General features: G+C 38.8%; 1 protein-coding gene and 1 non-coding gene across 2 annotated transcripts; one reads left to right on the top strand and one right to left on the bottom strand.

Annotated features, from left to right (window-relative positions):
• The first annotated feature begins 33,791 nt into the window (after positions 1–33,791).
• On the top strand, positions 33,792–35,496 carry LOC110911702 (WRKY transcription factor 71). The gene is made up of 3 exons (XM_022156334.2): positions 33,792–34,332; positions 34,410–34,553; positions 34,928–35,496. The coding sequence occupies exons 1-3, from the start codon at positions 33,905–33,907 to the stop codon at positions 35,322–35,324; spliced, it is 969 nt and encodes a 322-aa protein (XP_022012026.1). The 5' UTR covers positions 33,792–33,904; the 3' UTR covers positions 35,325–35,496.
• A 7,955-nt stretch (positions 35,497–43,451) lies between these two features.
• LOC118487718 lies at positions 43,452–43,558 on the bottom strand. The gene has a single exon (XR_004882661.1). It is a non-coding gene; the product is annotated as a small nucleolar RNA R71 (small nucleolar RNA).
• Between the last annotated feature and the right edge of the window lie 28,531 nt (positions 43,559–72,089).

A 72,089-nucleotide genomic window follows, 5' to 3' on the forward strand; every position in this document is an offset into this window, starting at 1 on the left:
CTCTTCGTGGTTCGACCCCTTACTACCACTAACACATTGTTAAGGGTAATTTGGGCATATAAATATTATCTTTGACCGGAGCGCGACACTCCGATCAGGTAGCGATTACCCCTTTTTGAAGTCCTAAGTGTGGTATTTATAGTCTTTGGGTATGCTGATGTGGCAGGTTAGTTAGGGCCGGACCAGTCGCTGTCATGGCAGTTATGGCCATGGGGCCCAGTTAGTTATGGCGTAGCAACATGTTTAGTCGTTCCGTCTATGATGTGTGGTCCGACTGGGGGCGTGACCGATCTTTATGTAGGAGGTCCGGCCCCGTGTCTAGCGGTGATACGGTCTGACCAAGGACGTATCCTCATCAAGTCCCCCTAGTTTGTGGTGTTTGTTTAACAAAAACTTCGAACTATGTGACGGAATTTTTTTGGAGGTCCGGAATTCCCGCTGTTGGTTTTTGCTGATTTCGAATTTTGAATTTGGGCGGTGACTTTGGTTACGTAACCGTCAGTCGTTTTAGTTTTCCCCTTGATGTGACGCTTGATGTGCGCCAGTTGTCGTGACTTGTCTTTTACTTATTGGCCTTCTTAAGGCGGTGTATTGCCCTATATAAAGAAAAGAAAAAAAGGTAATTTTTGTTTTCACTTTTACCTTATCTTCTTCATTTCTCCGTCTGAGGCGAATCTACTTCCTAAACAGGTCAGTATTCTTCTTCTTCACATGGCGAACAAAAGCAACCTCTCCGGTTGTTTCAACATTTTGAACAAGAAGGGTTTGCAGTGGTATACAGACAGTTAGGCGATTCCTGCTTCGCTGCACCCCACTCTCCCCGAAAAGGATACCCCTATCTATCCTTTTGTACCGGGAAAGATTGGGGTTTATACTCGCCTTTTCGATTACTGCAATTATCGTCTTCCCCTGACGAAGTTCTTTTATTTCACGAGGTCCACCTCACTCAGATGAACCCCTTCGGCCTTGCCAAGGTGTGTCACTTTGAGTTAGCTTGTCGTGGCTTAGGGTCTGACCCGGATTTGGATGTGTTTCGGGCTTTTTACAGGTTGAACCGGTCCGGTAGCTGGTATACTTTTGAAGTTAGAGACAAGAATTCTTGCTGTTATACGTGGATCACCACTAGTATAAAAGACTGGAAAGATCACTTCTTCCTAGTTGACGATCGGTGCGTTCCGGAGTTCATGACGTGGAGGTCGAAGAAGTCGCGCCTTCCGGCCCCTCTTCCTGAGGATTTTGAATATAACAGAAAATTGTATGCAGACTTGGTAAAGGAGGCCGGACGCATACAGAAGTATCCGGAACACATCCTTGTCATGGGACGGATTAGCACGATCTGGGCCGAACCGGAGTGGTATCCTACCCTCAAGTGGAATAAAGAGGGTCAGGCATGCGGTGCTTTTCAACTTCACTTTGTTTTATCTCGTACATCTTTTGTCAAACCGAATTATAGATATTACTTATCGCTTTTTTTTGCACAGTTATGGGTTTAAAGGAGGCTTTGAGACTGAAATCCTTTGAAGCCAAGGAGCTTGACATCCGGGCCACCAAAACGCCGAAAGGCGATCCTCCGTATTTGAATGTTGTTCAGGGAAACCTTTACCAGATTCGGGAGCCCGAGGTTCCAGGTAATCAGGGAGGTTCGGCCGGTCAATGAGGTTCGGGTTCAGCTCCTGTGGCACAGGTGATGAACGTCGCTTCGGCTCAAATTGCAGGGGTACTTGGTAGTGATAAGGGCAAGAAAACGAACTCAGGCGGGTCGAAGGGATCTGGTTCCAAATTCATTATTGAGGATGAGGGAGTTCATGTCTCTGTTGAAGATGAGGGAGTGCTGGCTGAAGAAGGCGAAGGGGGTGATGACGGCGATGGTGGGGAAAGTCCTCAAGCTAGTTTGAAGAGAAGACGGACTACCTCCTCAAAGTCTGGTCCGAAGGTTAAACAGATGAAGACCAATACGTCTTTTAAAACTATTACGTTAGATGATGATGAAGATGATCTAGCCACTGACTTCTTTTCTGCTGGGGGTTTAATGGCGAACCTTAACGCCCATCTTCATGGCGGCTGAACCCCAAGGGACCATTTGGCCACAGGTCCGACAAGCCCGTTGTCCTTTGGAGGAGGAAGTACCAAGGTTCTTGAGGATGTTCATATGCCCGACCCTCTGTCTTTCAAGAAGATCGAGCCTTCTCCTTCGGGTAAGCTCACAACTGGGGTAGCTTCTAATGTTTCAAGGCCGAGTCCACAACCACTTGATGGTGGGGATAGCGCCTCTTCTTCCCCCTTGTGGTTTAAAACTGAAGCTGCTTTCTTGTCCTGGGAGCTAGGTTCGGGCGATGTTAGTAATATGGATTCGGCTCGAGCTTTGGAGAAGTATATACCAGATTGGTCGCTGGTGAACAAGGATAGAATCGTTGATGCTCTGTCAGCCAAGATGGCTCTATTCCACCTAGGGACTCCGACCGAACATGCGCATTACCAGAAAATGAGCGGTCCGGAGCTCGGAAATGCCTTGATGCTGAACCAAGCTCAGTCGAATTCCTTGGTGGTGGAGACTTATAAGCGTTGGATCGAGTCAGAGTTAAGCCGGTGTAAGCTCGAGCGTGAGGTTGCTGCTCTGAAGAACGAAGACAATGTCCGGTCAAAAACAAAGCAAGAGCTTTCCTCCCTTCGATCTCAAGTGGACCGCTTGAAAGGACAAGTTTCGGAGACGAAAGAGGTTAACAAATCCTCCCAGGCTTCGGTCACGGCGGCTCATGAGGCTCGGGATAAAGCTCTTCAAGACTTTGAAACTTTCAAATTGAAGTGTGCTAATCTGGAGAAGAATTTGGCTGATACGGAGAAGAGGTGTGCGGCCGAGCTGAAGGAAATGAAGACGTCTTATGATCAACTTTTGGCCGATCACCACCGTTTGATGAGCGGTACGTTTGAAACCTTCTTTTTCACTGTGCGTTTATCTGTTCTTTCTTCTCTTTTTTTAACAGTCAAATTTTATTCTTCTTCAGACAAAGATGAAGTTGAGAGAGCCCGTGATAGGGCGATTGAATCACACAAGGCAACAATCGACGAGGCGAAAGGCATGCTAACTCGAACTGATGGTGAAATGGTTGAAGTGTATGCTCAGGTGTCGGAGGTCATGCTGACTAAACAGTGGTTTTTGACGGAAGGGGTTGCTTGGGTGGTGAAGTTGGTGCATGAGAGTCCAGAGTTGGAGAAGGTCGTCGCAGACCTAGTTAGCAGTGTTAATGCGGTGGGAGCAAAAGAGGGGATTAAACAGGGCTTCAAAGCCGCTCATGACTCGGTTCGTTCTGCTGAAGAAGTCCCTGGATATGATGTGGGAGCCCAAGATGCGCTAAACGCTGCAATAAGTGCTTTTGACAATTTTCAGATTTCTGTTCTTGACAAAGTGGCGGATTTGGTGGACAAGCCTTTGTCCGTCATAAAACAGAGGAGTGAGCTCCCTATTGTTAAAGAAGATCATGAAGTTTGACTTGGTATTGTTGCTTTGCTTATCGTCGTGGCATGTATCAAACAATTTGATTTTCCTGTTTTTAGTTTGACGAATGTATTTCCGTAGCATGTAATCGTACAATATTTTCCTTTTTTTTTTGTTGTGGTATGTACCGAACAAGTTGGTCTCTTTCTTAGGTTTTCAGCTGAATCATGCTTTATTCAACATCTATATTAAACCATATGTTTCTTAAACATGTTTGTGCTTGGCCTTATAGCTTCTGAGTTTGCGTCCAAACCCTTCGCTGTTTTAGCCGGATATTTATAACCGGACCGCACCTAGTGCATGTCCTTTGCTTAATAGATTTTCGTGATTTTTGAACTATTTAAGCCTTCTCGATCGGCGCGAGGCATGGGTCGAGGCCCGTTTGTGCACAATCTATTTTTGTTCGAACTTACGTACGCGTGTGTGTGTATGTTACGTTTTGTATTTGCAAAGATATAGATCGCTTTATTCGTTACTATTCTTTAAACAAAACTCCGGGCACTACCCTCCCGGTTCTACAAAGTTAATTAGAATGCTTTCAGGGCATTACCCTCCCGAATTTTTACATGGAAATTTAAAAGAAAAACAAAGAACATAGGAGATAGCGATCTTTCCAGGCCGTAATAGGCCGTTCACATAAAACATCTCTTTAAATGCACCTCGTTCCAAGTTCTTGGTACGGGGGTTCCATCGATTTTTTCTAACACGTATGAGCCTTTCTCGCTTGCTTCTTTGACTCGATACGGTCCTTCCCATTTCGGGGTTGACTTGCTAGGGGCTTCGGCACGGCTTGCATCATTGTTTCGGAGTACAAAATCTCCGACTTTGAACTTGTAGAGCTTGGTGCAGGCGTTGTAATACTTCTCGATTTTCTTTTTGTATCGGGCTTCCTTGATTGTCGCGATTTTCCGACTTTCTTCTAGCAGATCGAGATTAGACCGGAGTTCCCGCTCGTTCTCCTCCTAGTTTGTGCACCTTTGATTCGGGAGTCCGGTCTCTGCAGGAATTACAGCCTCAGTGCCATACGTAAGGCTGAAAGGTGTCTCTCCATTGCTAGTCTTGTGCAACGTTCGGTGAGCCCATAGAACGTTCGGCAATTCATCCGCCCAGCCTTTGCCTTCGTACCCCAGCCTTCTTTTTATCCCATCAACAATTCTTCGATTTATCTGCTCGACTTGCTCGTTCCCTTGGGGGTGGGCAACCGAAGAGAAGACTTGGTTGATCTTCAAATTTTCACACCATCGCTTGAACGGGTTTTCCGCGAACTGTTTTGTGTTGTCGCTGATGATGTAGAGTGGAAGACCAAAGCGGCACACAATTTGCTCCCAAAAGAATCTTGTCACATTATAACCGGAGATGACTGTAAATGGTCGGGCTTCCATCCATTTGGTGAAATAATCTACCGCAACTAGTAGGTACTGGGCGCTTCCGCTCGACCGTGGAAAAGGACCGACTATGTCAACGCCCCACTTTTGAAAGGGCCATGCTACGGTTACTGGAATCATTTCGTTCTTAGCCCTAAGGCTTATCGGTGCGTGTCTTTGGCACTCATCACATTGCTGAAGCTCCTTGACCGCACTCTCATGCATCCCGGGCTAGTAATACCCTGCATTTTTGACTTTGGTTACGATCATTTTTGGTCCGGCGTGAATGCCGCAAATGCCATAATGTATTTCCTTGATGATGTAACTGGCTTGCTCCGGGTCAAGACATTTCAGCAGAGGTCCGAGAAAAGTCTTTCGGTATAACCCTCCTTCTTGCATCTGGTACTGAAGAGAGTTGATTTGGATCTTTCTTGCCTCTGCTTTGTCAACCGATAGAACGTCGTGCACCAAGTAGTTGATTATAGGTGTCATCCACGTCTGGGACGGAGCTTCTACTTGCATAACATGGGGAGTAGAAATTGAGGGTGCGGTCAGCACTTCTACCCTTACTTCCTTGGCCAGGTGAGTAAATGACACGGATGCCAGCTTGCTTAGTGCATCGGCCTTTTTGTTTTTGCTACGAGGGACGTGTTCGACTTTGCATGAGTCGAACGATGCCATGATTTGCTTTACTTGTTCAAGATATTCGATCATGTTAGCTTCCCTCGCTTCGTAATCTCCATTCACCTGATTTGCCACGAGCAACGAGTCTACATGGGCTACGACGTTTCTTGCTCCGACTTTTGCTGCCAGACGTAGACCTGCTAATAAGGCCTCATACTCAGCTTCGTTATTGGAGCTCTTGAATTCTAAACGGAGCGCATATGGCATATCCATGCCATCTGGATCGGTGAGAATTAAGCCTGCCCCTGACCCCTCGGAGCTCGAAGCTCCGTCTGTATACAGGGTCCAGGGTTTGTCCGGAGCTTTTTCGGCTTCTTCGACTACTTTTTCCTCTGGCATTTCTACTAGGAAATCGGCTATCACCTGCCCTTTCAAGGGTCCCTTGGTTCTGAAAGTAATATTGAATGCACCCAGCTTAATCGCCCACTTTGCCATACGACCTGAAACTTCGGGTCGCCGGAGAACATGCTGGATTCTTTGATCCGTTCGTACCTCAATTGGGTGGGCCTGAAAATACCGACGAAGCCTTTTGGAAGCATGAACCAGCGCCAGGGCTAGTTTTTCCAGGCTTGAGTACCTCGTTTCATAATCTTTTAATGTTCGACTCACATAATAAATGGGGATTTGCGCCCCGGTTCGGTGAGCGACGAGTACTGCACTGATTTCTCCGTACGACGCAGCCAAATAGACCGTCAATACTTCATCTTTTTCTGGTACGGTGAGCGTCGGCAAAGTGCCGAGATAAGTTTTAAGTTCTTTAAAGGCTCGCGCGGCTTCTTCGGTCCATTTGAACTCCGACCTGAAGCTTCTTCTGAGCACATCCATGAATGGGAGAGATCTGTCCGCTGCTTTCGACAGGAACCGGTGGAGGGCGGCTAGTCGTCCATTCAAGGACTGAATTTCTTTAACCGACGTCGGGGCTTTTATCGTAAGAACAGCATCGATCTTGTCTGGGTTGGCTCGCAAGCCCCTTGACCCGACCATGACTCCCAGGAACTTTCCTTCTTCTACCCCGAATGTACACTTTTTGGGGTTTAGCTTCATGTTGATGCTTCGGAGCCGGGTGAATGTTTCGAGTATGTCTTTCAACATGGTAGCTTCATCATGACTTTTGATCACTATATCATCAACATACATTTCTAAGTTCTGTTCGATCTGGTCTTTGAAGGCTTTGCTCATTAAACGCTGGTATGTAGCACCGGCGTTTTTCAATCCGAACGGCATCTTAGTGAAGCAATAAACTCCCTCGTTGGTGACAAAAGTTGTCTTGTCCTCGTCTTCGATTGCCATTTGTATCTGGTGATATCCCTTATAAGCGTCTATAAAGCACTTCAGCCTAAATGTGGCAACAGAATCAATCTTTTCGTCAATTTCTGGCAATGGAAAACAATCCTTTGGGCAAGCGTCATTTAGATCGGTGAAGTCGATGCACATTCGCCATGAGTTATCCTTCTTTCGTACCATGACTGGATTCGACACCCATGTTTGGTACCGGACTTCTCGGATGATCCCGGCGTCCAGGAGACTCTTCACATCTTTTGCAATTGCCTTGGCTTGATCCGGCGCCATGTGCCTTTTTCTCTGTGCTATCGGCTTTATTGACTCCTTTACATTTAGGTGGTGCTGTGCCATGGACCGGGGAACCCCTTGCATATCAGAGTGCTTCCACACAAAAACGTCAATCGAATTACTCAGTAGCTCCCACAGGAGTTTCTTTATTCGTTTTGGGAGTTGGGCGCCGATAGCCACCTGTTGTTCAGGATAATCCGGATTGATCGCCCAGAGTTCTGTGGGTACTTCAGATTTTTTGTAGCTCGTTTCTGCTGCATGTCTTACTTCGGCTACGAATGAATTTGACTCTGAAAGTATAGTGGCGACACCTGCTTCGGTGGGAAATTTAATGGCACCGTGTATCGTAGAGCTGATGGCTCCGAGAGCTCGTAATCCGGGTCGCCCGAGTATTATGTTGTGTGAAGAGTGGGTTCGAACAACCAGAAAGGTTAGTTGTACGGTTCTGCCCTTGTCACCATCTTTGAATGTGGTCGAAAGAGTAATCTGCCCTATCGAACGAACTACCTCCCCTGAAAACAAATCTGGACCAAACGAATCTCACTTGAAGAAACCACAACGAATCTCATAGTCAAACGCCAAAAGACAAAGTGCAAAACAAATCTGGACCAAATTTGACCATGCAAGACCATCGAATGGCCAATAAAGAAACAACCATCTTCAATGAATATAGCATATAAAGAAGTCTTAGATGAAGAACTAAGCCTCATCATCATAGGCAAAGCGTAAACAACAAATTGTCCCAAAAAAAAACTCCAAAAACAATCATGCACCAACATCATAACCCCAAAAGGGCAACATCAGAGCCAAAAAAGAACACTATCAAAATCGACTCCAGCTGAAATCTTTCGAAAATTGACGGAGTTCGCCAGCTAACGACAACAAAAAGCAATCCAATATGTTGGAAACACATTGTTGTAAAAATGTATTGCCGTATTTAACGGGAGAGTCGATGGTAGGAGTGACGTTGTGGCGGCGTAACGGTGGCGATCGGAATCGCCTGGTAGAAGAGAGTGGCCGAGAGGCTTACAAATGAAAACCACAAACCCAAAAGCCTTAAATACTAAAAGAGGGTACAAAGCCACAAACACAACTTATAACCCGTTAAAGCACAAACAAACCATAAAAACCAACTTACAACTTACCATTGTACATTCATGTTGCTAATTTGTAACACCCTAGTTACTAAATTACGGTTTTATATGAAATTACCACAATTAGATGTGTAGTTAAGACCACACATATTATATAAATGCGGGTTTATTAAAACTTTTAACAAATCATAAGTTATTCAACATAACTTAATCGAGTTCGTTGTTTAAAATTTACAACGTGGCAATGTGCGGAAACGTGTATCTATATCGTGTTCGGTTCTTCGTTGAGCTTGATCTTCTTCCGGTATCCACAAAGTACCTACATTTCATAAAATCATGAAATGCTTTAGTCATACGTGATTTAAAACGTATTTAAACAAGTCCGGGAAGCAAAACTAATCAAAAATACATTTTTGTACAGGGTCCACCGTAAATTACGGTGGGTACCGTAATTTACGGTAGCCCCTGAAATTTTCTTCTTCCACCGTAAATCAGAAGAAGTCCAACGTAACACTTTTTGACTCCACCGTAAATTACGGTGGACACCGTAATTTACGGTGGCCCCTGCATCAGCAGGTCTGCAGCTTAGTTCAGCTATGCCAGTTTTTACGGAAACGGCCATAACTTCTTCGTTATTGATCCGTTTTACCCGATTCCTTTTCCTACGCGTCCGTAATTTAATCCTCCATCATATGAGGATAAAATCCGACATTCGACTTAACAAAATTTAAGACTTCTAAGTCTTCGGCTTATTTCCCTTTTTGCCAATTTTGACCCGTTTGTGATTTCACCATCAAACATGTTTATTTGACCCTTATGTCACCTATACTTCTTCGACTTAATGTTGCCTATCATATTAGATTTTAATCGCCGGTTTAATTACTCAAATTAAACCCATTTTTACTCGGATACTTATTTTGACCCGTTACGGGTATTTAAGCATTTTCAAGCCTAGAAACGCTTTCGAATGCTTCTATATTTATTCTAAGTATTTACCTAGTCATAGAACTCGTTTCCAAACAACTTTTAAAGGTTGTTTGCTCGAATTAGCCAACAAGGGCGTTTTGGTCGATTATGTTCTTTTTACTACGAAAGACTCTCTTTCCCATATATTCGACCAAAATAGCATTTTAAACTACGACATGAATATGCATACCTGGCCCGGATCAACAAGTAGACCCGATTTATAATACCTTGCTTTTTAAATCGCTAAATAAGAGCGATGCGAGTATCCATTGGATTTCTATTCCTGTAAGCATATAACTCGACAAAAGATCATTAGTCAATATTGTCAAAAAGTGATGTCTACACCTTTTGACCCGTTTGGCCGAATTGACCGTTTGTCTTTTCGAGATGATATTTATTATCATCTCAAGTACATGACCCGCTCCGTTTAACACGGTACGGTCATTTTTACTTATAAACCTTCTATTACCACTTTCGTCATAATATGACCGAATTATCAATTTACTTCCTTTTTAACCATTATTATGGTTTCTTTCATCTTGGATTATCTAGTTCCGTACGCCTACACGACGGAACATCGTATTTTATTTGTTTAGTTATTCCATTCGTTATTTATACGCTAAGGGAATATTACACAATCTAAGACTAGTGTAAGTTATACTTACCTCGCATCCCGCATACGCCTTTCTTCTCGTGCTTGATTCATTTGACCCGCTTCCTTTCCAAGCCTCTACCTAGCTTGTCAAGCGTCAAACTATCATCATAATTCGTAAGACGGTTATATTAGTCATCATTAATTATGACTATTCCATCTTACATGTTTTCTATCACAATTACCATTCGATCTTATTAATGGTCGGTTTGACTATTTAAAAGTCAAATCACCAATTAACACATATGATTGCACTATTAAGTTCACAAGACTCAATTAGGCACATTATCAACACTTAGTTCTCATTTAGGCATTTCAACAAACACCTAATGTGCATGATTTTACATATTTATAATCAAGTTCATAACTTGTTATTTTTACCAAGATTTTTAACATCTTTTACAAGGCAATCATCTAATTTATAGTTCAATATCAGAATTAACCTCATAGAATTCAAATAACACTAATCTACTCATCATGGTTCTAGTGTTCACCTTGTTTCTACAAAACCCACTACACACACATGGTGGATGATCATGAATTTCATAGTTTAAACATTAATTCAACAAACTAATGACTAGGGTTTACTCCTCGACATGATTTTATTACTATTTTACCCAAATAACGACCATGCAAACTCAAATCTCAAATCTCATGTGTTCATCCAAATTTGAGATGGAACCAAAGTGGGAATTTTGACATACCTTACGATCCCTTCACTGAGGTGATCACTAGTTTGTGCTCGGATTTCCATTTAGGTTCGATTTCCCCTTTCCAATTTGTTGATTTGTGCTTGTTAGGGTTTGAGTAAGGAACCCTCCCTTGGCTCCTGTGATTGTCACGACCAGAACACACACTTTAAGTGTGTGTTTTGGTGTTTTAACTCTTGTTTTATTAAAACAAGTTTCCCACTTGGCAACATTAGCCCCTCATGTTTTATTTTGATCAAATGAAGCTATAACTCTCCATTAGTCAGTTAATTAAATGCTTCTAACTAGGGTAATTATTCCTAGTTACTTTAACGTGTTCGGGAAGTTATAACCCGTTATATTTTAAGTCCCGTTAATTTGGGCTTTTTATACACTTTGTTTTCTCAAAGTATTTATTTCCCCTTTAATTAATATTAGGTTTATTTATTTAAGTCCTAATATTTACCGGGTACATTTTCACCACTAGCGGTATTTTACCCGTCGTTAATGTTAACGTGGTTTGATTACCAAACCCGTTTTTGGGGTGTTACAAGTCTACCCCCCTTAAAGAGGTTTCGTCCTCGAAACCTTTTATGATATAACTCATTGAGTTTAAACTCAATGTATTTTGAGCCGAGAAATCCCTTAAACATTACTTATACTCTTAGCCAATTGTTAGTATTACCAGAAAAGTATGGTAACATCTTTTTGGCTATTAATTGTCTACGTACCTCTTACGACATAGTGCAATTCGAAATAACGTAATCTCGTTATTTCCGCTAGTTTAGTTACTTAGCGCTATTCATCACTTTCATATATTATCAAATTCTTTATGGATCCATTACTTTGACCCATTTAAAGGTCTTTAGTGAAATCATTCACTTTTAACAACAATTTCCTTTGTTTTCAAATTTATTTATTCAGTTTAGTTATACCGAATCCACCGCTTATAAACAACCAAAATTACTTTAATGTCCTTAACCGTTTTCACTAACTAGACCTTATAGTCCATATACTTTTACCGTTCGTTTAGTGATAATGGGATTCCACTTCACGTTGCATTTCTTGACTGTGATCGTGTCACGTCATGTTTAATTTTTATCAACCTTCCATTTTCGAAAATACCTCTTTTCGAATATATTGTCTTGCACCTATTGATGTTAAGACCCATAATTTATTCTTTTCCGTTCTCATTTTACGCGGGGAATCATAGCTAGTTCCCTTGCCTTGCACTATTGACCCTTAGGTTCTTTCACTTAGCATCATAGGCTATTTCTTTAAATTTTCCACCTTTTTAGGGTGGGACATTAATAACTCGTTTCCTTCTCTTTATGACTCGAGGGTCTTTTAGGTCCCAGAGACCTTAACACTGTGTTTAATCTCGTAGGCTATGATGATCCCGTAGATCATCTTCTATTCTTGTCTATATTCAAATGTATATATATACATATATAGCCCCAAAGCATCTATTATTATGTTTGGAATCGTTTATTTTTCACTTTTGAACTTCAATCGACCTTGACCGTAGTCTAAGGCTTCATTTGTCCATTTCCAGACTAATCCTCCGACTTCATGACTTCTGACGTTATTTACGCGTCAGTTTGTTCTACACTTACCGTCTCCCGGTTCATACTTATACTTGTATACAACCCATTACCAAGGTTCTTTTTATCTTAACGTTCTTAACGCCCATAACCCCTTTACATAGGTTAGTTAATATCTCACACTTTTACTTATTCAACCCGCGCCTACTTACATTAGCAAACATCATCATTTATTTAATTCGCTTAACTCGTTCATGTGAGATTTCATCACTGGCGAACGTCAAATTTCATTCTTTGTTCAACCCGTTCGACCTTTAACTAGTCGAACGTAATTTTCATCAAAATTTATGGTTGCGAAAATTCTCGTCATCTTTTAGTCATGACTCATATTCCGAGTCTTTTGACTTTCTATTTCGCGTTCCTGTTTCTCAGTCTACGCATGTGTTTAAATCCTTACTCACCAACCGGGTGTTTTACCGAAGTCGTTATTATTGCAACCCTTACGGTATGTATTATGACTTCGTTCGCTTTTATATTCCTATTCCGTTCTCAAATTTGGGGTTTTACAAAATCGGCCCTTTAAGAGTCATATTTGTATTCTTCGGGTTCGAGTGTAAGTACACTACCTCCCAATGCATATCTTGATCATTTTACACGTTTATATTCTTCGGGTTCGAGTGTAAGTACACCCCTTCCCAATACATGTCTACGTTACTTCACATGTTTGCATTTTCCGGGTTCGAGTGTAAGTACACCCCCTCCCAATACATGTCTACATCATATCACATGTTTGCATTTTCCGGGTTCGAGTGTAAGTACACCCCTTCCCAATACATGTCTACATCATTTTACATGTTTGCATTTTCCGGGTTCGAGTGTAAGTACACCCCTTCCCAATACATGTCTGATTATCTTACGTGTTTCTTTGTCCCTTCACTCAGGCTCATTATCTTAATGTAATACGCTTCCGTCACTCGGCTGTGCGTTTACATTGTGATCACATATTTTGCTTATTTGATTCATTTGGGTACCTTTAATTTGTCCCACTTACCCCGTCCTTATTACATCGGATGTAAGCATGTCCATTATGAAAAGTTCATGGTAACATGTGTTCACTACCTACTTGGCCAGAGTAGGCGATCAACACATGACATACATGACCTTTTTATAACTTTCACGTCACGCCCCATGTAAGTAACACCTCTATTCATTTCTCTTGGAAACAATATCCCGAATAGGTATTCTATTCAGGTTTTTCCAAGTTTTATATTTACATATGCAACTATCAGTTTCTATGTATTTGTTGCATATTTCTATTCGTGCAATTAAAATTATAAAAATGTGCAACTGGTAATGCTTGCCCTGTCAGGCTTCTCTTGCCGTTAGCCTTGTTCGCGATCGTTACGCGATTTAGGTCCTTGGTGAGCATGTTCTACTTGTCGTACTTTGGACCGTTCCCTCGTCAAGTCAACAATTTGTTAGACTCCCGCTATCTTTAGATGCGAGTGTCCTTCAACTGAAACATTTACAAGAGTTAATTATATCAACTTTAATAATCACCCGTATTATAATACAAGGCTTTTTCTATACGCGCCAACGCGCGTATTTTCATTAACTATATCAATCATTTTAATTAGGGTAACGTGTATCACACGATAACCCTATGTGTTGTTTACAACACTTTAGCACACTAAACCATTAACATACATGTACTTACCGGATTTACGATCAAGCCTCGAACCGAACACCAATCTTTATCAAGAGCGTAAGGTTTAAGTCCAAGCATGGTTCTCCCCACCATACTTGAATCTCTTAAACCAAGGCTCTGATACCAACTTGTAACACCCTAGTTACTAAATTACGGTTTTATATGAAATTACCACAATTAGATGTGTAGTTAAGACCACACATATTATATAAATGCGGGTTTATTAAAACTTTTAACAAATCATAAGTTATTCAACATAACTTAATCGAGTTCGTTGTTTAAAATTTACAACGTGGCAATGTGCGGAAACGTGTATCTATATCGTGTTCGGTTCTTCGTTGAGCTTGATCTTCTTCCGGCATCCACAAAGTACCTACATTTCATAAAATCATGAAATGCTTTAGTCATACGTGATTTAAAATGTATTTAAACAAGTCCGGGAAGCAAAACTAATCAAAAATACATTTTTGTACAGGGTCCACCGTAAATTACGGTGGGTACCGTAATTTACGGTAGCCCCTGAAATTTTCTTCTTCCACCGTAAATCAGAAGAAGTCCAACGTAACACTTTTTGACTCCACCGTAAATTACGGTGGACACCGTAATTTACGGTGGCCCCTGCATCAGCAGGTCTGCAGCTTAGTTCAGCTATGCCAGTTTTTACGGAAACGGCCATAACTTCTTCGTTATTGATCCGTTTTACCCGATTCCTTTTCCTACGCGTCCGTAATTTAATCCTCCATCATATGAGGATAAAATCCGACATTCGACTTAACAAAATTTAAGACTTCTAAGTCTTCGACTTATTTCCCTTTTTGCCAATTTTGACCCGTTTGTGATTTCACCATCAAACATGTTTATTTGACCCTTATGTCACCTATACTTCTTCGACTTAATGTTGCCTATCATATTAGATTTTAATCGCCGGTTTAATTACTCAAATTAAACCAATTTTTACTCGGATACTTATTTTGACCCGTTACGGGTATTTAAGCATTTTCAAGCCTAGAAACGCTTTCGAATAATTCTATATTTATTCTAAGTATTTACCTAGTCATAGAACTCGTTTCCAAACAACTTTTAAAGGTTGTTTGCTCGAATTAGCCAACAAGGGCGTTTTGGTCGATTATGTTCTTTTTACTACGAAAGACTCTCTTTCCCATATATTCGACCAAAATAGCATTTTAAACTACGACATGAATATGCATACCTGGCCCGGATCAACAAGTAGACCCGATTTATAAATACCTTGCTTTTTAAATCGCTAAATAAGAGCGATGCGAGTATCCATTGGATTTCTATTCCTGTAAGCATATAACTCGACAAAAGATCATTAGTCAATATTGTCAAAAGGTGATGTCTACACCTTTTGACCCGTTTGGCCGAATTGACCGTTTGTCTTTTCGAGATGATATTTATTATCATCTCAAGTACATGACCCGCTCCGTTTAACACGGTACGGTCATTTTTACTTATAAACCTTCTATTACCACTTTCGTCATAATATGACCGAATTATCAATTTACTTCCTTTTTAACCATTATTATGGTTTCTTTCATCTTGGATTATCTAGTTCCGTACGCCTACACGACGGAACATCGTATTTTATTTGTTTAGTTATTCCATTCGTTATTTATACGCTAAGGGAATATTACACAATCTAAGACTAGTGTAAGCTATACTTACCTCGCATCCCGCATACGCCTTTCTTCCCGTGCTTGATTCATTTGACCCGCTTCCTTTCCAAGCCTCTACCTAGCTTGTCAAGCGTCAAACTATCATCATAATTCGTAAGACGGTTATATTAGTCATCATTAATTATGACTATTCCATCTTACATGTTTTCTATCACAATTACCATTCGATCTTATTAATGGTCGGTTTGACTATTTAAAAGTCAAATCACCAATTAACACATATGATTGCACTATTAAGTTCACAAGACTCAATTAGGCACATTATCAACACTTTGTTCTCATTTAGGCATTTCAACAAACACCTAATGTGCATGATTTTACATATTTATAATCAAGTTCATAACTTGTTATTTTTACCAAGATTTTTAACATCTTTTACAAGGCAATCATCTAATTTATAGTTCAATATCAGAATTAACCTCATAGAATTCAAATAACACTAATCTACTCATCATGGTTCTAGTGTTCACCTTGTTTCTACAAAACCCACTACACACACATGGTGGATGATCATGAATTTCATAGTTTAAACATTAATTCAACAAACTAATGACTAGGGTTTACTACTCGACATGATTTCATTACTATTTTACCCAAATAACGACCATGCAAACTCAAATCTCAAATCTCAAATCTCATGTGTTCATCCAAATTTGAGATGGAACCAAAGTGGGAATTTTGACATACCTTTCGATCCCTTCACTGAGGTGATCACTAGTTTGTGCTCGGATTTCCATTTAGATTCGATTTCCCCTTTCCAATTTGTTGATTTGTGCTTGTTAGGGTTTGAGTAAGGAACCCTCCCTTGGCTCCTGTGATTGTCACGACCAGAACACACACTTTAAGTGTGTGTTTTGGTGTTTTAACTCTTGTTTTATTAAAACAAGTTTCCCACTTGGCAACATTAGCCCCTCATGTTTTATTTTGATCAAATGAAGCTATAACTCTCCATTAGTCAGTTAATTAAATGCTTCTAACTAGGTTAATTATTCCTAGTTACTTTAACGTGTTCGGGAAGTTATAACCCGTTATATTTTAAGTCCTGTTAATTTGGGCTTTTTATACACTTTGTTTTCTCAAAGTATTTATTTCCCCTTTAATTAATATTAGGTTTATTTATTTAAGTCCTAATATTTACCAGGTATATTTTCACCACTAGCGGTATTTTACCCGTCGTTAATGTTAACGTGGTTTGATTACCAAACCCGTTTTTGGGGTGTTACATAATTCATAGTGTACTTTGCTAATTCATAGTGTACAAATGTTAAATGAATAGTTTTGTTTTTTTTTTCAATGAGACAGGGGAAAATATATCAATAAATTATATCAAGAAGCTAGATATAATAACTTTTTTTTCTTACTGTTCTTATGTTTAATTTCTGTTAGAGACGTCTCTGAGAATTTACGTACCCTATTCGAGCTTGAAAAAATGTGGCCATCTATAATGTTTTATTAGTATTTTTTTTAAATCAAATTAGTATTGGACTCAATAAACTTAATGCCAAGTGGGCTAAATTCTAAACCATAAAAAATGATTTGTAAATGAGCCTATATTTGAATTGGTATGTGTTTGTTTACTATTTAAAAAAATAACATATATATATATATATATATATATATATATATATATATATATATATATATCGGATTTTTTTTAAATCATGTGCCCCTCGAAATCACGGGCCTTGTGTGGAGATCGTCCCCGCACACCATCATAGCGGCCCATGATTTCAGTTAAAAATATGTCAACATGTATTTTTTTCTTCTTAAAATTACTTATGTTAGATAATACGTAATAAGTATTTTGTAACTCACAAAACTTGTAAATATATTGACAGAAATATTATTGTAGTAAATATATTGACGGAAATATTATTGTAAAAATAGTAATAAAATGAATGTATGTGTGATGTATCTACTTATTTGGAATTTGGAAATAGTAATAAAATGAATGTATGTGTGATGCATCTACTTATTTGGATGGAATGATATTAGTTGAGAGATAGCGTGTAGGAATGATACACAAAAATCAGTATTCTCCTATATATTAAAAAAGTTCTATATATTAAAAAAGTAATGTTTTGAAGAGTGTTTAAGTTATAATAATGAATATAGATTTTTTAATAATTTTTATTACCTTATTTCCTTTTTAAGTTAGATAAGCTTGTGTCAACCGGTATTGGTATCGAAAATACCAATACGGTTATCGGTACATGAAGGTAAAAACCGACATCAGCCTAGTACAGAAAACACCGAAAGTCGGTATCAAATTGATTTTGAAAATCTTTTAGTTCGAGAAATTCGGTACTCCTACCCGGTACCATTTGCTCATCCCTGATCACGGGTGTCGTACGAACAACAACGGTACCGTGCAACTTTTTTTGTTGATTTTTTTCAACTTTTAGTGATTTCTCTTTTTAGTTTCAGGGGTAGGGTTGAGCTCGGTGAAAACCAATACCGAATCGGTACTGGTATCGAAAATACCAGTTACGGTACCGGTATATGAAGTTAAAAAACGGCAGCGAACCGGAACCGGGAACACCAAAAGTCGTACCGAATTGGTACTTAAGATCTTTCGGTTCGGGAAATTCGGTACTGGTACCCAATATCATTTGCTCATCTCTAACCACAGGTTTCATACGAACAACATTATTGCCATACAACTTTTTTGGTTGATTTTCTTTTGGTTATCTTTTAGTGTTTTTTTCTATATTTCATTTTTATTCAGCGGTTTCCGTACCCAACGCGCTTGTAGTGATTTCAAAACACATATAAACACAGACTAAACAACAAAAGACGTTCGTCGCAACACGGCGATAGTAAAAACTAGTTTTACTTAATTTAAAAGGTGAAACCTGGCGTTTCTTCATTCCTATCACAAACAACCAAACATAGGTTGCATTAACTTTATATCACCGTCTTATTTTTTTGTCGTTCAAAAATGACATGCTACTGAAAGAACCTGTTAACAACTCAAAATTATTCGTAGTCGTCACATTATGAGGGTACCATACTAGTGTATAGTGTCTATATATTAATATATATTTAATAAAATTATATAAGAAAGGATAAAAGAAATAAAATTGGATCTATGTTAATACAATGATATATTTATAAAATTTGAATCAATAAAGAAAGTATTCAATATTTATGAACACGGAGTTATATTTATGATAAAATGTTTTTGGCATAAAAATTATGGGTTAACATTTTTAACTGAATATTGGTACCATGCTAATCAACCAAACATTGATACCGGCATTATTTTTATGGTTTTCATTCTTGATATAAGTTATTTTTGGTTAGATTACAATCGTACACATATAAAATGCGTATAAAAAACGATACCACCAAAGATCGATACCGGCATTATTTTATAGTTTTCATTCTCGATATAAGTTATTTCCAGTTAGATTACAATCGTACACATATAAAATTTGTATAAAAAATTGGTGGCATCGCACTAACCAACCAATATTTAGTTACAAACTCAAAACAAAAAATAAAAAATAAATATCAGTTATTCACTTATTTGGGTTGAGCATTATAAATATTATATTTAATTTAAAGACCTTTAATTTGTAAAGGTTTTGTGCGAGACCGTGATTTTATGCAATCAGAAATCGAAACTACCCTAATTTACACGTGGCATGTACGGTCAAGTGCCGGTGCCAACAAGGGACACGTTGAACCCCCAATTGTTTATCTTGACGTTTTTTGTAAACCTTTGATTGTTGTTATCGTTGACATATTCTTTAAACATTAAAGTCAAAAGTATGAATAAAAAATTTAATTGAATAATATCCTTTCTATGCTCATTCTTAAATTCTTAAAAAAATTATATATACCAACTTTCATACATTTTAGAACCAATAATTCTCTGCGAACCAATAATGTCTTAAGTTCTACGTCAACATGTCATTTGATCAGATATATTTTTGAAAAAAATTTAAGTAAAATTATAAAAATCTATAACTACCTTATATTTATTGTTGTAAATGTGATGAATAACACGGTTATGTAATATACTAAGCATCTACATGCATCTGATTAGCGCTGCTTACAAGGGTTTATTATGTTTTCACGATGATAACTTCAAATTAGTTTATAACAAACGTAACCTTAATGACAAAAGCGAAATGTTTACCCGATTGTTGGTTTCATGTGGCTATTGTGACATAAAAAAATTGAGACATAAAAATCACAATAATGCTGAAAATGAAATGATCCATATGGCCTACAAATGTGTATAAAAATAAATATGTTTAAGGGTGAGAATGAGGCACGTAATAAAATAAAAAGAAACGAGTCTAAATTATGTATCTAGCATTAATAGAGTTGGTTGACTTTACCAATATCTTTTTTCTTTTATTTAAATTTTAACATATATATTCATTTGGTGTGCATGATATATATATTTAAAAGTTTGGTGGTTTTTTTTGGTGTTTTGTTAGTTGTTGACCCATTTAATACTTCAAACAAACTATGATGATTATGTGTAGGAAAAATAAAAAAAAGAATCAATTTCCTTGAGCTGATTACGGCATAACCTCATCAACTAGTAGAATTATCATTATGAATATACGATTAGAATAGTCGACCTAGTTTCTCTTGTTGTTAATGGTTAATGAAATAGGAAATCTCATGTGAAACACAATCTCTTAGCTTTTTACAATTTAAGTCATCATAGAAAAATCATTTGTTGAAGTAAATACTATGAGACCACTTGATAGGAATTAATAGGCCGGCTGCAGCTAGGATGAATTAATTGGTAACTTAAAAAAATGCTACTTGTGTAAAAGTTGAAAATTAAATATGTAGCCAAGTGATAAAGGCTACTTTATGTGGTTGATGGAGGATGAGCCTCCACGTCAGTATCACGTAGGATAGGTGTGAGGGTGGGATAAAGAGAATGGTACCAAGAAAATGGGGGATGGACCTAATACATACATACATATATATATATAGGGGAAGGATGTATAGAAAACCCACTTTAATTTAGAAAACCCGAAAAACTCAAAGCTCCCGATGTCTTTTTTTTTTTTGAAAAAATTTACACATGTTATATACATGTTTTTAAGGGTTTTGGGCAAAAAAAATCAAAAAAGCGCCGAGTAGATATTTAAAAAAAAAAATAAACAAGTTTTGGTGTAACACATTTAACATTCATCTGACATACTTGTAACATGTGTTACACCAAAACTTGTTTATTTTTTTTTAAAATATCTACTCAGCGCTTTTTTTTGATTTTTTTTTGCCCAAAACCCTTAAAAACATTTATATAACATGTGTAAATTTAAAAAAAAAAATAAACATCGGAAGCTTTGAGTTTCCCGGGTTTTCTAAATTAAAATGGGTTTTCTATATATATATATAACCATCCCCTATATATATATATATATATATATATATATATATAGGGGATGGTTCAAATGAAAACCACTTTTATTGTGAAAACTTGAAAACTAACTAAAAAAGCCTAAAAAAAACCTAAAAAACATACAATTTTTTTTTTTTTACAATTTTTTTTAGAAAAATCACTACTTTTTATATATGGAAAAAAATTTCAAAAAAAAAAAATTTTTTTGGTTGTACTGCACATGTGCACTAATACGGAAAGCCTAAACCACTTAACCCACCCCCCACCGACACCCCCCAAAAACCTAAACCCCCCCACCGACACCCCCCAAAAACCTAAACCCCCCCCCCCCCCCAAAAAAAAAAAAAAAAAAAACCTAAACCCCCCACCCCCCACCCTCCCGAAAACGTAAAACTAAACCCTAAACATAAACCCGAAAAAACCATACCCCCCCCCCCCACCCCCACCCCCCAAAAACCTAAACCCCCTCCCCCCCACACGTAAAAACCTAATCCTAATCCTAAACCTAAAAAAAAAACTAACCCTAAAAGCTAAACTATAATCAAAAAGCTAATTTTAAGCATGTAATGCACATTGTAGTACATGTTATATTGCACATGTGTACTACTATAATAATAGTATTGAAAACAAGACGACACCATAAATCTTTTTTTATGTCATAAAAAATATGCTCTAATATACTTGAATGAAGATAAGAAAATTTGTGATCTTATGTTGCCATTTTTGTTTTAAAATGATAACGTATGGAGAAATGGGAAATGTTTGAAAAGTTATATATTTTTTGTTCCAATTTTACCCCTCCTTCATTAAAAGTTTTCCCCCCTCCTTTTTAGTGGATTTTAGTTAGTTTTCTAGTTTTCACAATAACTAGTGGTTTTCATTTGAACCTTCCCCTATATATATATATATATATATATATATATATATATATATATGATAAGGATCATGTTAGAAGTAGTAGGCTATTTGAGAAACTTGAGAAGCATTTTGGACCACACATTTTCCTTAAGCAAAAAAATGCTAAAAAATGTAAAAAAATGCAAATTTTTTTTTTTTTTTTGGAAAAATCGCAGGTTTTTCTTTAAGAATTTAATTTTTAATTTTTTTAAATTTTTTTTTGTGATTTATACACATGTGTATATTGTTAATCTTTTTAACTATACATATATGTATATTGTCAATTATACATATATGTATATACATGTTTAAAATTGAAAAATAAGTGTTATTTAGGGTTTAGCGTTAGTATTTAGGGTTTAGCATTAGGGTTTAGGGTTTAGCTTTATGGTTTAGGGTTTAGCATTAGGGTTTAGTAATAGTATTTAGGGTTTAACATTAGGGTTTAGCTTTTGGGTTTAACATTAGGGTTTAGCTTTAACTTTTGGGTTTAGCTTTAGGGTTTAGCATTAAGGTTTAGCTTTAATGTTTATGGTATAAGGTTTAGGATTTATAACACATATTTTTTCAATTTTAAACATGTATATACATATATGTATAATTGTCAATATACATATATGTATAGTTAAAAGATTAACAATATACACATGTGTATAAATTCCCAAATTTAAAAAAAAATTAAAAATTTAATCCTTAAAGAAAAAGCTGCGATTTTTCAAAAAAAAATCACATTTTTTTCACATTTTTTTGCATTTTTTGCTTAGGGAAAATGTGTGGTCCAGATTGCTTCTCAAGTTTCTCAAATAGGGTGGACTTCTCTTAGGATCCCTACCCTATATATATATATATATAGAGAGAGAGAGAGAGAGAGCGAGAGAGAGAGAGAGAAAGAGAAAGTATAATGTACTTCACGCCTTAACGTACATTAATGTACTTCACGAAATATATAACATGCGTAATTATTTTTTGGGAAATTGGCCTGTAATAATCCCACCAAGGCCTTATTGGCCATTAATAATCCCACCTCAGAATATTCCCTCCACCAGCCCCACCTTTCACCTATTTCTCCTACAATGGTCCCCCGTTAAAAAAACTTAACGGAGTTAAGCTTTTTTCCAAATTACAAACAGATTTTTTAGGGCTTTTAATCAAAACGATGATACGAGTCCATTGGTGTAAAATTTACTTCGAAATGGTGCTCCAAGTGACTTGATTTTGGTTAATTGGAAATTTAAACACCCGAATTGAAGCGCCGTTTTTATCGTTTGGAGCACCGTTTCGAGGCAAGTTTTACATCAATGGACTCGTATCGTCGTTCTAATCAAAAGCCCTAAAAAAATTGTTTGTAATTTGGAAAAAAGCTTAACTCCGTTAAGTTTTTTTAACGGGGGACCATTGTAGGAAAAATAGATGAAAGGTGGGACTGGTGAGGGGAATATTCTGAGGTGGGATTATTAATGGCCAATAAGGTCTAGGTGAGATTATTACAGGCCAATTTCCCTTATTTTTTTGACCAAAATAACGTGCGTGATTTTGGATCCCATGCGTGATTATGTGGTCCCATGCGTGATTATATGTTCCATGCGTGATTATACCCCTGATCCAACGGTTACCATTGTCTCCTACGTGAAGTATGATAAGCCGTGAAGTATGTTAACCTTTCTATATATATATATATATATATATATATATATATAGGGTTAGGATCAAGAGTGAACACCTCCCTCATTTGTGAACTGTGTGAACTCATCTTGGCCCTTCATTTTAAAAGGATAGGATTGTCATTAACTAACTAGATTTAATTCTTATTTAATTTTAAACCAATTATAATTAAGATTTATCCTAATCAGTTACCATAATATTCTACCTAATTCCTGCATTTTAGGAATTCAAATTAATGATTCATAAACAAAATTACAACCTTCTCTCTCTAAATCGAGAAGATCGGACCTCCCTTTTTTTCCAATGTTTCCTTCTTCTTCAACAATTCAAGTTCCTTCAAAAGACGATTTGATTTGTGGAATATTGCAGGTATCAATCAAAGTTTTAATTTTTTTCCTTATTTCTTTTATACGAATGTGTATAATTTTTTTCCCTCATTTCTTTCATCGTACATCAGTTCCTTAAACCCAGGAAATCAAGTTCCAAATTTCATTGTACATCGCGTCAACTTTTCGTCTAAAGATCGATCGCAACTATATCCTCGCTGGTAGTTGATTTGGTTATTGTAGTTTTATTCCGGCAACCATGTGTGCTGTATATTACATAAATCCCTACAGAAGTTTACTTAGTTTATTAATATGTGTTTTATATATTGTATATTACATGAACACTTGTATACTTACCTGTTTACTATGTCTGTACACATGTGTACTTGAATATTTATACACTAGTACTCATGTGTACTGAGTTGCATAATATGTGTATCATATTGGTTATCATAACTGTGCACCTATGTATTGTGTATCTATTGTATAAAATTTATTATTAATAAGCTATATTAAGTAAACTGAGGTGTATAAAAGTCTAAAAACAAAAAAAAAACATACAAATAAAAATTAAATTTGGTTTCATTATTTCAAAACAAAACAAAAACCCATAATAAATGAAGGAGATAATGATAGATTTTTTTTTGGAAATAAAATTTCATAACAACACCGGCAAGTCCTCAAACAAAGGACCGCCAAGAAAGCCTTACAAACAATACATCGGGTAGTTAACCCAATCGTTCCAAACCACATCTTTAAATCTAGTTCTATGCTTAAACCAAAAGAAAGAAAAAGCCTTCACTGACGCCACTACCTCAACAACCCGAGGTTTTGAACTATTGAAAACTTTGTTGTTCCGTTCCTTCCAAAGCACCGAACAAGTAATCATGAAAACACCTCTAATCAACTTCTGCTCCCATTTGGAATTCAGCGAAACATGCTTCAGATTCAACAAATCGAGAATGGAGTTATTATAATTAGGAACAATTCTGCACCACCTGTGAACCCTACTCCAAACTTCTGCAGCGAAAATACACTCAGCCAGAAGATGCTGAGCCGTTTCAATACCAGTCTCACACAAAGGACATACTCAACTCGGCATGCTTATATTTCTTCTTAACAAGGCGCTGCGCGTTGGTATTCTATCTAACCTCAATCTCCAAACAAAAAAATTAACTTTTATAGGGAGCCACTTCTCCCATTTCATCGCTGAAATACCATGCGTCAACCTCCCGCCCCGAAGCCATTTTTTCACAGCAGCCACAGAAAACACCCCGTTTTTATCTGGCTCCCACACCCAAGCGTCCTTATTCCCAGAAAACTTAATCTGATGCAGTAACATACCAGCATCATGGGCTTCCGAAATCCCTTCCACAGAAGTCAAATCCATAACCCAATCCGTATTTAGAACCGCTATATCACCTTCCGAGGTAAACCGGTCACGAACGTTATCATTTTTCTTCAAGTCAGAACGAAACAAAACAGGCCACCGATCCTGAAGAGGTACCGCTCCAACTCAAATATCTTTCCAGAACATAATCTTATCCCCAATTCCCAACTTACTCCTCAAGCATGATTTAAACGTAACTCCGTCAATCTCCACCCCTTCTAGATGTCTCACTATGTTCGCCCAGCAGCCCATCATACCCTGTTTCCTTGGCAAAAACGACCAACGGTTCCTGCCCCCATGAATACATATGATAGTTTTTCTCCACAGCCCTTCGGAATCAACTTTAAAACGAAACGCCCATTTAGAGAGTAACGCAGTGTTAACGTCAAACAAACTCGAAATACCCAAACCCCCCTCCTTTTTTGTTTTCGTAACAACCTCTCATGCAACCCAGTGCAAACCTCTCCCCTCCTTACAACCGCACCATAGGAATTTTCTCATGAGTTTTTCAATATCTTCTACCACCTTCACCGGGGCCTTAAAAATAGACAAATAATAAACCGGCAAACTCGCTAACACTGATTTCAACAGCGTAAGCCGCCCCCCAAAAGAAAGCAACTTCGCCTTCCACGAACACAATCGATTCCTGATCGTATCCAGCACTGGGTCCCAATTCCTGACCCGATTCATATTTGCCCCCACCTTAATACCTAAATACACAAAAGGAAAACTACCAACCTTACATCCCAACAACGAAGCCATGGTGTTAACATCTGAGTCCTCAACCCCCAACCCAAAAAGCACCGACTTATGTATATTAATTTTAAGCCCCGAACAAACATAGAAAATCCTTAACAACCGGTTCGTAACATTAATATTATCAATATTCCACATTCCCATGATCAAAGCGTCATCCGCATAAAGCATATGAGAAACCACTGGCCCATTATTAGGAAATTTAATACCTTCAAAAATGCCCAACTCACTAGCTTTCGCCATCAAACAAGCCAAAGCCTCCATGACTATAAGAAATAAAAACGGTGATAGCGGATCACCTTGACGAAGGCCCTTTTGACATTGGAAATCAAAAGTCGGAGACCCGTTAACTAAAACCGCCGACCGAGCCGACTGAAGAATCCCTTTAACCCACAAACACCATCTAGAAGGAAACCCCATTTTCGACAAAATGGAAAGAAGAAACTCCCAACTTACATTCTCGTAAGCCTTCTCAAAATCAATCTTCATTAAAAACACTTGTTTCCTATTCTTCTTAACCCAGCCTATCACTTCATTCAACATTAAAAGGCCGTCCATAATAAACCTATCCTTTAAAAAAGCGGACCGAGCCTCAGAAATAACCTCCCCATTAACCTTCTTTAGTCTGCCCGCAAGCACTTTGGAGATACTCTTACTAATAACCCCAATTAAATTTATGGGTCTATAATCTTTTAACCCAACTGGCGATTTAGTTTTACCAATAAGAGTAATAAACGACTTACTGCACTCCTTACTAATAGAACCCGAGTGGAAAAACTCATCAAACATCTTCATAAAATCATCCTCTAGATGAGCCCAAAAATGCATAATGAATCTAAGATTTAAACCGTCCGGACCTGGAGCTTTATCGGCACCGCATTCAAAAATCGCCGCTTTAACTTCTTCTTTTGAAAACGGCACTAATAACTCTTTTAAACTACCTTCCGAAACCTGTTTCAAATTATCACAACAAAAAACCGGTCTATTATAATAATTCTCTTTAAAGTGCTCTCTAAAGAACCGAAGGACCTCCCTTTTCACCAGAGAAGGTTTAGATATCCAAGCCCCCTCCACAAACAACCCCGGAATCGAATTAGCAGCTTTTCTACCGTTAATACAACGATGGAAATACCCCGAATTCTCATCCCCCAACGAAGCCCATTTCACTCTAGATTTTTGGTGAAGATCACGGTTTTTCAAAAGCATCAATTCTTCTAACTCTTTTTTACTCTCTTCCCACACCCAAATCTCCTCCTCCTCTAACTCCCTATCTTCCACCTTTTTCTCAAAGCCAGAAATATCAGTCTTGAGACGATCCAACTCAGCATCTTCTTTATTGGCTACCAGTTCCCACCATTTTTTTAATCAGTTTCGGACAGCAATAAATTTCCTATGAATCAACACATCAGCCGGCCCTGTCGCATTACAATTCCCAAGCGCATGAATAACCTCCTGCTCACAACCCTCCCTATCTAACCAAGAATTAAACCATCGAAACGGTTTAAACCCAAAATTAGTATCCACCACAGTCAAGAGCAGCGGACTATGATCGAATAGAACCCGAGGCAAAGCTCGCAACACAGCCCCAGACCACCTGCTGAAAAACTCATGACACACAAGCATACGATCATGATAGATAATTAAGCTATTCGGTTACAACCTTCCATATTTGTTAATTTTAAATGTACAATAATACCCTTCTACATTTAATTAAATATATAAAATTAAACCAATAATTACGATCTTCCCATTCTATTAAAATCTTAAGATGATGAAGATCAACGGTCTATATAAGTTCATACAGTTCACTCTTAGGAGGGTGTTCACTCTAGAACCCTACCCTATATATACATATTTAATGGGAAATGATACAATATTGTTTGTAAAAAAGTAGATTACAATAAAAAGTACGCAATACAAAGATGCAATACATACAACGGAAAGTAACATGATTCTAACCATATATATATATATATATATATATATATATATATATATATATATATATATATATGTGTGTGTGGGGAGCCGCTAAAATAAGAACCACCTCCAGTTGTAAGAACCGCGAGAACCACTCTAAGCCAATCAGATTATGCCAACATAAAGAGTATTTTGGTCTTTTACCCCAAGTGTCATATCTTCCCTCTCTCTTCATTTAATATACATCTCCTCTCTCCTCTCTCCTCTTCATCTTTTTTGTTTTAAAATCTCACTACACATAGAAAACCCAATTCAAAAATCAATTTACTTTGAAAAAAATGGGAAATTGTGTCACCCTCATGGAGGAGCCGGAGCCTCACCGGCCTCCTTCTTCCTTCCCAGACGACACCTTCATCGCATATTACCCCTACCTGCAACTCCACCTTCTAACAACCTCCTTTCCTCTGCTGATATCTTCTCCGGCACCGTCTCCGACCAACCTGCAACTCCACTCCATCTTCATCTTCTCCACATCACATCGACGACGAACGCCACCTGCAACTGTTCGTCACCGGCGGCCACCGGTGGTGGTTTTTGTGGGGAGACCAGTGGGGGTTTTTTGGGGGGGGGGGTTGGAGGCGGCGACGGGTGGCGTTGGGGATGGTAGGTAGGTGGAGAGGGTCGGCGGCGGTGGTTGAGCCGGTGAAGCCGTATCCAGGTTTGAGTTGGGGGTTTCATGATTTTTGATGGGGTTTCTTTATTTTGTTTGATGGGGTTTCATTTTTGTTTGATGGGGTTTCTAGATTTTTGTCTGATGAACTCTGTGGGTTTGTTCTTGTTGATTTTTGATCAATGATTTTTGATTTTCTGGTGATTTTTGTTTGATAAGTGAACTATGTTTCTTGATTTTCTGGTGATTTTTATCAGTGGATTGTGGGTTTGATATGTTGGTATTGATATGTTGGTTTAGATTTGTTGGTATTGATCTGTTGTTTTAGATCTGTTCGTGATCGATTGGGTTGGCGATGATGAAAAAAAACGTAGATTTTGATGACGATGGCGCGGCAAGGACGGCGGAGGGTAGGTTTTTGGAACCTGCAACCCCACTTTTGCAGCCTTTTGGTTATCGGATAATCTGAGCCAAACCCTGTTTTTTTAGATACACTTTGTTTTGATGTTCGTTTTTTATTTTTCCCCCCTAGTTGATGATGATAACAATATATCTGAGACACCTCCCGAGAGTTGCGATTTCTGGGTGCTTTTTAACGTAAACCGTAAACTTTTTAACGTAAAACGTAAATTTTTTAGCGTAAAAACGTAAAATTTTTTTAGCGTAAAAACGTAAAAAGTTTAACGTAAAAATGTAACGTAAACTTTTACGTAAAACGTAAAAAGGTTTACGTAAATCGTAAGACGTTAAAAGTTTTACGTAGAACGTAAAACGTAAATCATAAAAATTTTAACGTAAAACGTAAACCTTAAAAAGTTTAACGTAAAACGTAAAATTTTTAAAAAGTTTAAAACGTAAAACGTACAAAAAGTAGTAAAACTTAAAACGTAAAAAGTTGAGCTAAAAAATATTATCCCGTAAACCGTAAATTTTTTTTTGAAAAAAAAAACGGGCCGTAAAATACGGAACGTAAAAACGGCGCGAAAAAACGGGGCTAAACGGGGCGTAAAAAACGACGCGTGAAAAAGTCGGGCGTAAAAACGGCGCGTTAAAAAACGAGGCGTGAAAAGGCCGGGCGTAAAAACGTAAAACGTTAAACGTAAAAATCTGTAAATAAATCTGAATTTGAAAATGTTTAATAAAAAAACTAAGTTTAAAAAATATATATCTAATATAATAATACCAAAAAGTAATAAAAAACAATAAATACAAAAAGACAAAATAGTGTATTTTTACTTAAATACCCTTTTAGATTAAAATATTAAAGACATAATAAGACAAAAACTATTTAATATTAGTATTAACTACTTTTAATCTCATTCATCCATCTTGTTGATCTAATGGCTAGAAAGTGGTTCTCGCGGTTCTTACAACTGGAGGTGGTTTTCATTTTAAGTAGAAGGACTATCATGTAATTTCACATTTTAATTTTATTTTTGGATTGTATCTTCATTAACTAAAATTCCATGATTTTCGGAATTTTTATTGTTTTCGAATTCAAATCTGGAAGTCAATGTGTTTATCTGAAAACTATCAGCATGTTCTTGGTGATGTGTTTTACCAGTCATAGAGGTTGAAGTCAGTGTGTTTTAACACTCTGAAGTCAATATATAATCAGGTTGTGTTTTAACAGTTCTTTTGCATTTTATCACTCTGAATGTGTTTTATGTTATTGTCTATGTCACATTACATCACATTGTGTTTTAACAGCAAGCAGGCATTGTGTTTTAACAGCAAGCAGGCATTGTGTTTTAACAGCAAGCAGATTCTTGACGCTGTGTTTTAACAGCAAGCAGATTGCTGGAGGATTCCGGACATTGTGTTTTAACAGCAAGCAGATTTATTGATGCTGTGTTTTAACAGCAAGCATATTGCTGGAGGATTCTTGACATTGTGTTTTAACAACAAGCAGATTTCTTGACGCTGGGTTTTAACAGCAAGCAGATTTCTTGACGCCGTGTTTTACCATCCATGCTGGTAATCCTTCCATTTATCAAGAACGACTCAGAAACAGCGGTACAAGCCTCTCTACAATCATCAATTAAAACAGAAAAAACGCAGCCAAGTTACAAGCAGATTAAGACCGAAAAGGTATATGCACTTCAAGAACTTTAATCACAACACAAGATATGAATACCTAGTGAAGAAAAGGGGTATGAACAAGCCTTGGAACCGAAATCTGAATGCTCGTGGGGTCCTGTTTTGCGTCGAAATCTGAATACCTAGTGAAGATCGGTTTAGAGAGGGAGAGAGAGAAAGAGAGAGAGAAAGAGGGGAAATTGCATAAATTTAGGGATTGGTTATTGATATGGTAGTTTATTGACTTATTTAAAACACTTCCAATTACCAAAATACCCTCACTATATTAAAAGTCTCTAATTATATAACTTAAATATTACAAGATTGCCATTGATTTAATCTCAACTCTTAAACACACCAATCGGATGGACCAGATCGCTTCCTAGATTTTCTATGAAAAACACACTTTCCATGCGAACCCTATTCTCTCTCTCTCTCTCTCTCTCTCTCTCTCTATATATATATATATATATATATATATATATCCGCAATATCAAACTTAAATAAGAAGAATCAAATTTGACTAAGGCCATATTTTTGACACGATTCATCTTTAACACATTTCCCGATTACTCATGTCCATCGCTCGCACTAGTTCAGGATGACACCGATGTTTTTCAATGCTTTCTTTCTTGGAATATGACAAGATTGTGATGATAGGTGTTTGATAACCGAAAAGTGAGCCCAATATTTTGTTTGTGAAAATGATGAGAATATGAGAGAGTTCTCTTCTTTATCCGTTTGAGCTATTTTCTATCTAAGGCTATAGGGTTTGGGGACCGTCCCCCACCCCGTCGAGCTCCGGCGACGCCGGCAAACCATCCCGGGCCCCCCATCCCGGGCCCCCCCATCCCGGGCCCCCCCATCCCGGGCCCCCCCATCCCGTCCTCAGCGTCGAGTTCTTGCCGGTGGCGACGATCCGTTTTTGGTGGGCCTCCTTCATTTTTGACTGTTAAAAATAAAAACAAAATTAACTTCGGAATCAGATTGAGTTGTGGGTTGAATCGGAGTTGCAGCTTTATCTTGTTGAAAGAATGAAGGTGAAGAAGGCCCCATTTTTGTTTTTTTATTGAATCGGGAGCTTCCTGAAAGCCCACACTCACTCATCCGTTTTTGGTGGCCCCCCTTGTTTCCTTGAAAACCCCACTTTTTTTAAGTTTATGTAGAAGATTAAAAAAAATAGAAGATTAAAGTAGAAGATTAAAAAAATATTATTGAAAATATTTTGTTAGTTTATTTGTTAAATGGTAAAAAAAGTAGAAGATTAAAAAAATAAAAAGCATAAAAGTGGTGAGGTATGATCATCTAGAAACATCCTCCATACCCTCTAGTTTTGTGGAATGGACCATCCTTTGGAGGACTATGATGTGACGCCTACGTGGCGGATCATCCTCGCTTAAAGGACCATCACAATACCCTCTAGCCTAATTTCCGTCTCATCTATTTAGAAATAAATCAGCATGCTCATTTTATAACCATATAAATGAAAACCAACATGTACAAATAATCTTAGCAATAAACAAAGTTAATGAAAGGTATTACATCAAAAAAAATGTTCACGTTGAGCAATATTAACTTAAATTATTTCTCATTATCTCATATATACATATAAATTTTAACAATGTGTGTTAAAAATTATAGAAGTTGTATTTTTTGGCTAATTTCCAGAAGAGTGTGTATATGAATTAAAAAGTTATTAGTGTATATATGAATCAATAACAAGAATCCAAATTTTGATGAAATATTGGTGACTGGTGAGGACCTCTTAGATTAGATGCATATATCTTTAAATTACATTATACATCCATCCTTTTAACCTCCTTAGAATTTGTTATACTATACATTTCTCAAATATACGGATTAGGATTCTAATCAACCTTTTCTTTATATTATTAATTTTGTTATACTATACATGTATATGTCATATATATGTGTACATGTAAGTATGCATTTTCACATGTCCTGATTGGATCATTTAGATAAAAAGAAATAGAAATCAGTGTGAACTCTTGAGTAGCAGTACTGTTGGTAATCTAAATATTATATCAGATTATTATTTGTATCTTTATTCTTTTAATTGATCCTATTATATATATCATCTCATTTCAGAACAATAGATATTTAAAAAAAAAATTGAGTCTGAGATGATGATAATAATAACAATAATAATAATAATAATAATAATAATAATAATAATAATAATAACGTAAGATTAAATCTATTCACAAGATTCTCCCATAATATGCACATGGAAAATTGCTTTACCACCAACATCTGAATTGCGAACATGGAAAATTGCTTTACCACCAACATCTAGACAATCTACAAGAAGACCCATAAACATATAATCCAATCACTTTAATTAATAAACCTAAAATAATATTTATCTTAAAAGTATAATTTGGAAAAATAAATAAGAAGAAGAAAAGTATGTATAAAGTCCCAAAATGGGCGACACCGATAAAAGGTGTATATATATATATATGTGTGTGTGATCGATCTAATATATATCCCCAAAATGGACCGCAAAGTTTTAACATTCAACTTCCATCCATTTGCTTGTGAAAAAGACATCCTTGGCATCTTTATGTATGGTCCAATTTTGAAAAAATCAACTTCAATATAACAATTAATTTGGAAAAAGAAAACAACCTTTGAACCCCTTAAAGTGACAAACAAAAAAGCGAACTTTTAACAGCGTAAATGTTAAACTACTTTTTTCCCTTGAATTAAAGGAGAAATATCAATTATAAACTTTCGACTTGTGTATCATTTTTAAAAGTTGTTTATTTTTTGTATTTCTTATAGTCTGATTACATCTCTTGATGTAATTAATAGCTAAAACACAAAAGTTAGCTACTAAAGGATATGTTGCAAATGTTCAATATAATTTGTTGGAAAAAGTGATGAATGAAAATAAGGTAACTCATATATTTGTATCATAGGTCCTGAAAATCAAATTCATACAACTTATTGTTGTATAATTAAATATATTGTGAAGCAAATTGTCTAAATTGTTAAGGGAGATAATATATTATATAATCTCTTTTACCAGTGATGTTCTAGAAATTTTGATTAGATTATAGACTTCTCACCATTATTCACATATACATAATTATATGTTATGAGCATTCAAAAAGAAAATGACAAAACAAAGTCTTAGGGTCTAACAAGTAACAATACTCATCTTTGTCAAACATTTCTTTTACATAGTGGGGTTAGAAACCCTCATACAAATCTTCTCTCTCTCCATTAAACACACAAACATTGTCAAAGCATAAATAAAGACCCATCACCTATTATTTGTCAAACCTCCCTCCTCTTTCTTTGTATATTTCTACTAATTTGATCTCAATCTTCAGCCATGTCTGAAGACAGAAGAGATCTCTACTACCATGATCCATTTCATGATGATCAAAGAACCAATGAGACTCTTTTCTCATTCTTTGGCCCTAATTCCACCGTTAGAGATGATTCTTCAACACCTAATCATCAAAGATTTGATCCTGACTACATGGGTCCAACTCCTTTTTTCACTGGATCTACTGATTACAACACTTTTGGTTACTCATCTTCATCATCACAACAACTTTTTTCTTTTCAAGATGATCAAAAGCCGGTTATGGATACCGGAAACAACTTGCTTGGTGTGATTGAGACTACTCCTGTTACACCCAACTCTTCTTCGATTCGTTCATCATCTACTGATGATGAGCATGAGCTTAAAGAAGGTAAGAAAGAGAATCAATCGAAAGACATAGCCGAAAATGGAGGAGACAGCTCTAAGAAAGTGTAAGTTTGTATGATGCACGAATCATGATTGTATATAGTAGTATATTGATTTTAACTCAGTTATTGTCAACGTATAGGGTTAAGCAAAACAAGAAAGACGAAAAGAAGAAAAGAGAGCCTCGGTTCGCCTTTATGACAAAGAGTGATATCGATCATCTTGAAGACGGATATCGATGGAGGAAATATGGACAGAAAGCCGTCAAGAATAGTCCTTATCCCAGGTACATATCTACGTACATTTATATGTACATAGTATGTGTAAAATTTTATATATGTGTAAAAAAGGATGTTTATCCTCCTCTCTGGACCCTAATTTATGTGTGAATTTGCTATGATCACAAAGTCTACGTACATGGTTTATTAGATCCTGATTGGCAGATATTATTAAAGCTGACGAGTAAATCTTGAAATGGTCCATAATATAATTAAAAAATGAAACCCTATATTCTCTCCAGCTTTCAGTTTTGTGTTTTTCCTATAGAGTCATTGGTTCAAGTGGGAAAATGAAACTTAGTTTCCCATTTGTTGTGGGCACAAAATGCATATTTTTAATCAGGAATTTTATGTAAAGAACAAATCTTGATTTTTGTTACAGGAGCTACTATCGATGCACGACTCAAAAATGTACAGTTAAGAAGCGCGTGGAACGATCATATCAAGATCCATCAACTGTGATCACCACATATGAAGGGCAACATAACCACCACTTACCAGCAACACTGAGAGGAAGTGTTGGTGGTGGAATGCTGTATCCGCCGTCTATGATGGCGGCACAAGGCGCGATGATGACGATGGCCGGCGGATCAAGCTTCCCTCATGAGTTTCGTTTCTACAACTCTATCAGTGGTGGTGGCGATGGCAGCAGCGGCGCTGGAGGTGGTGGTTCGATCTACCAGCAAACCAGTCTAACCCCAATTCAGCAACTTCAGCTTCCTGATTATGGCCTTTTACAAGATATGGTCCCATCCATGACTTTTAAACAAGAACCCTGAGTTCGACCGGACCCCTACCTCCCCCAAGAGAATATCTGACCTTTTGTTGACTTTCACCATTTTATTCATGTGTAGGGTAATGTTTTTGCATCATACTGATATATAAACACCTACTTGCTTATATGTAATTATACTTTTAGTGCATCCATCTATATAGAAACTATTATTCTTCTACAAGTGCTACTTTGTGTTTATATTATGCCTTCTATTTTTTGCTATAAAAGTGATGTCATGTTTAAAAGTGTTTCCATATAACAAACTTAATATACATACAAGGAATATTCCAGTTGATTTACTAACTTAGGAATTCAATTGAGGAATTGATCTATCATTGAAGACTTGAAGAAGTTAGATTTAAGTTCTAAATAATATTTGTTTTAATTATTGTATTAGAATTTTTATTATATGACCAACCTAACCCTCCTTGAACCGTCGAACTGACTCGGGAACTTTTATGAAAGTTCCGGTTCTATAAAATTGGAGTATCCAAAAACAATGACTCGATTGGAATAACTTCTTGGATACACCCTTGATCATGATAGCTCTAATCACCGATGATGGGTTTTATTAATTATGCCATACTAGGAGCATTCACATTTGGACGTAGCCATGCAACACCCATTTGATTTTAGCATTTCCTTTTGTTCAGTTATTTTAATTCTGTAGTTAATTTATAAGAGTCTTATAGTGGTAGTAGTTGCCTCCTAATTTAGCTCAAGTAGTTAGTTGTTATTTCTTTTATGTTTGTATGCGGTATGCCTGTAAATGGCTTTGTGAGTTTGAGTTTAAGCATGAATGTTTTTTCTAAAAGTTCTTCGTGTTTCTTATCTATTTTCTTTGAATCAATTGGTAAACGATTCTGTTCGTAACAATTGGTATCAGAGCCGTCGTGATCCCCCATGAACCATGGCCGCTCAAACTCTATCCGAACGTGAGTTGTTGGATCGAATCGAGTCAAGTATTGCTCGGTTAATCGATATTCTGAAAAACCGACCTTGGTTCCCAACCCCGTCCACCACAACACCAACACCACCACCGGCCACTGTCGCCTCACCACCACCATAGTTGTCATAAAACCTCCCCCATTTGTGGCACCACCACCAAAACCTACCATACCATTAGTCACACCGCCACCGAAACCCATCCCCTCCGCACCGTGTACACCCATTCCTTATCTATCGATGTTTCCTTCTCTGTCCTTCGTGCAATTTTTGGAGAAGAGAAAATGTGTACAGAGTGTTTTTTATTCCTTCGTGGACACCATGCAAGATTGGAGATTGGGGGCTCAAGACAACATGCAACATGCAACCCACATAGCCATGCAACACCCTTCTAATTTTAGCATTTTCTTGTGTTCAGTTATTTGAATTATCACTACAAGAACAGGGCACCTTTAGCGGCGACAGGCGTCGCCGGTATTGACCACTTTTGTCTCTGCTATTGACTTTTAGCGGCGACATGTCGCCGGTAAAACGTCGTCAGTATTGCTCGGACGCTATTGACCGGCTTTCGCCGGTAAAGACGTCTGTCGCCGGTATTGACCTTGGTCGGTAAAGGTTGAAAGTGTCGCCGGTATTGATTACCTGTCGCCGCTAAAAGTGTCGCCGGTATTGATTACCTGTCGCCGCTATTAGGTTAACCAGGATAAGATTTGTGTGGCTAGGATTTGTGTCGCCGGTATTGATTACCTGTCGCTGGTATTGACCTACTTTTCGTCGCCGGTATTGCCTTTTAAGTCCCCAACCGTTAGATCAGGATTTTGATCAACGGCTGGGGTTTGGTCTCAGGGTGTGTGACACGGATCGACCAATAGCGGCGACATTAGGCCTGTCGCCGGTATTGGTGTCGCCGCTAATGGCCTCCCATTCTTGTAGTGTATATATGTAGTTAATTCGTAATCTTGTTGTTGTAATGGTAGTAATGCCCTCCTAGTTTAGCTCGAGTAGTTATTTTTTTTTCTGTTTGTAAATGGCTTTGTGAGTTTGAGTTTAAGCATGAATGAAAATATTATGAATTGAGTCTAATTCTTTCTAAAAGTTCTTCCAGTTTCTTATCTATTTTCTTTGGATTAATTGGTTAACGATTTGATTCGTAACATTAGGTGTCCATCTATTTCTTCATCTCCAAAATTTAGAGATTTCCTTTATTTTGCATCTCCATCAGAATCTCCATCTCCGTCTCCACATCCACAATTTAGAGTTTCATGAATAATGATTCTCTATATATAGAGATCCACCATATCTAGAATTTTTTTTGTGAGTATCTAAGAAAGTGAAAAATAATAAAATAATTATTTGCGAGTGAGATAGAGAGGGAGAATGGGATGCGTTGGGTTAAACAAATTTATAGAAAGATGATATTTAATTATTTTTTTAGATAGAGGGATGGAGATTATATTGTGAATGCTCTAAGGCTAAAGGGTGTGGGGATCATGGTTGGGACATGATTTATCACGTAGAAACATGAATGGAAGGCTATACCACCCTCTTCCCTAATCCACCATGGTTTGTATGGATTAAACCATAACAACCATGGTCCTCCTTTTCATTTTTCAAGTAATCATTTCTTTTTACTTTAGACAAAGATAAATTAAAATAAATAAGGAGATAATGGTTTGGGTCATGACTACACCCTTAGGGTAGTGGTTTTGAATTGTGGAATAGAGGTGGGTGATATGACACTGACGTAGAGGGTCATGAGGGTCATAACCAAACCCTATAGCCTAACCCTAAATGACTATGATTGCCCTAATTGACCATCAATTACCAATGTTGATCCTAATTGACTAGTAATTACCTAAATATACTAGTAACGGCTCTATATGACCCTAACTAACCATCAATTGTCAAAATTGAGTGACATTGACCTGCATAGACTCTCCTTGACCATCACATGAAATCATTAATCCTAAGTCTACTTGGTATACTCTAAAATCCATATGTGTTAATCCTACTTGACATCCGTTAACACTTGTTATACCGCTCCTGAAGGGTGTTAAGAGACATTAAAAGCTTCACATGTTAAGAAGTTAACTAGGAGAGAGAGAGAGAGAGGGAATCAAGCATTGCAAAATTTACACACACACACACCACATGCTATATATATATATATATATATATATATATATATATATATATATATATATATATATATATATATATATATATATATATATACTAATAAATTTAAGAGGTGTTAATGGGGGTTAAACCATTTCCTTGTTGCGAGGTGAAGTGAAAGAGGGTCAAGTTGGTGACGTGACGCCTACGTGTAGTTAAGGGACTTGAAAGTATACCCCATAGCCAATATACTATCGTTAATCATGATTGACCATTCTACGGCAAATATGATTTTTTTTTGGATCTCATGGGATCTATCGATAATCACCAACGAATTTTCATGGGATATTTCGACAACAGTTGAAAGATATTTGTTTGGATCTTGTGAAATTTGTGGGTGATTACTGATATTTTTCTTTTTCGACAAACATTTTAAAACTATTTTTTTCTTTCTTTAGGATGGTGGGTGTGGTTCACGCCACATAGGCTCCATGTCACATAGGAGACTTCAAAATTTCAACCCTCTAACTTGAATACAATGGTTTAAAGTCCCTATCATGATTACCTAATTATTTGTTTTTTTATTTTTTATTTTTTTTTAATTTATATACCATTTTTAAAACAAAATTAAAAAAAAAACACAATTTCAATAAAATAAATAAAAATATTACAAACTACTTACAAATAAAAAAACTACAAAGTTAATTAAAAAACAACCAACTTAAAAATAAAAATAAAAATAAAAACCTACTAAAATCTATATATATTTTGCTCGGATTTTTGGCTTACGAACCTTTAAAATAACTCGGTCATCCGCCGGTAGGTTGGAAAAGTCTTTCTCGGGAAACTTTGTATCTTTCTCGATTTATTTCTCCATTTTAAGTTCATGCTCTTTTCCTTGATCGAGAGAAGCCAAGTGAGTCTATCGTCGTACTCGTCAAACCTTGATGGGCCATCCAATAGTGCTAAGGAGGAGGTGTCTCGTGCTCGTGCTGCTGCCTTGCTTCTATCCCTACTCTTTGATCGTGGCAACTCTTGAGGTTCCTCGAAATGCAATTCATCTAAGTCGTCGTTTAAGTTAATAGTAGCACGAGCATCAGACTCAAATGGTTCCTTGGTCGTTGTTGATTTGGACCGTTTTGACCTATGGGCCATTGGGTCAAATAGTGGTACAAGATGCCACTTTGGAGATTTTCATAGAAGTTCCCATGAAGGTAGCATCGGATGGCCATCACACATTCTATATTCGGTGTGGGTGGCGGTCATGATGTCCACGTCGCTTGAACCGCTTCTTCTTTTGTGATTGTTGACGAGGCTACTGTGTATGTTGTTGAAGTTGTTAATCTTGGTGCGCATTGCGATCCACTTGCCCGAAAACAAATCGCGTGTATGATATTCATCACAACCCATTGCGGCGAAAAAATTTTCACGTATACGCCTCCTAAAGACGACTATTTCTTGGTCGGTTGCTATAAATTGAAAAAAGAATTTAGTAGCAACAAAATAAAAATAAAAATATATTTAAAAAAGTTAATGGAGAAAAAAATTACAAACAATCGGATCCTCCGACACGTCGAGCCATGCTTGTGGCAATGCAAGTTCTTCGGTAGGCGTCCACCTCTCGATCGTTTGAGAAGCACGTTTGACATTCTCGCCCTTTTTACGGTGCCTTTTCGATCGTCCACCTTTTGAGGAAATGGGTTGGGTGTCGGGTATGTTTTGGGTTTCTGGTATGTTTTGGGTTTGGGGTATGTTTTGTATTTGCGGAAAAAATGGTGGTGCAGAATAGTATCCAAAAAACCGGGAAGCAGTGGTGGCGTTGTCGGATGAGGGGAGGATAATACCCAATCTCACGCGTTTGTGGGTCTCTTCGGTATCGTTCTTCTTGCTCGTTGTTTGCTAAATTACCCCAAAACAGATTGTTGGGTTCCCACGCGTTTTGATTGTTAGGAAACATTGTGTGAGTATGAAAGAATGTATAAAATTTATGGAGAATAGATGGTAGAAATGGTATGGTTTGAGTAAAAATGTAGGATATATTGTCACACCCCAACCGATGGCGGAAACATCGGAGTGAGACGAAAACAAATCGCTCAAAGCTTCATAACACTAAATTGTGACAACAGTTAATAACTCAAATTTCATAAATTGCTAAATGTCATACATTGTTTCAAACAAAACCAAACATGTTAAAATTATATCAAACATGAATCGAAATTCAAACATTGTTTATTACTAAGGTGTGTTTCTAAATCCACCCTAGACTCGTTTCTTCAATGCCATCGTCTATCAACCTGCAACATGTATTTAAATAATGATCAACAAATATGTTAGCTAATATACAAGTTTGAATACATAGCATAATACGAAAATGTTTTAACTGTGCTCATATCCAACATGATAAATGTATACTGATGTGTGCAAAATGCAACATATAAATTACATCAAATGTGGCATAAAACTAACCCTTTTTTAGTACTAATGTTGAAAAAAGTATGTTTTTGTCTTTCTTTTGTATTTTCAGGATTAAATGAGCTCAAATGAACAAAAGAAGCAAAAAGGCAGCTAAATCTAACATAAATACAAGAAAAGGAACAAACATGGCATGCCCGACCCCCCCGACAACATCTTCCCAAGCAAAAACAAGAGAACAGAAGGCAGAACACGCCCCGTGCTCAGTGAGCATGGGGGCGTGCCCAAGTGTCTGCAGAAAAGACAAAGTTGTAGATGCTTCTATCACCCACCACGGGGACGTGCCCAGCGGACACGGGGCCGTGGTCAACTCTAAGATTCGCAGAATCTGAGGAAATCTTGATAGTACAGATACGCTTCTACAAACGGGGTCGTGCTAGCGGACATGGGGGCGTGGTCAACTAATGCAGACAAACTGCATTTAATGAAGAAAGAGAAGATGGGTGGACACGGTGTCGTGCCCAATGGACACGGGGCCGTGCCCAATGGACACGGGGCCGTGTCCGTGCTACTGTGCAGGCTATAAATAATGAAGAAAGAGAAGATGGGCGGACACGGGGCTCATTTGCAAACCATCCCTTGGCACACCACCTCTCTCACACTTCATCCACCAACCACCACCATCACAACACCATCATCCACCACCATCATCCATCATAGAGTGTGTGAATAGTCTCGGGATCCAAGATTGATCGTAAGAGTTCTTAACAATCAAAGGCCATGTTTGCCTAAGTCTCTTACATCACTTGGTGAAGACAAGTGTCTAGTGTAATACTTTTTATTTTTAATCTTTTCGCACTTTTTATTTGGTTATGTATTAATGACTTTAATAACTAGTTTCTTATGTTGAAGGTGAATCTTCCTTATCATTTATCCGTGGTGTCTTGGCATTATTTTACTGTCTATATAAAATAAAAGATTTTCACCATTCATATCTCCACGGTCTATATGGATATATGTTGGCTACCTGGTCAGGGGTTAAAGGAATGGTTTGGTAAGAGTCTTGCCTTGTTTAGTGTATAGATCCTGCAAGGACCTGTGTCAAATTTAGTAGGACCTCCTTCAATACCCACCGGTATTGGATGGCGGGGGTCCAAACTCTTTGATCCCCTCATATGTAAGCTACTATTAAAACTTTAACCTGGCTACTTAGGACTATATCCCTGCTGACTCGGACTACTTAGCCGAGGGTAACGTCACCTTCAAAAGAGGGGCCTACCACATTATGCATTAATAACTTAATTAATTATCTTTCAATAATCCAACCCTTTAGGATTGTATCCTTGCTGACTCAAACTACTGGGTTGAGGGTAACGTCACCTTCAAAAGAGGGGCCTACTACAATAACTAAGATAATCTCTTAAAAAGTGCAAAAGTGCAGAAATAATCAAAGGTTGCACTAAACACGAGTCGGATCCAAGTGATTCATCTTGTCTATTTGTTTTTATTTTATTTTATTTTTCAGCATTTTAATTAGTTTTATTTTTCTAGTTTAAAAACCTTTTTTCTAAACTTTTGATTTGATTAGACGTTGAGGATAAACCGGTATTAAAAGCTCTTGTGTCCTTGGACGACCTCGGTATCTTACCAACACTATACTACGCTCACGATGGGTGCACTTGCCCATATGTGTGTTTAGTGTTAGTAAATATCGTGTTTTATAAATTTAAAACTTGGCTAAGAAAGTTAAAAACTATACGACACTTCACACGCATCAAGTTTTTGGCGCCGCTGCCGGGGACACAAGGATTTTAAGAAAGTTAGGAATCAACGGCCTAATCGTTTTTCTAATTTTTCTGTTTTTTTAGGATTTTCTTAATTTTTCAGCTTCTGCGGAGCTTAGCACGGGCCATGCCTGGTCGGACACGGGCCGTGCTCAGCATTGTTACTGGCAGTTTTTATTTTCCGAGTTACAGAGAGTTGAGCACGGGGCCGTGTCGAACTCCCCAGTAACAGGGATCCGGAAAACAATCACTGTATCTCCGACCACGGGCTGTGCTCATCTGAACACGGGGCCGTGGTGAAGCTTCTGACCAACGTTCTTTTTTGTTTTTATTGTAGGACTTGGAACCCATACGCCACATCTGAACTTTCCACGTAGTGTATGAGCTCCAGTTCTAGTAGAGACATAAAAGAACCCCTAGACGAACCCAAACGCTTTCTAAGAAGAAGGCTTAAAGCTAAAAACCAAGAGAAAGTTTCGGGGTACCCACTTCCAATGGCGGACCAACGTACCCTCAAGGATTACCTACGACCCACCGTAGGTAATCTCGGCGCCGCTATCAATGCACCGAATGTCGAAGCCAACAACTTCGAACTTCGGCCACATTTGATACAAATGCTTCAAAACTCCACAACCTTACATGGGCTTGCGGACGAGGATCCCCATCTACATATTACTAATTTCTTAGACATATGTGATACCTTTCGGATCAATGGAGCATCAAACGACGCCATCCGCCTTCGAATGTTTCCATTTTCACTAAAAGACCGAGCCAAGGCTTGGCTTATTACCCTCCCAGTTGGCTCGGTAAACACATGGGATGAACTAGCCCAAAAGTTTCTATATAAGTATTTCCTTCCTGCTAAAACGGCTAAATTAATGACTGAAATTAATACATATTCACCAGAGGATGGGGAATCCTTATATGAAACTTGGGAAAGGTTCAAGGAGCTACTAAGAAAGTGTCCTCATCACGGTCTTGCGGTATGGCAACAAGTATCCACTTTCTATAATGGGTTGTTGCCAATCTAGCCAATCTAGCCCACTAAGACTCCTCTGGTTCCGTACCCCGGTCGGTTAATTCGTCAAAAGACCGATGAGCAATTCGCAAAGTTCGAAAATTTACTAAAACAATTGCATGTTAATATTCCATTTATCGAAGTCCTAACTCAAATGCCTAAATATTCAAAATTTATGAGGGACTTCCTCACTCATAAAAGGAAAATTGAATCATTGCAATTAGTTAATTTAGGCGAAGAATGCTCCGCCTTACTACTCAACAAACTCCCTCAATAGAAGATTGACCCTGGAAGCTTCACAATTCCTTGTTCGATTGGGGAATCCCCCATTCGCAATGCACTAGTCGATCTCGGGGCCAGCATCAACCTCATGCCTGCATCAATGTTCAACCGACTCGGCCTAGGGAACACAAGCCCTACAAAAATGAGCGTACAACTCGCCGATAGGTCCGTCAAATATCCACAAGGTGTTGCTGAAAATCTATTGGTCAAAGTCAGCGAATTTGTCTTCCCGACCGAATTTGTCATACTAGATATGGAGGAAGATACCAAAATACCACTCATCTTAGGAAGGCCATTCCTAGCTACGGCCCAACCGGTGATGGACATGAATGGTGGAACACTAACATTGAGGATTGGGGACGAGGAAATGAAGTTTGGAGTTGGAAAAAGGGTAGAAGACGACGAACCGGTCAACTACATGAAGGTCATAGACTCAAGTTTGGATGATGCTCTCCGACGGTGTAGCATGGGATGCAAAACATCCCACTTGGGTAACATATGACCAGGATTTGGGTCTAGCCAAGGACCCTTATAAACATGGCGCACCACGGAGGCATTCCGCGGAACTATCCTTACTTTAGTTTAGATTAAATTTTACGTTTTCTAGTTTAGTTTTAATTTTCAGGAATAAAACACACTCGGGATGGTGAAAAATACCAAGGGAAACTTGAACCAGCACCCCATGCACAAAAACAAGGCCACCCGACAATTTTTCTTCATTACAGCAAGTTCAGCATGGGGTCGTGCTCACCCAACACGCCCCGTGCCCAACCATCTGCAGAAAATGCCCAGTTCAGGTAACTGGACATGGGGCGTGCTCGCTAAACAATCCCCCGTGCCCAGGCTTCTGTTTCTTTTTACTAATTTCTGTTACTGGCGATCTGAACACGGGGCCGTGCCCGGACACCACGGGGCCGTGCCCGGACACCACGGGGCCGTGCCCGGACACCACGGGGCCGTGCCCGGACACCACGGGGCCGTGTCCAGACGCCCAGTAACATAAATTTTTGCTTTTCACACCTTTTTACATATTCAATCAACCTAAAAACTTATTTTTGGGAGATATTGAGGACAATGTGTAATTTAAGTGGGGGGGATGATAAAACCTTGAATCTTGCAAGTCCTAATTACAAGCCTTACACAAAACTCTATTGGAACCGCTAATCACCCCAAATTTTTTCAAAAAAAAATTCATTTTTTTACTTGTCTAGGTTTAATTTGGAAATCTCAAGTTCTAAAAAGGTTATATTTTTACAAATTTAAAACCGACAGCGTCGTGATAAAAAGAACCAACATAAGAAAATTATGAAACCACATGACAAATCTAGTTAAAATTTGATTATATATACTTGATCACATAAAAACTCATTCCCACAAAAAAGTGAGTTTTGAGCCTTTATTGAGCATACAAATACACATCTTTAAACTAAAAGCTCATTTTTCGTTTCTTGTGTGAATAGCCGCTTGGTTCTTACGACTCTAGAACTTGCCACGATGATACATTCCCGGTCCTTACCAACTTAAACCCGAGTAAGTAAATGATGGAGGCATTAGGACTAACCCTTTTTTATTTCTACACCATTATTTTTCTTTTTTTTTACCACCTACCCAAAATCCCCCTAGTTAACCCCTTTGAGCCTAAACCTTTTCATTTCTTAACCCAAAACAAACACCCCTTTACCCACCAAAACCCTTTTTTTAAACCCTTTATTTTAGTAAGAAAGCTCGATTTTTCTTATGACTTCCTTATCAAAAAAAAATGATGATGATGAAGTGTAACACCTCGTAAAATCATACCCAATAAAATAAAGACACGTGGCATGTAAGACAAACGTGTCAGGAACCCGGATCAAATAAGGATGTATGATAGGATTTAAAAAGGGCGTTATGTTATTAAAAATACCTCTGAACGACCCAAGTTATAAATCCTAAGATCCTTAAATCGTTATGATAAACATCTAGCCGGTTGTTTCTAAATAAACAAAATTCCATCTTTTATATGGAAATTGGGTCTTCAGGAATGTTACTACAAAATCCTGATTTAAATTCTTGTTTAAAGGAAGATGAAAATAGTTTAATAAAGCATGTCCAACCTTTATGAGAATCCAAGATGAATTCTTGTAATTTCCGTCGCTTAAAACCTTGCCATAAGGATCCAAAGTGAGAATGTTCATGCAAGGCATGCAAAAGCCTGCCCACATGGTCCCCTACTGCAGTAAAAGCCTAAGAATTCGACACTACATTTTTGCATGGTTAAAATTTGGAAGTTTGCAAGATTTTTGGCTTCTGGCCATCGGTTACGGGCCGTATGGCTTTAAGCTTATGGTCCGCAAGGAGCATATCTAGGCGCATCAGACCAGGGTCGGTTATGGACCGTATCCGTATAAGCTTACGGTCCGCAAGTGGTGGATACGGACCGCAAGGCATTCTGCTTACGGTCCGTAAGGCTGTCGCTGGCAGCAAGTTTTGGACAGCTGCCTGTCCTTCAGGTTACACCGCCTTATTAGTGTGGTATTTGAATTCAGGAGCTTGGTAGGTAGTATATAGCCACATAGGGGCACCTGGGATCATCTCACAACACTTGTAGACTTCCTTGGCTTAATCTTGTGCATTGTAGTTCACTATATAAGAAGTAGAAGTGGTGAACATTGTGACTTGCTCATTTGGAAAATTGTACAAGACTTCTCTGGAGCTCCTGGACAGCAACCAACTCTTCTTAGGCCTCATAAGCATATTTAGGAATCTTGTAAGTGTCCTTAACCCTCTCTAATTCATTTTAGCTTAGTTAATTAGCTAAAAGTCAAACCGTCGTAATTAAGGTTTGACTTTGAGATTAGTCAATAATTACCCAGTCAAATCTCGAATTAAAAATACCTATAAGTAGGTAATTATGAGGGTAATAAACCCTTAAAAGGGTATTTTCAGATTCCCACTCTAACTATGTTAATTGTCGAGTCAAAGCCTATTGTAAAAAGTCAACAGAATGCTTATTTTCAAATTAAAGCATAATTAGCAATGTAGGATACATGCAACCTGTTTGATCATTAATATAACTTGGTAATTGATATAAGAACATGTCTAAACATGTTCAACTCGATAATTTTCAGTTTAGGCTCGGTTTGGAACCGAAAGTCGCAAAGTTTGACTTCTGCTTTGACTTTCAGTTCTGACCCGTTTAAGCCAAGTTTAGGATTGCCTTAGAGCTTCTTTTGGACCTATTCACATGTTAGTATAACCCCCTGTGATTATACAACTTGGTTCATTAGATATCCTATTCACATGCATGTTTCCGTTAAATGCTTATATGTTGACCATTATGCCCAAATGACCTTACAATATGATTTTTGAAAAGGTAAAAGGGTAAACACCTTAGCTACTGATTTATAAACTTGCATCTAAAATTTAACATCAGTTTGAGGTATAGATTAAGAGCTATGCTCATTAGCGTAATTAGAAGCTTCTTTAATAATTAAATGGCATAAATTGCATATAGCCTATCTAAACCCAAATTTTTATACAAAACCTTGTACCTACTGATATAAAAAAAAATATTTGGGGATTTTTAAAGCTTTTTATTCAATTTTAGGCTGAGCATAACTTAGTGTTCTAAGCTTAATTCGGTTAATGCCGGTTTTGTCCTTTTAAACTATAAAATGAGTTTTATAAATCCTATTGACCCCAAACCTTTTTCTACTGATTCAATATGATAAATAAATTATTTTGAGCCTTCTGGAATATTAAAAAATATCAGCTTTTTATACAAAACCCGGAAATGGCTCCAAATCGCCTTTTTAAGCATTTTTAACACATAAGTATGTAATAAAACCTTTTTAAAACATATGGGGTTAATACCTACTGATGTATTCAGTAAATTTTTATATTCTAACAGTAGGCAAATATTTTAAACTCAGAAATCCAGTTTGGACCTTTTAGGAATATGGGAAATTACCAAAATGCCCCTACGGAGCATAGAATGGTTATAAGTAGTAAATTTCACATATATATGATACCCTACTGTTATAACTTATTAAATTAAGTATATTTACTGATTTATTCAGACCTGTAACTCAGGTTATTATTTAAACTCTTTTACACACTTTAAAATGACCAAAATGCCCTTAGGAGGCATAGTGTGGCTTTAAAACCATTTGGGGCATAATGGAAGGTATCTTACTAATATCACAACATGTTTAAGGCATATTAACTTAGGAAACTTGTATATGACTCTTATGGTTACTCGTTACACACTTACGCGTTCGGGTCGGCTTATGTAACTAGTTTACCCATTTTAGCCGAAACGGGTCAAACCATATCATTTCTGTCTCAAAATCCAGAATGTGATTAAGTTACCCATATTAAACAAGTATGCAAGCTTGTCGGGTCAAAACCACATTCTAAAATGGTCTTCGCCTTATCATGCGTTTAAAACGTAATCTTCATTTAAAACTAACCGGTCTAAGCTTAGGCTAAATTAAAAGACCCGTTAGGATTCTAATAGATTATTAAAAACCTTCATTCCAGATATAGGAGCCCAGTAAAAGCTATCTGTACTTGTTGATTTGATACGGCTGGGATTAAGTTTATATTTAGCTCAGGTAAATACATTTAACTTATTTTCCCTTATACGGGCTTGGGGTACGGTATATAAAATACCGCTTGGTCAGGTAATTGACCTTAACCGGTCGGTGGTTAAGTGTTGTCAAAATGACCCGTTTGATAATGTTGTCTTATTTGTTTAACACCTTTGGGGGTTTAATGACCATGTCCCGGATATCCTTGGCATCATTCAAAGAATGGCCACGACCTTAGCACACGGGTGTAGGCGTACACCCGTAGTGCATTCAAATCAATAAAGTATAATCGTCGGTACAAGAGAAGTCTCGCGGCAGAACTATACTAAGTGGTGTGTCTATTAATCTTTAACCCAGCACGACCCGGATAACTGAACGCATAACAAACATGTAATTATTTTACAAGATTATAAGCAAATAATTATCCCAAGTTATAAAAAGTTTTGTGCCGCGGGCATTCAAATCAATTTTAAACCTTTTCAAAATGAGTCAGTTAAATTGTATTTACCAGTGTAAACTGACGTATTTTACAAAAAGGCTAAGTGCAGGTACTACGCGTAATAGGCTGGCCACTCCTTAGCATCAATAAAAGTCTCGCAAGCTTAGGATGCATGAAGTCTGTTGAATAAAAGTTTCCTCTTTGTTTTGATCCGCCTATGGATCTATTTCAACTGTTTGTGATACTTGATATTACAATTTATTTGGTTGAAATAAATCTATCTTTTGCTTCCGCTGTGCATTTATATTTTGTATTGCTTGACTATGACGATATCAACTACGTCACGGAACCCCCACCGGGCCCACCGGTGACATGTGGAAAATAGGGGTGTGACAGGTTAGTATCAGAGTCAACGCTGAGTGAATTAAACACTAACCATTTATGTTTAATCTCAGTTAAATAAATGCACATTCCTCGAGTTCCGAGTCTAGACAAAGAACATAGGACAAATTCTGTTTTGTTTATTTTTTGTCTTTTATTTTATATATTTTGGTTGTTATCTTAATCGTGTTGCAGGAAAGAATGCCGCCAAGGTTTTTGAGATGTAGAGGCAAGGGCCCAGTTACGGGCCATGACCATGAAGCCGGGCCTTCGCACTGGCGTACACCATCGATCACAATGACCCACTAGCCCTCAGGAGCCGTGGAGGGTTTACGTTGAACTCGGGAGGCGATCAGTCTCCTTAAGTTCCTCACCGTCCTACTTGCATTCTTTCGGGCCGCAATCCGAAAACGAGCCCGACAACCCTCCGCCTTCCTTCATACCCTTGTAGCGGTCAAACTCCCACCATTCTTTTGGTGACCCTGCCCCTGCTTTCCAGAGCCGGTTCAACCCGGCTAATTTTATCCAAGAACCCATGGGTTTTAACCCACTAGGACCCGAAGATCACTTCTTGGGTGAAAATGACATGGACGAGCATACGGATCCCGTGGAGCCTGCAACCGGGACTCCAAACCACCCCATCGAAATCTCCGATGGGTCATCTTTTCATGGATTACCTTACCGTGGTCCTGACAGCTACGAGGCGAGATTCAGGCAGATTGACTGGTATTTCACTCCCTCTCACCACTCGTCCCCATACCAGCAACAGCAGCAGGATCCTTCCGAGGATTCCCGTTTTGTGGCAGTCACTCTGCCACCACCACCACCAGTGGAACAGCAACCGCCTCCAGAGCCACCGAGGCGTAGGAGGTCAAACGCACGAATGTCCGTGCGAGGGGGAGTCCGCATCAGCACTCCCCAGCCCTCGAGTGGCAGTCATTATCCGCCACTCCAAGAAGAAGAAGACCCACAGATGGGGGGTCCATCAAACCCCATCCCAGAGATAAACTCTGCGCCTATGGCGCCACCATTGGGTTTTGATAACCCAATCCCTGCCTACGCCGGTTCAGCGGCGTATAACCCTTTTGAGCAACCGGCTCATACCCAGTACGACTATGCCAATGTGGACCCATACCAGGAAGCATGGGACTACAATGCTCGTCACCCAGAGGGACCCTATGGTGGTCTTTGGACCATTGGCTATCCAACTTATGGGTACCAGCGTCCGCCACCTCCTCAACCTCTGTATCAGCCGCAACCACAACTAATCCCGCTGGAGCGCCAACAAGAAGTCCTTGAAAGATTGGACCGATGTGAACGGGAGATTCAGACCGAGCGCAGTAACACTCGAGGCTTCTTCAAGGGGTTGTCAGACTTGATCAAAGGGAAGTCCAAGAGAAGGGGTCATTGAAGACCTTTTGTTATTTATTTTATTTAGTGGTAATCAAGTCCCTGCGTGGGCTTTTGCTTCTGTACTCAACCCCTGCGTGGGCTTGTCTTTTAGTATTCTGCCCCTGCGTGGGCATGTCTTTTAGTTAACCCCTGCGTGGGTTTGTTTGTTTGTATTTCGCCCCTGCGCGGGCATGTTGTTTCTTAAAAAGTCCCGTTTAGGGCAAATGTTGTACTTGTTAAATTTTAAGTAATGGAATGGTTGAATTTAAATTTTCATATTTGTTTATTATTAAGTATATGCATAAACTTAAAACGCAAAGTAAAATGAAAATAACATTTCCTATTAAAGAAGATCTACCAATATTATAAAATGGCAAAACCTAAAAAGGGACAAGACCTAGCCATGTGTCATTTTAAGACAAGGCCAAGATGGTATCTCCATAATTAGATTCAGATCCATAATTAACATCTCAACTTAGGATTGTTCTGCGTTTAATATTAAAAGTGAATCTTAGGGGTAAAACCTAGCCACGTGTCATTGTAGACATGGCCAAGATGGTAGAACCTGTCTAAAAGATTCCAAAATTTTGTTAACATGCTGGGCAAATTGTGATGCAGTAAAAATCACACAGGCCATCTTTAAAATTGGGTTAATTTAAATTCCCTGTAATTATATAACCATCCTTTGAGGATGAAGTGCCTACGGGTAATAGTTAACGTCCTCTGGGACTAAGAGACAGTTGAAGTCTGTAACTCACTGTCTAGAAAAGGGTAATGAACTGTGATTCAGACCCAAATACCTCGATTCTGTGAAAATCCTGGTTATAAACCGTCCTTGGGACTAGAATTTTATGCTAATATTAAAGTGTGATATAGGATTATAATAAAGGTCCCGAATAAATAAATGAATAACAAATTAACCAGAAATGGCTATTAAAACCATGGTTAATAAATCATAAAGTATTATAAAAGCCTCTAAATAAAACCTTGCCTATTATTTTTCTATATGTAGCAATTGAAGCTGCATGGCTAGGTCGGATGAAGTGAATAGTCATCCGGTGGAAAACCACGATAATGCTAAGATACAGCTGACTGGTGCGGAGCTGCAAGCACTAGTTGATAATGTTGTTACAAGGGCTTTGGATTGACAAAACAGTGAGTATAGTGAGACTCACAGTAGGACCCTGTCTACACCGCACACCAAGCCAAAGACTCATTCGGAGGGTCACAGCAAGCCACCTTCTAAGAATAGTGAGTCTAAGAAAGATGATGATAGGCACTCCTCAAACCATAACAGTGTTCCGCCCAAGAAGATAGTGTTTGATGATACCCCACGTACCAAGTCCTGTACGTATAAATATTTTGTGTCTTGTAAACCCCGAGATTTTACTGGGGAGAAAGGGCAGTGGATTGCATGACTTGGCTGGATGAAATGGACACTGTAGTGGACATTAGTGGTTGTGCGGAGAGGGATATTGTGAAGTTTGTATCCCAGTCTTTTAAAGGTGAAGCCCTGGCCTGGTGGAGGTCGTTAATTCAGGCTACTGGGAAGATTCCGCTGTATAACATGTCATGGAATCAATTTGTTGCTCTCATCAAGGAGAACTACTGTCCTCAACACGAGGTGGAAAAGATAGAATCTGATTTTCTATCCCTGGTCATGAAGAACCTGGATTGCCAGGCTTATCTTACAAGCTTCAATACTTTGTCAAGGTTAGTTCCTTACCTCGTGACACCTGAACCTAAAAGGATAGCCCGTTTCATTGGGGGTCTGGCCCCAGAAATAAAAGCAAGTGTCAAGGCCTCTCGGCCCGCTACATTCAGATCAGCAGCTGACATATCTCTGTCCCTCACGCTGGACGTAGTTAGACAGAGATCACTGAGAAACGCGGATGCTGAGAAAAGGAAACACGAAGATGATGGTTCACGACGCTCAGACAAGAAGCGCAAGGGAAACGACGACCACAAGAAAGGGTCGGGATCCAAGAAAGGTGATCAACAGACGGGTGATAAACCCAAGTGCAAGGTTTGTAAGAAGCACCATTTTGGAAGGTGCGGGTACGAGTTGAAGTCCGAGTCCTAGCCGAAAGCATGTGGGATTTGCAAGTCATTGGACCACAAGGCACTGAATTGTAAGAAAATCAAGGACGCTACGTGCTATAACTGTAATGAAAAGGGGCATCTGAGGACCAACTGCCCAAAGCTGGCAAAGAAGGCTGAGGAGGGAAAGAAGACCAACGCCAGGGTCTTCCAGATGAATGGTCAGGAAGCTATCCAGAACGACAACGTGATAACAGGTACCTTCCTTGTAAATGATACCTATGCAAGGATACTTTTTGATTCTGGAGCATATAAATCCTTTATAGATAATAAATTTTGTGAGTTATTGAAATTACCTGTTAAGGCCCTAAGTGTGAAATATGAAGTGGAATTAGCTGATGGAACCATAGAAACCGTTTCAACTGTATTAGATGGATGTGTCTTATCCATTAGGAACCACTCCTTTCCTCTGTCCTTGTTACCTTTTAAGCTAGCCGGCTTTGATATAGTGATATATATGGATTGGTTATCACATAACCAAGCCCAGATTGTGTGCAACAAGAAGCAAGTGGTGATCAAGACTCCGTCTGGTGAACCACTTACCATTCAGGGAGATACTCAACATGGATTGCCTGAGCAAGTGACTATGCTCAAGGCATCCAGATGTCTGAAGAAGGGTTGTGTCATCTATATGGCACAGGTAACTATTGATGAGGAAAAGCCTAAGATTGAAGATATACCTGTCATTTCTGAATACCCCGAAGTTTTCCCGGAAGAACTACCTGGTTTGCCACCAGATAGGCAAGCGGAATTTAGGATTGACATCATCCCCGGAGCTGCACCTGTGGCTAGAGCACCTTATAGATTAGCGCCAACATAAATGAAGGAATTGAGGACGCAGCTAGATGATTTGCTAGCCAAAGGTTTTATTAGACCTAGTTCGTCTCCATGGGGAGCACCAATCTTGTTCGTTAAGAAAAAAGATGGTTCGATGCGTTTGTGCATCGATTACCGTGAGCTTAATAAGGTCACTATCAAGAACAGGTATCCTTTGCCCAGGATCGATGATCTGTTCGACCAGCTACAAGGAGCAAGCTACTTTTCTAAGATTGATTTGAGGTCAGGCTATCATCAATTGAAGGTTAAAGATGAAGTTGTACACAAGACTGCGTTTAGGACTCGCTATGGTCATTATGAGTTCCTAGTGCTGCCTTTTGGGCTCATTAACGCACCTGCCGTATTCATGGATCTCATGAATCGCGTCTGCAAGCCTTATCTAGACAAATTCATCATCGTCTTCATCGATGGCATTCTCATTTATTCAAAGAACCAAGCTGACCACGAGAAGCATCTTCGATGTATTCTGAAACTGCTACATCAAGAAAAGCTCTATGCCAAATTTTCTAAGTGTGAATTTTGGCTTCGAGAAGTCCAATTTCTTGGACATGTGGTTAGTGAGCGTGGTATCCAAGTAGATCCCGCTAAGGTTGAAGCTGTCATGAACTGGCAAGAGCCGAAGACGCCTACGGAGATTCGCAGTTTCTTAGGATTGGCAGGATACTACAGATGCTTTATCGAGAATTTCTCAAGAATTGCAGCACCCCTGAGACTACTCACTTGCAAGAATAGCAAGTTCGATTGGGGGCCTAGGCAGCAAGAATCTTTCGACATTTTGAAGCAGAAGTTGAGCAATGCTCCTGTACTTACATTGCCTGATGGAATTGATGAGTTTGTAGTATATTGTGATGCATCACACACCGGGATGGGTTGTGTGTTAATGCAAAAAGGCAAGGTCATTGCCTACGCTTCACGTCAACTAAAGGTGCACGAGAAGAATTACACCACTCATGATTTGGAATTGGGTGCCATGGTATTTGCACTAAAGCTTTGGAGGCACTATCTGTATGAGACTAAATGTGTGATACACTCCTATCACAAAATCCTTCAACATTTGTTCAATCAGAAGGACTTGAACGTGAGGCAGCGACGCTGGATGGAAACTTTGAATGACTACGATTGTGAAATAAGATACCATCCAGGAAAGGCAAACGTGGTCGCTGATGCCTTTAGTAGAAAGGAGAAAGTGAAGCCTCTAAGGATCAATGCCAAGCTGTCACACCCCAACCAATGGCGGAAACATCGTGATGAGACGAAGTGTGAAGATTGCAAGAGACTTCATAACGCTATTTGTGACAATATTTAATAAACCGATTTCATTTCATAAAGTAAATTGTCAACATTACAAGAAATTCAATACATCAAGTTCAAAGAAGTACATAACAACATAAGCAAAATTGATACAACATATTAAACCTAAACGTCTATATGTGTATCTAGGCATCAACGCTACTTCTTTTCATGGCATCATCATCCTCAACCTGTAACATGTTTAAAATACAATTCAATGCAAAAGCAAAGGCGAGTATACAAGTTTGATACGTACATAACAAAAGATAAGTTTTAAACAATTCCTCATAGCAAGCATGCGATTCAAGATAACAATAAATTTGGCATGTGTCTAACATATCAAACCAGTAATGAAACGGAAGATGCTCATGACATAACCACAAGTTTACGGGCGGGTCGTTAATCCTATAGCGCTACATATGTCACGGTTAGGCTCGTACGAAGTTAATGATAAGTTCAACACATAAGTATCACCCAAGTTTAAAGTATCAAGTAATCAAATAAGCATGCGTGTAATAGGAATGTTTATGTATTATGATAAAGTTTATGTGTAAGTTTATAAATAACATGTTACACCCCAAAAAGTGGTAAACGAAAAAGGGGTCAAGTATACTCACAAGGCTTGCATATGCTTTCCGATTATCCAATTGTTGACGGTAGAGATTTAGAGTCCGAATGTATAAGGGTTAAAGTTCAAGTATGTTTAGAGTCGAGATTCGGTGTTTAAAACAACATAAAAATAAGATATGAGAATAACATGGAAAATAATCATCTAGTACATATGATGCTTGTTCTTGACACTAGGAAACTCGAAGGAGTTTAGATGTTTTCATGGAACAAGGTTCCATTAGAATCGTGACAAGTTATCATAGTCTAGGATGATGTAATCTAGTACCCCGACATATGAACACTAGTTCATCATCAAAGATTTGATTATTCGAATAATACGTTTAGGTTATATAATATATGTCCAATAGTTCAAGCATGGTAGAAGATTAAAATCTTCATTTTGGTACCTCTAAATGTCATAGAAATGATGTAGGAGGTAGGAAGATCAAGTCTTCCATTATAGGCACCTCTATGTGTTCACCACTACACTTGATGTAAAAACAACCAAGGAGGGTCATGAACATACAATAAAGAATAAGAAATATACACACTAACTAAGAGAAATCATCAAATCATGTGAGGATTGTATGTTTAGACAACCCAAGTTGTTCCATAATCACTCATGTATCAAAGACAAAGTTTGACATGACTTGTGGGTTAAAAACCCTAAACAAAACACCAAGTTTATGAGGTTTAATCCTCTGATTTTTAAGTGTCTCAACCTTGTTTTTAAGCCTAACTAACCACTAAAGTGTTGTAAGCATTAGGACATAGGTTTGAGATGAGATAGACTCAAGTTTGGTAAGAAATAACAAGGATTTCATGAAAACAAAAACAATCAGTGGATTTTGGAGCCTTTTTGCCGGAGTTCCAGGGACTTATTTACTGTGAAAAACCCATGGAAACGTAGATAAGGTCAATACAAAGTAGTAGGAAAAAGAATCGAGTGAATCGGATAAGAATTGAGTGAGTTATGCTCATTTTCGTGAAGGGGTGTCAATCTGCTCGAACCCTTGCTTTCAGCTACGGTTTGGAGGATGTTTTGAGAGTTTTTAGTGTTGCCAAAGTGGTAGGGAGGCTGGTTATAAATGGTATTTATAGGGGGAAGGATTAGGGTTTCAATGGGTTGGGCTTTGGAAGTGTTTAGAAGGGGTTACACCTTGAAACTAGCCCACAAAACCCAACTATATGGGGCTGAATTTTGCTGAATTGGGGCTGCCATATTTCTTTATTTTTTTTATTTTTAAAACATTATAATGAGTAATTTTGTTAATTAAGTTGTGTAATAATATGCAACAATGTTTCCCCTAACTTGTAACAAGGTAAAATATGAAATAAAACATGATTTAACTAGGTAAAAAGTGTAATGTACAAGTATGTAACATGTTTGTAAGTGACAAGTATATGTCACATATTAGATGATTAACCGTTGTATAAATAAGCATATTATTAGGGGTTTTTAGGTATCAACAATTTAAGGACAAGCATGGACATGCATCGTGAATAAGTATCGTATAAGTATGAATTACAAATAAGGATTCGATGTATAATGAATTCGAACGTATGAACATGTATGAATATGTAGATGGTGAATTTAAAGAAATACGAATTTTATTTATGATCCAAGTCTCGGATTTTACAACGAAAAGACCACTACAATAATACAAGATTTCCAAAAATAGCATTACAAGGCGAGCTTTCTAATTATGGAAAGTATGGAAAAGCAGGGCGTTACAGTCTCCCCTCCTTTAGGAAATTTCGTCCCGAAATTTATTCAAGAGGAAGACCTTGGAGAAAAAGCATTTTGGCTAAAAGAATCGAGACTTGGGAGTTTTGAAACGTTTAGAAAAGTACGAAATTTTGAAGAACGATAGGATAGGAATTTGTTTGACTAAAATGAGTTGAGGCGTTTAAGCACAGGTAAAACGTGTATGCGTGCGCATAGGCAAAGGAGTTTAAATAAGTTTGAATGTCCCAGAATGGAGAGGTATCTTTAAAATATGACATCCAAGAAGTATAACTTTCGTATAATGCGTTTAGTATTTTGATGAAAAGTGTGGTAGTTTGCATGGGGAGTCTAAAGGATAGTATAAAATCACATTTTCGTAAAAATTGTTTATTGAGAGTAACGAAAAGATTTGGTACTTTGAATAACGCGTTAAAGGTATACTAAGTACATTTACATAAGAATAAAGAATAGGAAGACGGTTTTAAAGGTAATGAGACAAGTTAGGATTTGAATGTTTAAACAAGCTTGATTGCGAACGGGGTTCATATGAAAGAAAGGATAAAGGAGATGTGACACCTCGGATCTTTCCGGATAACCTTTCGATGTAACAAACGTGTACGCAATCGACTAACAGTAAAAATATATGAAAAACTATTTGTTATTATGTGTTATGTGCCGATTTACTTATGTGTATGTATATATATATAAGTGATATATATGTAAACCGAAACCTCGACCCGACTCGAGACCCGGAATGGTCTCGAGTGAACAATAGCACTTGGGCCGGTTAAGGCCTTGTAGCCGAAAAACCCAACCCGGAACCCCCCTAGCCCAACTTGGTGCACTATATAAACCCAACCCCACCTCCCTTAGCCATTTTACACACTCCCTTCTCACACTCTCATCTCTCACACAAAACCCTAAAGTTCTAGCAACCAAGACCACTCTTCTCATCCTTCTCCTTCTTCTCGGGTTCAACCAACATCAAGAACATACTCGGCTTTAGCTCGGAACCGCCAACCGGAAGCTCATTCATCGATCCATCATACCCGCACATCTTGAATCTATAACCGGTTAGTGGTTTTAGCTCTTTCTAGATGTTCATGTGTTAATAAGGTCACTAGGACAAATATATGTTATGTGTTACTATGATTCTTGTGTATGGATGATGTTTGTTTGACATGTTTGTGTTAAATGGGTAACCGGTTAGTGTTTGGGCTTTTATATGATCCTTCTTGGTTTGTGCTTGTTGATGTTGATGATTAAAAAGATGTTTGTGTGTATCTCGGTTTGTTAGAAAGTTTAGATGGATTGTGGTCATTATAAATGTATGTTTCGGATAAGTGCAAATTGCTTGAATAATTATATCAAGGGCTTGATTATGAGGTTTTAAGTACACGGTTTTGGGTTTTAGTAATATGTCTTTGTTTGAATGATTTTCAGTTTATTGCCTGAATGTTATGAAAAATGATGATGAACATAAAGAACAATTTGAATGTCCTTGAAATATTTTGAAATGTGTATATTTGATCTGTTTTGGCTAATGATCAGACAAACAAACATGTTTTAGTGGAGATGGTACAACATTTACATGAAAATGCGATTTCATTGGATAGTACAAGTCTGCAGGTTCTAGAAGGGATTGCCATGCACGTTATCACGGTTGCGAGTCGCAACCATTGGTTGCTACTCGAAACCACGCATGACCAGTCGAAACCTCCCAGTTGCGAGTCGCAATCAGCACGCATCAAACCTGGTTGCGAGTCGCAACCACACCTGCTAAGTCGCAATCTCCAGTTACGAGTCGTAACCAAAGCGTGACGGACCGAGACCGCAGTTGCGAGTCGCAACCTCGGTTGCGAGTCGCAACCACCTTAGTTTCGACTGGGCCGTTTTATGTTATTGGGCCTTGACTGTTTGTCTTGTTGTTTTGGGCTTCGACTGTTGGGCCTCCTGTTGACTGGACTTCATGTATACATGTTACTGTTTGTATTGCTGCCTGTTACTGCTTGTATACGTGTATGCTAAACGTGTTTACTTGTACCCGACTTGACCCATACTTGGTAACCATGCTAGGACGTGGTGACCAACATACTTAACCAAGTAACGTATCATACCGAGCAACCCAAGGTGAGTTCACAACTTAAAAGCATGCGTCCCGGTGGTTTGGGACACGAGACCGAAACAACCCTATCCCCTTGTAAAGGGGATACCGTCTACACTCCCTCCCTAGTTATTGGGAAACAAACTTACTTTATCTTCCCTTGTATTGGGAAACCTTTTTAGTTAATTACTGTTTATACGGATTGCAACTAACGGCACTAAACGCAACTCTATCACTCAAGTCCCTACTACATAATACCGATTAGTCGCCGGTGCCAGGCGAACGGGTTATTAGTTGATAGCGCTATTTAGGTTTTACCAGCCTCACACCGTGCCATGGTATGGGATCGGTCGTGAACTAATGTACTCAGGCATCCGTCAATGATGATAGAACATTGACATCGGGGCATCCTGCGGAAACGCAAACGGTTACCTAGTGTTCGGTATTGGAAAAACAGTTTAGTCGCTAACTTTTGGGGTAGCTCCCCATGGCATGTATAAACGGATAAATTAACTGGTGAAACAAGTTTTTGGTAATTAAAACTGGACAACTAGTGAACTCACTCAGCATTATTGTTGACCCCCTTACTGCATGCTTTGCAGGTGGCCAGTGACTGGAGCAGCTGCTTGGGATGTGTAGTGGTCGTCTGCCCGTGTGTTGGGCATTTATTATGCTTACCTTATGAACACTGTTTAAAACTATTTAATTATGCTTCCGCTACTTGTTACTGTTTTAAACTTGAAACCTTAAACTCTGAACTTGATGTTTGCTAATCTTATGGTTAGTAAGTATTACTTTAATATTAACCAATGCTTAGTATAATTGGTGGCTGGATCCTGGTCAGTCACGCCCTCGAAGCGGGTGTTATCCGCGGGTGGATTTTGGGGGTGTGACAGATTGGTATCAGAGCCATTGGTTATAGTGAACTTGGTTTTAAAAAGGGGAAAAATCTTTTTGAGAAAAACCAGACTATAACCCGTGACTCGTGACGACACTACACTCCAAGTACAAGGCTCGACTTATCTGACCTCATAGCTCGGACCCATAGTTACTTGCTTACTTGTCTTATGCTTTCTGCTTTACTATACGTACTAGTTGCCTGATTAGATAGATACATCTTCTCTCTTCTATCTTATTCTCGCTATCACGCACTCATACTATGTTTTCTGGTTATGAAGACAATGAGTGGACGCGGACGAGGAAACGTCAACATGACCCCGGCTCAGTTCACTAGCCTGCTCAACACTGTGGCTGCAGCTTTCGCAGCTCACCCTATAGGTAAACTCGATGTTTTAGGATGTTTAGATCCTACCGCCACATCGTCTTTTCGCCCCTAAACCTATTTCGCTTCACTCCTCACAACAGGTCAGCCTGCACCTGTGCAACCACGTGTTTGTACCTTCAAGACCTTTATGGATTGCAAGCCTCTTCCTTTCAATGGCACGGAGGGTGCCATAGGACTCCTACACTGGATCGAGAAGGTCGAAGCTGTTTTTGCTGTCTGTGAATGCCCAACTGCTAATTGGGTGAAGTTTGCTACTGGTACTCTGGAGGGAAGCGCACTTTCATGGTGGAAGGCGCAAATTCAAATGCTTGGTTTGGAGACTGCTAACGCTACTGCGTGGGAAGATTTCAAGGATATGATCAAGGAAGAGTACTGTCACAGGGATGACATCCACAAGCTGGAAAATGAGTACTATGAACTCAAGATGGTTGGGTCAGAGATTGAGACCTACACCAAGCTGTCCAACGACTATGCTGCTCTTTGTCCAAACATGTCTCGACCTATGTATCGAAGAATCGAACTGTACATCAAGGGTCTGGCTCCAGAAATCCGAAGCCATGTAACTTCAGCCAACCACACTACCATTCAGCCAATCGTTCGACTTGCTCACAAACTCACTGATCAGGCTGTGGAAGAGGGCAGGTTGCCCAAAAGGATCAGTGCTGCGGAAGGAACTTCCAGTGATGGCAAACGAAAGTGGGATGGAAATCAGGGTAAGGATGCTAACCCTACTCAAGCCCCAGCTCAGCAAAGGAAAACTGACAACAACAAAGGCACTCAGCAACAGGGTGGCTACCGGGGAAACTACCCTAAGTGCAACAAGTGTAACAGGCACCACAAAGGGGCATGCAACAAGGGTCAGTGTCAGCGATGCCACAAGATGGGGCACGAAGCAAAGGATTGTAGAAGTCAGTTCCCAACAAGGCAGAATCAGCAACAACCCCAACAGCAGCAGCAGCAGGGAAACAACAGGGCATGTTTTAAATGTGGGGCAACAGGTCACATGCGAAAGGATTGCCCTGAGCTGAATCAGAATCGCAACAATCAGGGAGCTGGGAACAATGAGCAAAATAACAATGCTGGAAATGCAAGGGGCAGAGCTTTCGTGATTGGAGCTGGAGAAGCAAGGAACGATCCCAACGTCGTGGCGGGTAAGTTCCTACTTGATGATCGTTATGTTTCTGTGTTATTTGATTCCGGTGCCGATGCAGTTATGTATCCCTTCGCATTAGTAAGAAACTTAAGCATTTGCCCGCATTATTAAGTTCTAAGCATACCGTCGAGATAGCTAATGGTAAGAACATCGAGGCCACGCACGTGATCTACGACTGCACAATAGAATTGTCTGGCCATACGTTTAGTATCGATCTTTTCCCTGTCAAACTTGGAAGCTTCGACGTCGTCATTGGTATGGATTGGTTATCCAAACATCATGCTGAGATCCTCTGTCAAGAGAAAGCAGTTCGTATACCTCGCCGTTCTGGTCAACCCCTCATCGTCAAAGGCAACAAAGGTGGAGAAGTCACAGGCATTATCTCGCTTCTAAAAGCCCAGAAGTGTTTGCAGAAAGGGCACACCGCTATCTTAGCACTCGTCACCAATACTCGCGAAAAGGAAAAGAGGATTGAAGATTTTCCTGTAGTACGCGACTATCCCGAGGTATTTCCTGAGGAACTACCTGGACTCCCTCCCCATCGTCAGGTCGAATTTCAAATCGAGCTAGCTCCTGGAGCAGCACCCATAGCTCGTGCACCGTACCGTTTAGCTCCTGCAGAACTGAAGGAACTCTCTACGCAACTACAAGAACTATTGGATAAAGGATTTATCCGTCCCAGTTCATCACCCTGGGGAGCACCAGTACTCTTTGTCAAAAAGAAGGATGGCACATTCCGAATGTGCATCGACTACCGTGAGTTGAACAAGGTTACCATCAAGAATCGTTACCCTCTCCCGCGCATCGACGACCTATTCGATCAGCTGCAAGGATCGAGCTACTATTCTAAGATCGACCTGCGATCAGGCTATCATCAGCTGAGGGTTCGTAATGAAGACATCTCCAAAACTGCATTCAGGACTCGTTACGGCCATTACGAGTTCCTCGTTATGCCTTTTGGAATGACTAACGCACCTGCAGTGTTCATGGATCTTATGAACCGCGTATGTAAGTCTTACCTCGACAAATTTGTGATTGTGTTCATCGACGACATCCTGATTTATTCGAAAAGTCAAGAGGAGCATGAACAGCACCTACGCCTTATCCTCGAACTCCTTCGCAACGAGCAACTGTACGCCAAATTCTCTAAATGTGACTTCTGGCTTCGAGAAGTTCATTTCCTCGGCCATGTAGTTAATAAGAACGGAATTCATGTCGACCCAGCTAAGATCGAATCGATAAAGAACTGGCCTACGCCTAAGACTCCCACTGAAGTTCGTCAATTCTTGGGTTTGGCGGGATACTACCGCAGATTCATTCAGGGATTCTCGAAGATTGCACAACCCCTCACGACTCTTACTCAGAAAGGCGTCGCCTACAAGTGGAATACAGCACAGGAATCTGCCTTTCAGAGGCTTAAGGATAACCTCTGTAGCGCTCCTATTCTCTCGTTGCCTGACGGCACTGACGACTTTGTGGTTTACTGCGATGCGTCTATTCATGGGCTCGGTTGCGTGTTAATGCAACGCGAGAAAGTTATCGCCTACGCCTCTCGACAACTCAAGACGCATGAAAAGAACTACACGACGCACGACTTGGAATTAGGAGCAGTGGTTTTTGCTCTTAAGATATGGAGACATTACCTGTACGGTACCAAGTGCACTATTTACACCGATCATAGGAGTCTCGAGCATATCTTTAGGCAAAAGGAATTGAACATGCGACAGCGTCGATGGGTCGAACTCTTGAATGACTACGAATGCGCCATCAAGTATCATCCGGGCAAGGCCAATGTCGTGGCAGACGCCCTCAGTCGAAAGGACACCGTACCAAAGCGCGTGCGAGCACTGCAACTTACCATCCAGTCTAACCTCCCTACCCAGATTCGAAATGCTCAAGTTGAAGCATTGAAGCCGGAAAACATCAGGGCTGAGTCTCTGCGAGGATCGAGACAGCAACTAGAACAGAAAGAAGAAGGTGCTTACTATGTAACAGGACGCATTTGGGTTCCTCTCTTTGGAGGTTTACGTGAACTCGTGATGGACGAAGCCCACAAGTCCCGCTACTCAGTACATCCTGGTTCGGACAAGATGTACCATGATTTAAAGACTACATACTGGTGGCCTGGTATGAAGGCCCACATAGCGACATACGTCAGCAAATGTTTGACTTGCGCGAGAGTCAAGACAGAATACCAGAAGCCAGCAGGTCTACTCCAACAACCAGAAATCCCGAAATGGAAATGGGAGCAAATTTCCATGGATTTTGTTACAGGGCTACCTAGATCTCAACGCGGAAATGATGCTATTTGGGTAATAGTGGATCGACTAACCAAGTCCGCGCACTTTCTGGCTATTAAGGAAACAGACAAGTTTTCTACCTTGGCGGAGATTTACTTAAAGGAAGTAGTTTCGAGGCACGGAGTGCCAACCTCAATTATTTCCGACCGAGACGCTCGATTTACTTCGGAACTGTGGCAAGCTATGCACAAATGCTTTGGCTCACGTTTGGATATGAGCACTGCTTATCACCCGCAAACGGATGGACAATCCGAACGTACCATCCAAACTCTAGAAGACATGCTTAGAGCGTGTGTGATCGACTTTGGCAAGAATTGGGAGAAGCATCTACCGTTAGTAGAGTTCTCATACAACAACAGCTACCACACTAGTATTCAGGCAGCACCTTTTGAGGCATTGTACGGTCGTAAATGCCGGTCACCTCTCTGCTGGGCAGAAATCGGTGATAGTCAAATCACGGGCCCAGAGATGGTGGTAGATACAACGGAAAAGATTGCCCAGATCAGACAACGCATGGCGGCAGCTCGTGACCGTCAGAAGAGCTACGCTGATAAGCGTAGGAAACCGTTGGAATTCCAGGTCGGTGACCGGGTTCTACTTAAAGTCTCACCCTGGAAGGGTGTGGTTCGCTTTGGCAAACGGGGCAAGCTTAATCCGCGATATATCGGACCATTCGAAATTACCGAGAAGATCGGTAAGGTCGCTTATAGATTAAACCTGCCTGAAGAACTGAGTGCGGTACACAACGTTTTTCATGTATCCAACCTGAAGAAGTGTTTGTCGGATGAAACACTTGTGATTCCTTTTAAGGAACTAACGATTGATGAACAGCTACACTTTACTGAGGAACCGATTGAGATCACGGATCGAGAGATCAAAATCCTCAAACGTAGCCAGATACCTCTTGTACGAGTTCGTTGGAACTCGCGACGTGGCCCAGAGTATACCTGGGAGCGGGAAGACCAGATGAAGCACAAGTATCCCCAGTTGTTCCCTAACGAAAACCCCAGCACTGAAGCTACGAACGAATTTCGGGACGAAATTCCAAACTAACGGGGGGATAATGTGACACCCCGTTGAAACGCTTTCACTTACACTAGCTTGACAGTGGCTGCTTTAACTTTCGGGACGAAAGTTCCTAAAACTTGGGGATAATGTGACACCTCGGATCTTTCCGGATAACCTTTCGATGTAACAAACGTGTACGCAATCGACTAACAGTAAAAATATATGAAAAACTATTTGTTATTATGTGTTATGTGCCGATTTACTTATGTGTATGTATATATATATAAGTGATATATATGTAAACCGAAACCTCGACCCGACTCGAGACCCGGAATGGTCTCGAGTGAACAATAGCACTTGGGCCGGTTAAGGCCTTGTAGCCGAAAAACCCAACCCGGAACCCCCTAGCCCAACTTGGTGCACTATATAAACCCAACCCCACCTCCCTTAGCCATTTTACACACTCCCTTCTCACACTCTCATCTCTCACACAAAACCCTAAAGTTCTAGCAACCAAGACCACTCTTCTCATCCTTCTCCTTCTTCTCGGGTTCAACCAACATCAAGAACATACTCGGCTTTAGCTCGGAACCGCCAACCGGAAGCTCATTCATCGATCCATCATACCCGCACATCTTGAATCTATAACCGGTTAGTGGTTTTAGCTCTTTCTAGATGTTCATGTGTTAATAAGGTCACTAGGACAAATATATGTTATGTGTTACTATGATTCTTGTGTATGGATGATGTTTGTTTGACATGTTTGTGTTAAATGGGTAACCGGTTAGTGTTTGGGCTTTTATATGATCCTTCTTGGTTTGTGCTTGTTGATGTTGATGATTAAAAAGATGTTTGTGTGTATCTCGGTTTGTTAGAAAGTTTAGATGGATTGTGGTCATTATAAATGTATGTTTCGGATAAGTGCAAATTGCTTGAATAATTATATCAAGGGCTTGATTATGAGGTTTTAAGTACACGGTTTTGGGTTTTAGTAATATGTCTTTGTTTGAATGATTTTCAGTTTATTGCCTGAATGTTATGAAAAATGATGATGAACATAAAGAACAATTTGAATGTCCTTGAAATATTTTGAAATGTGTATATTTGATCAGTTTTGGCTAATGATCAGACAAACAAACATGTTTTAGTGGAGATGGTACAACATTTACATGAAAATGCGATTTCATTGGATAGTACAAGTCTGCAGGTTCTAGAAGGGATTACCATGCACGTTATCACGGTTGCGAGTCGCAACCATTGGTTGCTACTCGAAACCACGCATGACCAGTCGAAACCTCCCAGTTGCGAGTCGCAATCAGCACGCATCAAACCTGGTTGCGAGTCGCAACCACACCTGCTAAGTCGCAATCTCCAGTTACGAGACGTAACCAAAGCGTGACGGACCGAGACCGCAGTTGCGAGTCGCAACCTCGGTTGCGAGTCGCAACCACCTTAGTTTCGACTGGGCCGTTTTATGTTATTGGGCCTTGACTGTTTGTCTTGTTGTTTTGGGCTTCGACTGTTGGGCCTCCTGTTGACTGGACTTCATGTATACATGTTACTGTTTGTATTGCTGCCTGTTACTGCTTGTATACGTGTATGCTAAACGTGTTTACTTGTACCCGACTTGACCCATACTTGGTAACCATGCTAGGACGTGGTGACCAACATACTTAACCAAGTAACGTATCATACCGAGCAACCCAAGGTGAGTTCACAACTTAAAAGCATGCGTCCCGGTGGTTTGGGACACGAGACCGAAACAACCCTATCCCCTTGTAAAGGGGATACCGTCTACACTCCCTCCCTAGTTATTGGGAAACAAACTTACTTTATCTTCCCTTGTATTGGGAAACCTTTTTAGTTAATTACTGTTTATACGGATTGCAACTAACGGCACTAAACGCAACTCTATCACTCAAGTCCCTACTACATAATACCGATTAGTCGCCGGTGCCAGGCGAACGGGTTATTAGTTGATAGCGCTATTTAGGTTTTACCAGCCTCACACCGTGCCATGGTATGGGATCGGTCGTGAACTAATGTACTCAGGCATCCATCAATGATGATAGAACATTGACATCGGGGCATCCTGCGGAAACGCAAACGGTTACCTAGTGTTCGGTATTGGAAAAACAGTTTAGTCGCTAACTTTTGGGGTAGCTCCCCATGGCATGTATAAACGGATAAATTAACTGGTGAAACAAGTTTTTGGTAATTAAAACTGGACAACTAGTGAACTCACTCAGCATTATTGTTGACCCCCTTACTGCATGCTTTGCAGGTGGCCAGTGACTGGAGCAGCTGCTTGGGATGTGTAGTGGTCGTCTGCCCGTGTGTTGGGCATTTATTATGCTTACCTTATGAACACTGTTTAAAACTATTTAATTATGCTTCCGCTACTTGTTACTGTTTTAAACTTGAAACCTTAAACTCTGAACTTGATGTTTGCTAATCTTATGGTTAGTAAGTATTACTTTAATATTAACCAATGCTTAGTATAATTGGTGGCTGGATCCTGGTCAGTCACGCCCTCGAAGCGGGTGTTATCCGCGGGTGGATTTTGGGGGTGTGACAGGAGAATAATAGGAGTATGGGGTGAACAATTGACACTAAATGAATGCAAGTATATGAATGATATAAGTATTAGATAGACGAAAGTAGCGTGTTAAAGATGAAGTCTCGTCATGGATAATCAGATATAATGCGTTTGTGAGTTATTTAAAGTTTGTATTAGGTCAAAGGGTCTGCAAAACACTGAATTTCTCATGGCACGTTTTACGACGGTTTGGTAACATGGTGAAACACTTATATATAGGAAGTACCAGCGGCGTATCCACCATGTTTTGACCATGTCACGCCTGTCTCGTATTCGGTGTCAGGTTACGTTCCGTGTCTTACCATACACTGTAGTACACTCTATGGTTCTCATACGCCTATCACTATAATCCCGTGTGCACCCGCGATTATTTTGATCGTCGCATGATTTGCATAGCTTGTACTAGTTGTGTATGAATCAGGGTATACATAAAAAAAGAATAAGAATGTGTACGTATAAGAATATAGTATGTAAGCAATTCCATGCTTAAGTATGTATGGGACCCATGCAAGCGAATCCCTCGGATTACGCTCGCGTATAGGTACGAATGTATGAATCATGAGTATAAGCAAAATTATGAGCATAAGTATAAGTTTAAGTATGAATATACACGTAAGTATGGGTATCAATATAAAACGTACGAGTAGTATGAGTATACGTGTAAGCATGAAACGTATAAATATAATTATAAGCATAAAACGCATGAGTACAAGTATGAATAAGATTATAAGTATAAGCATAAAATGTGTTGTTATGAATATGAGTGAGAGTGTGAGTACAAATACTAATGATTACGTATATAGTATTAATTGAAACATAACAAAGTTACGTATGTAAGAGTGCTCAAAAGGTTGAGCATGTAAATACGAACGATATAAGTGAAATTGTCGCGATGAAGCGACAAAAACGTGTATGATGATATGCATGTATAGTTGTTTAAACGAAACGTTGAGTTTATTGAATCAAATTTAGATTGAGCTTGGTTTAAAAGGTAGAATATAGTTTGCATATGTAAGAGGATATAAAGTACTTATTGGTCATGCATATCGTATTTTGTAATGAATGGAAATGCTACCTTTGCTTTAAAAAGAGTTTACGAACTCCGAAGATGGTCGGTCCCCATGAAGTCTTCTTGCCCACGTGTTTTGGAAAATAGGTGTAGGAAAAGGTCTTCGAAAAAGTAAGTTCGTTTCATCAAAACAAGAAATTTTGGAGTTTTTTGTGAATACGTTGATCCTTGGAAAAGGGATTTATCAAAAGTCTTAGTGTTCATTTTAAAGGGTTTTGACAAATGGTTCGTTGATGTTGGAAATATTCTTTGGTAAAACGATCTCATAATATCTATAAGATCCTATAAGTAATTGAGAAAGGTTGGTTTGGTTTCAATTAAGAATGGAAGTCTCTAGTATGACGATATAATGTGAGCAAGTTTTAGTGATTAAGTCGAATATGAAGTTCATGGGCAAGAGTTTCGTTGGACCGATTTAATTGATAGGTAGCATTTCGTAAGGTTTTGGAGTTCGAGTAATAAAACGTTTTAAGACATGATTAAGAATCTCGTGTATATGAGTTGAGTGAAAATAGATTGTGGAATAAGAAGTACGTTTGATAAAACAATGTATTTTGAAATCGGTATGAGTGGGTATTTTGAATAATGATAAACAATTTGGGTATAAAATATGATCGAGTTTGCATAATAAGATATTTTGAAGAGGCGTTTTGGTAACGATCACCTAGGTAAGGGAATCACCCCTAACTCGTTGGTGATGTCGTTTTTTTTAAGAAAAGGGGAGTGGGGTTAATCGTCAAGGTAAGGAAATCACTCCAATCTTAATGATATGTCTCCACTCGTCGTTACAAGGAATATGAATTTAAATTATATGAAATCATGCATATATATAAATGTATGGAAAAGGTTCGATATGTTGTGTGTGTGAAAAGAGAAATCGAAAGTAAACTCGAGTTTGAAAGATTGCATCGTATAAATAAATAATAGAAACACATGTTTGATCAAAATTTGGATGGTTCCAAAACGGAACTTTGACTAACCAAAGTGGTCGAAAAGTCTTTTGAATTTGAGGAGCATGCTTTGGCCTAATAGGTAAAATACTCTCGCCGACAAGTCGGTTAACGGTATTTACCCTTCCGGTTACTACATGTCCCAAATCAATCGAAATTTCGAGACTTGGCGGGATTTTAAAAAAAAATATCAAGGAGTGGAACTAGTCGCCAAGGTGCGGGTTTCACCCCTAACTTGACGATTTCGTATCCTAAGTGTGGTTGGTACTCGTCGGGTTAAAATTTAGTTTCGACATGTTGACAAGGGTCCACTAGAATTTGAAATTTGAGATTTACCATTAAGATGTGGATTTCACTCCTAGCTTAATGGCGATATCTTGTGTAAAAAGAAGAATAGATAGATTGAGAGTCGTTCACCAAATTGTGGGTTTCACGCCTATTTTGGTGAATTCGTCTCATTTGTATAATGCGAGTGTTTACGGATTTAGAATAGTCGAGTAAAATGCATAAGGGAAAGAGTATGTTAAAGGAATAAACAAACAAATTTAAACGCACAATGAAGCATATTAAGAATAGCACTTAATGAATGGGACAATAAAACATGTATTAGCACATAATAAAGCAAATATAGCATGCCAAGTGTTAACACATAAGCGACATATATGCTTAAAAGATCAAAAGAGAATAAATAAGAACAAATAAGGTAGCATGCAAGTAGTTTCAAGTAAAACATAAGAATAAAGCTCTAAAACTATAGACTAGGCTAAAGCATTCCTACTTTCCCTAATTCCCTATAGTTATGGCTCTGATACCAATCTGTCACACCCCAACCAATGGCGGAAACATCGGGATGAGACGAAGTGTGAAGATTCCAAGAGACTTCATAACGCTATTTGTGACAATATTTAATAAACCGATTTCATTTCATAAAGTAAATTGTCAACATTACAAGAAATTCAAATACATCAAGTTCAAAGAAGTACATAACAACATAAGCAAAATTGATACAACATATTAAACCTAAACGTCTATATGTGTATCTAGGCATCAACGCTACTTCTTTTCATGGCATCATCATCCTCAACCTGTAACATGTTTAAAATACAATTCAATGCAAAAGCAAAGGCGAGTATACAAGTTTGATACGTACATAACAAAAGATAAGTTTTAAACAATTCCTCATAGCAAGCATGCGATTCAAGATAACAATAAATTTGGCATGTGTCTAACATATCAAACCAGTAATGAAACGGAAGATGCTCATGACATAACCACAAGTTTACGGGCGGGTCGTTAATCCTATAGCGCTACATATGTCACGGTTAGGCTCGTACGAAGTTAATGATAAGTTCAACACATAAGTATCACCCAAGTTTAAAGTATCAAGTAATCAAATAAGCATGCGTGTAATAGGAATGTTTATGTATTATGATAAAGTTTGTGTGTAAGTTTATAAATAACATGTTACACCCTAAAAAGTGGTAAACGAAAAAGGGGTCAAGTATACTCACAAGGCTTGCATATGCTTTCCGATTATCCAATTGTTGACGAGTAGAGATTTAGAGTCCGAATGTATAAGGGTTAAAGTTCAAGTATGTTTAGAGTCGAGATTCGGTGTTTAAAACAACATAAAAATAAGATATGAGAATAACATGGAAAATAATCATCTAGTACATATGATGCTTGTTCTTGACACTAGGAAACTCGAAGGAGTTTAGATGTTTTCATGGAACAAGGTTCCATTAGAATCGTGACAAGTAATCATAGTCTAGGATGATGTAATCTAGTACCCCGACATATGAACACTAGTTCATCATCAAAGATTTGATTATTCGAATAATACGTTTAGGTTATATAATATATGTCCAATAGTTCAAGCATGAGGTAGAAGATTAAAATCTTCATTTTGGTACCTCTAAATATCATAGAAATCATGTAGGAGGTAGGAAGATCAAGTCTTCCATTTAGGCACCTCTATGTGTTCACCACTACACTTGATGTAAAAACAACCAAGGAGGGTCATGAACATACAATAAAGAATAAGAAATATACACACTAACTAAGAAAAATCATCAAATCATGTGAGGATTGTATGTTTAGACAACCCAAGTTGTTCCATAATCACTCATGTATCAAAGACAAAGTTTGACATGACTTGTGGGTTAAAAACCCTAAACAAAACACCAAGTTTATGAGGTTTAATCCTCTGATTTTTAAGTGTCTCAACCTTGTTTTTAAGCCTAACCAACCACTAAAGTGTTGTAAGCATTAGGACATAGGTTTGAGATGAGATAGACTCAAGTTTGGTAAGAAATAACAAGGATTTCATGAAAACAAAAACAATCAGTGGATTTTGGAGCCTTTTTTCCGGAGTTCCAGGGACTTATCTACTGT

This window comes from Helianthus annuus, chromosome 15 (assembly GCF_002127325.2).
Source record: "Helianthus annuus cultivar XRQ/B chromosome 15, HanXRQr2.0-SUNRISE, whole genome shotgun sequence".
NCBI classification, from domain to species: domain Eukaryota; kingdom Viridiplantae; phylum Streptophyta; class Magnoliopsida; order Asterales; family Asteraceae; genus Helianthus; species Helianthus annuus.

Excerpts from the sequence above, each read along its gene's own strand:
- LOC110911702 (XM_022156334.2), top strand. The coding sequence starts at position 33,905 with ATGTCTGAAGACAGAAGAGATCTCTACTACCATGATCCATTTCATGAT. Across the intron at positions 34,333-34,409 it reads GGAGACAGCTCTAAGAAAGT|GGTTAAGCAAAACAAGAAAG; the intron begins GTAAGTTTGTAT and ends GTCAACGTATAG. Across the intron at positions 34,554-34,927 it reads AAGAATAGTCCTTATCCCAG|GAGCTACTATCGATGCACGA; the intron begins GTACATATCTAC and ends TTTTTGTTACAG.